Source organism: Oreochromis niloticus, unplaced genomic scaffold, assembly GCF_001858045.2.
Source record: "Oreochromis niloticus isolate F11D_XX unplaced genomic scaffold, O_niloticus_UMD_NMBU tig00007864_pilon, whole genome shotgun sequence".
NCBI lineage: Eukaryota > Metazoa > Chordata > Actinopteri > Cichliformes > Cichlidae > Oreochromis > Oreochromis niloticus.
Genome location: NW_020328812.1, coordinates 197,476 through 269,564, shown reverse-complemented (window position 1 = coordinate 269,564; position 72,089 = coordinate 197,476). Strand labels below are relative to the sequence as shown.

The following is a 72,089-nucleotide window of genomic DNA, read 5'->3' as shown; positions in this document are numbered from 1 at the left end:
AAACACATGTAGATTGGTTGGGCAAACTCCCATGCACCTTCAAGAATCCTTGAGAGGATGAAAAGCTGATCTAGTGTTCCACGACCAGGACGAAAACCGCATTGTTCCTCCGGTATCTGAGGTTCGACTGACAGACGAACTCTCCTCTCCAGCACCCTGAACTAGACTTTCCCAGGGAGGCTGAGGAGTTATTTGAATCCATTTAAGATATTTTTAATGAATGTCAGGTTTGAGTTTAAATTCTAATCAAAAGATTAGAACAACAAAAGCTTACAGAATTTTTCTTGTAAGATAAAAATGCACAATATTAGAGAAAGAAAACAACAATTAGATTATCCACTAAGAACAGCACTTGGTGACAGTGGGGAAAAAACCTAACTTTTAACAGGAGGACATAACTAACAGAACCAGAGGATGAGAGTCTGAGAAGAGTAGAGAAAAGCTTCACTGGAAAATGACTAACTAATATTCTTTTCTCTCTATCTGTCAGTGCCAAACAGAATTCCTTGTGGTATTCCTCTCCTCTTTGCACCAAGAACGTTTCTGAAATAGATTCCGGCTATGGATCCATGGGAAGTGTTCAGTGCAAGGACTCCTCAGTGTCCTCTCCTCCAGACATGTAAGCTGTAACTAAGTTGTGGATGTGACATTCATGCATCAAGAGTTGCTTTTCATAAAGTTTCTGAACACAAACAGCATGACGTTGTTTAGTGTTCTTCTTATAAATCAGAAATCTGTGAATCAGAATCACAGTCACAAACTTCAGATTGGTAAAGTGTCACAAACAGAGACACTGAGAGGCAAAAATTACATTTATGTTTATTAAGGCTGCTAACAAACACAAATCAAAAGAGGATGCTCTGCCTATTAAAACAAACAAACAAACAAAAAGTTCATCAGCAATTCCAGGTCTAAAATCTAGCTTCCAGGTCTAAAATCTAGCTTCCAGGTCTAAAATTGTTACCGGCGGGGTGCACCGGTGTGATGATGAGGTGGACCCAGAAGCAGACAATTTCAAAAATAGAGCGATCCTTTATTTGGCTGAAAGAATGAATAAACAAAGAAAATGGCAAGTACACCCTCCCCTAAGGGCCAACTCCCGAGGGCCGTAACCAAAACAAGGGAAAACCAGCCATGGGTGGGCGGAGGGGCCAGAAACAGACCCATTCCAGAAAACCTAAAATCCGAACTTGGAACCCCAGAGCAAAGACTGAACAAATGAGACCAAAAAAACATAACTCTGGGCCAAGGCACAAAGTCCAAAACTCTGAGTTTCAGGAGGCCGGCCCGAAGGCTGGCAGCACAAGAGTACGTTATTACTCAGTTCATAAGGTCGACCCGGAGGTCGACAGCTTAGCAGTCCATGACCATAAGGACCTGGCACCTGCCGTGCCGCACAGCAGGCTCCTCGGTCCCTTCAGCTGACAAGGCATGATGCTGGACAGGCTCCTCTGACCCTCTGAGGTCACATATAAGTGCTTCCATAACCTCACTGAAATCTTCCATGGCATGGATTTTTAATATCTCTTTACTATTGGGCTGATTATGAAAACAAAGAATCACCAGATTTTTTTAAACCTTTTTTCTGTTTCAGACAAAAATGAGATGCACATGTGAGGACATTCATTTTAAATTTCAATAGAAAAGTGGCAGTATAATGTATAAAAGTGGATATCAGGCCACTGCTACCATCATCAGTGCATCATCAGTGCAAAATTTAGTCTTTTGGTCTGGACAACCCAGTTCCTAAGAGGTTAAGTTTCTATTAACAAAGTCAGAGATGCTGCTGTTGTTCATTTGATTGTTTTTAACATTGTATGCTAACCAACAGCAGTCACAGTTTAATATGTATTGTTCTATTTTGATGGAATAGAATAAATGTTATAAAATTAATGATTTTCTACTTCCCAATTTGTCTTCATTGAGTTGTCAGTCATATGACAATAACTCAGACTGGAAGTAATCATAATGGCAAATAAATTGTCAGACGTTCAGAGGACAGAAGGAGACTGACAGGTGACTCTCTGTGATGTCAGCTGACAACAGAATGATTCAGTGCACTAACATGAGGATCAGAGTGTTTGCTGAGGAAATACACTGGTACCTTAAGAGTTTCAACATGAAATAATTAAAAAACAAATATATGGCCCACTGTTTGTGTGACAAAGACAGAAATGTCTCTGTGTGCATGTGGAGAAATCTGCTGTTAAATCAGAACATCAACAGGTTTCAGGTGGCATGAAAACTCATGAAAACAACACTGCACTCACTCAGAGGTCAGAGATCATGTAGAGTAACCACACTGACACCAAGAGGAGAAAAACAGCTGGCAGCAAAGGCAGGGAGGTGTCCTTTCCAGCTAAACAGAAGATGAATATAAAGATAATGAAGGTCACAGTTTGAATCAGTCACATTTCATTCAATACAGTGATGTACTGACAGATCCAGGATCAGTCCAAATCATCAGCATTTTGATCCACATGTGGATTGAAGTGTACCTGTGAAAATGTTGGACTGTTCCTTTATCAGTGTGTAACAGTGTGTGTATGAGAGCCATGTAATGTCCATGTGTGCATGCTGACTGCTCTGACCCCTCCTCCTTTCAGGGTGGAGCCTGCTGGAGTCCGATGGTTGAGACCAGGTCTGAGGAAGTGTAAGTGTGTTTTTAATGGGATTCATGAAAACAAAGCAGCACACATTCAACCATCTTCATCATGTCAGGAGTCATCATCAAAGTGTCAATCAATGAACAGATGATGGATCAATAACTGCAGCTGGATTGTGTTTGTTCTCTCCATCAGATTCCTGTCAACTCACAATCGACACAAACACAGTGAACACAAAGCTCCAACTGTCTGACAACAACAGGAAGGTGACACGTGTGGAGGAGGTTCAGTCATATCCTGATCATCCAGACAGATTTGATGTTTGTCCTCAGCTGCTGTGTAGAAATGGTCTGACTGGTCGCTGTTACTGGGAGGTCGAGTGGAAGGGACATGTTTATATATCAGTGAGTTACAGAAGAATCAGCAGGAAAGGAAACAGTTATGACTGTTTGTTTGGATACAACAAGCAGTCTTGGAGTCTGTACTGCACTGATGATGGTCCTTGTTCTGTCTGGCACAATAACAGAGACACGCCTATCTCCTCCTCCTCCTCTGTCTCTAACAGAGTAGCAGTGTATGTGGACTGTCCTGCTGGCACTCTGTCCTTCTACAGAGTCTCCTCTGACACTCTGATCCACCTCCACACCTTCAACACCACATTCACTCAAACTCTTTATCCTGGGTTTAGAGTCAGGTTTCCTCAATCCTCAGTGTCCCTGTGCTGAGTGGAGTGTAAAGAGTGTCTCCTGTTAGAGAAACACTCTGACTGTTGAACAGATAGTTCAGTCTGTACATGTCTGTCTCTTTCACTCACAAACACGTTTTCACATTCATGGATTCAATCAGTTGATGTTTGAAACTGTTCTAAATGATTCCTTGTAAACTTCTTCCTCTTCAGTCCTTTAAAGATGGAAGCTCTCATTATTCCAGGATCCACATGTTGTTTTTCTGTCTTTTTCCACTCAAAGCTTCACAGTGAATCTCAGTATGTTGTGTTTCTCTGAAGCTCAGTTCACAACCAGCTCCTCTGCATTTTCTGCATGTCTGAGCTCATTAAAATGAATCCAAATGTTTGATTTCTCTTTCTTAATGGGATGTTTCCATCATGGCTGAATAAGTGAACATCCAATAGTACATGGTGTATCAAATATTAAAGACATTCAGCGTCTCTCATGTTTCTGTTGTTACGTTCCCCTGAGGGGTCTAGGTGGTGAGGGGAAGTAACAAAAAGTGTCCGGGTCAGAAAAAGGAGTCAAGGAGGCAAAAGGGTTAAATTAAAGAGTTTTATTAAAGTAGCTCAACTAAAAGAGATGGACAAGCCGCTATCACCATTTAAGGAAAACAAACAAAACTCAAGCGTTGGTCAATACAGTAAAAAGTAAGTCAAAAAGAGAGCAGCTCACTAGCTGCAACCACACAAACACACAGCTCACTAGCTGTACACTACTCACATGGCACTCTGGCCCAGAGCTCACCTTTCCCTGGGCTTAAATACTTTAAATTACTCATGTCAGTCAGCTGTGTAAAAGGGAAAGGTGGCACCTCAGGCAGAAGAGGTGGTGGGAGGGTATGGAGGAGATCAAAACTCCAGACATCCAGAGGCCCCCAGAACACAAGAGACCAAGGAAGACCAACAGAGGGGCAGCCGCGCCACTATCCCAGAAAGAGCTGAGGAGAGTCCCAGATGAGGGGTCACTCAGCAGCCGCGGAGCAGAAGCCGGGGGGGGGTTGCAGTTACCTGCCCGTGAGCTCCGCCGGCAGCCAGCTGTGCCAGAGTGACTGAGCCCCAGGCAGAGAGGCCGAGGGCACCCCACCCCTGAAGTGGCCCGAGCGAGCCCCAGGCTCCAGGCCCGAATAAGCAGCCACCAAGGAGTGAGCCGGTGTGTACCTGGACGCCCATCCCCGGACACAAAGTCTGTTTATAGCTATTAAAGATGTACAAGATATTGACTGTACGTGATGAACTCTTGACTTGTGTTGATGCCATGGGGGGGGCGGATACCCCAGTGCGCCATGGGGGGGCGGATACCTCACTGCTTTAAAATGTTCTTCACATGTATTTTTGTCAGAGGACATATCCTGATATGTCTTCTCCGCTGCTAATAAACTCATCGTTTGATTGCACTTTGTTTGTTGTCTGGTCTGAAGTTGATCGATCTCGCTTCATTTTGGTGGAGGATGCGGGCAACTAAACGATCAGCTGGTATTTGTTGTCGGAGGAGGTCGAGCCCAGATCAGGTGATCGGACGGCAGACGTCACGGTGATTCTCTTGACTACTGGGCCCATATAACATAAAAAGGTAAGGCACAAACCTCTTGAACAGAAATTGTGCTATAGTGGAATATAATTCTAAAACAGGTAGTCAAGTGGTCATCCGTTGATCTCTGTTTTGAGTTTTGTTTGAAACAAAAACAGGTGTTGCAACGAAAAGTGAAACTTAAGAAGTAGTGTTGTGTTCACGGCCGGCTCGGAAGAAGCAGTACTGAGCTGCTTCTGAGGTGTTAAGGATTTTTAAGTGTCAAAGTTCAGGGGTGCAGACCCCCTCCCTATTAGAGACGTCTTTTAGGGTCCGCCGGCGTGCGGTACTGGAGACTGACCTCCTACCAAGACCTGGGACCTTGGTTTTAAAATTGGTTATGATCGCAGAAGATGATTTTGAGAGACACTTAATGGTGACATGTCCTAAGAGTAAATGCCGGACAGAAGGTCCGAGGAAGTGTGACATGTTTTAAGAGAATAAATACCGGACACGAAGGTCCGAGGTGTTGATATATGAGCTAAGAGAAACTCAGGCCAGCCGTGAGCCTGAAGTGTTGCAACAAACCGAGCCGACCAGCAAAAGTGAAATTAAAAGTGAAAGCCTGATAATAAGTACTGTGAGTTATGAGAGACGATTAAAAAGCATTACCAGTCAAGATTTGTGGACCCGCCGTGGCCCATGAAAAAACTGTGTTTTTGTTGATATTCCTGTGGCCGTCTGAGAGACGAGCGGCACGGTGCATATCCGGGGTAAACTGAACTGAAGCTGTAACGTAGGAAACTGTCTAAAATGATTTAAAGTGCCAGCTGGTTGCAGGCTGGGTGTTTGAGAGGCTGTAAAAAGTCTCTTTTTCTGTTCTTTTCGTGCTGAAGAAAAGTGCGCAGTTAAAATTTGGGTGCGGTCACTTCCCCTTTTAATTTTAACAAAGAACGGATACATTGATTAAAGGGGGGCAGTAATTTCAGTGGCATGTTTGGGAATGTGGCCGAAGGTTGGATCTGATACCAGGCGAACAAGGCCGGTCTAAAGATTAAAAAGGTATGCACAAACCTGTTCAATAAGCAAATTTGTGCAAATTGGCTGAATTCTAAATTATCTGTTCGCTGAGGTAGATGATCTTAACTATTAAAACTGGCGCAGTAGTGGTAAAACTGAATTCTTGAGAATAACGAAGCTTTGAAGTAATGAGAAACTTTGAAGTAATGAGAAGCTTTGAAGCAAGGATAATGAAACTCTGAGAAACAGATAGTACTGAGTTAAAAGGTTATATGGTATTTCATGGTAAAAGAGAAAAAAGAGACCAATGCATGTTTAAGAATAGAAGAATATAAGAGTTATTGGTTTGCTTATGGTTTAATAAGTGTGAATAGCTAATGATCAAGAGGATCATTTTGGGAGACGCTTATTTGTAAGTAAAAGGATTAAGTTCGGACGAGGAAGTCCGACAGAAAACACCTGGTGTTGTCAGGATGTTTAAGTGACACAGAAGTTCAGAAAATCGAGTCAGAAATGGTTTTGTGGCTCTTGGTAAACTGATTTTGAAGGAAAATCAGTGTTTATTGTGCTGAAGTAACAGATCCGGTGGTCTGAGGAAAATAAATAAATCGGTGAATGGTTGATATATTTACATGAATTTTGGTGGATCCGCTGAGGTCCAGAAGAATAATCAATGCGGACTGTGTTAGTTTGGATGTTGGTAAATGATCTAGATAAGACTTGCCCGGGGTCTGTGTCTGTGTGTGTGACAACATGCGCAGTTTAAATTGGGCGCTGTTCCTTCCTCTTTTAAGTTTCAAAACACAAAGGCTGTTAGATTAAGAATTACTGTGTGAGGAACGGTTGGACTTTGACTAGGGAAATAAAACGCTTACTTTTGGGTTTATGAAGATCTCCTAACATTCCAGTGGAGATGCTGGGGTAAGAAGAGTGAGCTCAGACGAGGGAGTCTGAGAAAAGGACACCGTGAGATGAACAAGATTACTGGACCCGGCGAGGTCCATATGATGAAGTTCTTGGGCAGATAAATGACAGAAACAGTTTCTGAATTTTGAGGAGAATTTTGAAGCACTGAGGTTGAATTTCCTCTGTGCTTGGTGCGCTGTGTGGACTTATATTAGAGTTATAAGTCCAAAGGTTATGACCTGGAGGTCATTCATGGTGTTTAAAGAAGAACAGGAATTAGAAAAATATTTAATGTCATATTTTGTGTAAATTGAGGGGGACTTACCACATATGTGTTCATTTTTTCATTTAAAGGGACACAGACATTAACACACACACTCTCTGTGAATGGTACTCATGGCCATTGATCAGTGTTCTTTGATCAGTGGGTTTTGGTCAGTGATTGTTGATCAATGGTCATGGGAATTTGCATAATTATGATTAAGGAACTGACCTCACAGCCCATTGTTCCTTCAGTGGGCTGGTTTCAGTCATTATGCAAATGTACTGTTTATAAGGTTTGGGGAAACCTGCAGTCAGCTGAGACTGAAGAAGTCACTTGGATGAGTGATGAAACGTTTCTCCCACAAAACGCTACGTCCAGATGAACAGATTCAACTTTTGGAGATTTACCTTCCTGGATGATTGAGAATGCATCAAGAGATTTCAGTGTCAGTCAGTGTTACTGAAACATTCATCTCCAACAGCATCACTGACACAGACAGTTGGAGCAGTTACAGTCAAATCATTGATCAGTGTTTTTATAACATGAGCTGCTGTTGCTGCACTAGTGCTGCTGCTCTCTTTCTCTTATTGTAGGTCTTTAGCTAACAACATCAAGTGTCTTCATGTGACTGTTGTCTAATGTTCAAATGTAGATAACACCACCTGCACCACCCTGTTCCACAGCACAGCCCTCTCATGTAGGCTTGGCTGCAGCACATATTAGCAGCTGCAGTGACATCAGCTTTCTGTGCAGTCCACACTAGACAGCAGATCCGCTCCATAGTGTCATCACATCTACAGACTGTTACATATTATCACCTGGTAATAAGAAGCTGCACACAGCTCCAAGATTAACAGACTGAAGGAAATACAAATGAAAGTTACAGTAAACTGAAATCTTGGAAACACAACATGAAACAGCTGGAAATATGTTCATGTTGCATAAAACATGTGTTGCATTACAGATATTTATATGATCCATATTTAAGGTGGATGGGCTTATCCAGCCACTCTCACACCATCATATCACCATCCTGGGTTAGTGTCTTGGTCTCAGGTCACAACATCAGCACAGTCTTGGCTTGGCTGAGGTAGCTGAGTGGTTCTTGTTGTCCCTGACAGCTGCAGGGACAGTGCCATCAGCCATGCAGCAGCACAATGACTGCTCACAGTCAGTGTGGCTCAGTCTACTGTAAACATTGTCCTAAAGTGGTGGCAAAGTGGCTGCAAGCTGGCTGTACATGCACTGTGTCCAGTACTCCCAGTACGTGCACCTGCAGATGATATCCACAAAGCTCTGAGTGTCACAGAGTGGGCCTGTGCTCAGGTCACTCTGCCCCATTGAATTCTACTTACAGAGTTGTACAAGTGTGAGTAAAGTTATATATACAAGTTGGTGGCTGATAAGTTCTTGTAGTGACCCCTGACCCCGTGGTTCTTATTGGTTAATAGTAGCTTAGAGCATCTGCACCAATCATAAAGCACCAAGTTTGGCGCTCGTGGGTCTCTGCAAGTAAGTCCCTGTAATGTTGGCCAAGCCTGATATACTAGAAACATCTGTCATTACCAGCAGATGAAGCTGCCCTTAAAGCAGGATCTCACTTTAAACCTGACAAAAGAATTTGCTATTAGCACACTATGGTTATATGTCTCTCTCTCCTGTCTCTCACCTGTCTGCCTGGGCTGAGCTCAGCTGGGCTCCGCCCTTGGCCCACGCACCTGCCGTGAATCTACCTGATGACCTGGACTCCTGGGCTATCTAAGCTGAGGCTCAGAAGGCTTCTTCGCTGGGTGGTGGACTTACTCTCGTCAGTACAGCCCCGATAAACCCCGTTTGTCGTGTGATGACTCTGTTTATGCTCACCGCAGTTCTCTTGTGCTCAGGTTCTCGCACTCGTCCGTGACCCCGATCTGTTTCCCTGGTGGCGTGGAGTGGAGTGAGAGTGAGTGTGCTGGAAACAAATACGATAGGAGCGAGTGAGCGAAGCGTGTGTTGGACTTTGTCCCTTTTCCCCTGGACCATTGCACATCCTGCCCTGTACACGTGGGGTTTGTAAATAAATGTGCGACTGCTGTTCTAGTTCAGCTGCTCTGCGCCTGCTGACAGCTGCAGTTATTATATGACATTTTATTATTGTATTATCCATCCATTCACCTCTACTGTTCTTGCATTACATCACATAGTCAGCATAAATATGTGTTTTAATGAATGGTGAAAGTGGGATGAATTTAATGAGCCCTTGTTGAGAGAGGTGGGACAGAGAGAGACAGAAGTCCCCCCCTCACCTCTTATTGGCTCTGAGAGAAATAAAAAGGTTTTAACATTTAGGCTGTTGTGTTTACAATGATATGAAGTGCTGTTAGTAAATCATCTTCATTCTGAATCAGAAGTTTAATGAATATGTTGAATGGGAATAATTGACATGATTTAAATGTGTAGATGTTGTGTGTGTAGCCTCAGCTTTGAGAGATTAGTGTGTGTGTGGCTGCAGGAATGTTGGAAGATAAGAAATGTGCCAGAACTCCATCCTGATAAAAGACAGGATATTAAGAGTTAACAATAGAGTCATAATTCATATGTGATTGTGCTGATAGTTAATCCTGCTTAACTGACTGAAACTGTTTAGAATACAATCAGGTAGAAGTTTAACCAAAGCAACGAATAAGAAAATCTGATAATAACTCTGTAGGCCCCACACTGAGAGTCTGTGTGGAAAGGATGGAGGAGCCACTAATCCAACATTAACATGGAAATCAAATAAATTATACTGAATATATTTGTTTCTGGGAAGAAAGTTTTCCTGTGTATTTGAATCAAGATCAACAGGACCCTAAGAGCCTTCATCAGGAACTCAATGGGAATGTGGCGTACAACACTAGAGGCCAACTCCAAGCCCATAGCACAAGTCACCATCAAGTGCGGGATCTACCAAGGAGATGCTCTGTCCCCACTGCTGTTCTGCATAGGCCTGAACCCCCTCAGTGAGATCATTAACAAGACTGGCTACGGATACCGACTACGAAACGGAGCGGTTGTCAGCCACCTCCTGTACATGGATGACATCAAGCTGTATGCCAAGAGTGAACGAGACATCGATTCACTGATACACACTACCAGGATATACAGCAATGACATTTGGATTCGGACTGGAGAAATGTAGTCGGATGATAACAAGAGAGGGAAGGTAGTCAGAACTGAGGGGATTAAACTACCAGAAGGCAACATTGCAGACATAGAGGACAGTTACAAGTACCTGGGGATCCCGCAGGCGAATGGGAACCATGAAGAGGCAGCTAGGAAAGCTGCAACCACCAAGTACCTGCAGAGGGTCAGGCAAGTCCTGAGGAGTCAGCTGAACGGTAAGAACAAGATCCAGGCCATCAACACCTACGCCCTGCCCGTGATCAGGTACCCTGCTGGGGTAATAGGCTGGCCAAAGGAGGAGATAGAAGCCACTGACATCAAGACAAGAAAGCTCCTGACCATGCATGGAGGGTTTCACCCCAAGTCTAGCACCCTGAGGCTGTACGCTAAGCGGAAGGAAGGGGGCCGGGGACTGGTGAGTGTCAGCACCACAGTCCAGGATGAGACAAGAAACATCCACAAATACATCAAAGATGGCCCCAACTGACAGCGTGCTCAGTGAATACCTCAGGCAGCAGAAACCCAAGAAAGAGGAGGAAGGCGAGGAACCATCATGGAAGGACAGGCCCCTGCACGGTATGTACCACCGGCAGATAGCGGAGGTGGCTGATATCCAGAAATCCTACCAGTGGCTGGACAAAGCTGGACTGAAAGACAGCACAGAGGCACTAATCATGGCAGCACAAGAACAAGCTCTGAGTACAAGATCCATAGAGGCTGGGGTCTATCACACCAGGCAAGACCCCAGGTGCAGGCTGTGTAAAGATGCCCCAGAGACAATCCAGCACATAACAGCAGGGTGCAAGATGCTAGCAGGCAAGGCATACACGGAACGCCATAACCAAGTGGCCGGTATAGTGTACAGGAACATCTGTGCCGAGTATAACCTGGAAGTCCCGAGGTCAAAATGGGAGATGCCCCCAAGGGTGATGGAGAATGACCGAGCTAAGATCCTGTGGGACTTCCAGATACAGACGGACAAAATGGTGGTGGCTAACCAACCGGACATAGTGGTGGTAGACAAACAGAAGAAGACGGCTGTAGTGATCGATGTAGCGGTTCCGAATGACAGCAATATCAGGAAGAAGGAACACGAGAAGCTGGAGAAATACCAAGGGCTCAGAGAAGAGCTCGAGAGGATGTGGAGGGTGTAGGTAACAGTGGTCCCCGTGGTAAATATAATTCTGAATATTCGATTCATGTTCACAGTGGGAGGGTGGGGGGTATCGTGGAATTTTGTAAATAAAGTCTGCAACACAGAAAGAGCTGTGATCAAGCTATTTATTACTGCGCGCAGGAGAGCCAACACACATCAAACATCACAGCTCACAGTCATGCCAGCTCTGCCACAGAAGTCGTGCTCACACTCCTATATGCATTCCAAGAAAGAGAGAAGTTACAAACTGATCATACCACACTTCATGCGTCTCGCTATGAAACCTAACGGATCAATGGTTAAGCTGTTTTGTGCCCTTGGCCTTATCAGCACCTGTAAAGGGAGTTGTTTTCTCAAACTGCTGACGCTGGAGTAAGTTCATCTAGTTTTAGAAACTTTCACTGAACAGTCTATAAGAGTGTCACAACTAAGCATATGCATAAGCACTTAAATACTTTAAATGAGAATAACAGAAAATTTCTATTACAGGAGCAAGAGCCTGTCCCAGTAGTCACAGGTAGAGCACACCTGGACAGGTACCAGTCTGTCAGAGGACTAACAGAGAGACAGACATCAGAGTAACAAATCTATTTAAAATTAATGTAAGCTTGCTGCAGCTGTATGTATGAACATGTGTTTCTGTGCTCACAGTCCACCTCTCAGGAACCTGCAGTTCATTTTTAGTCTACTTTAAACAGACCTCACAAAAGGCTGACGTGGCTGGATCAGTAGTCTGATTTAAGTACGATACCTTTGGCCAGGGATTAATCTGGTACATCGCTTCACTGCAGTCTTACGTATTTTCCCCACACCTGAATAAAAAATATTGATATTTACAAATAACAGATTCAGCTGATGCAGCCTGATTCACTCTGATTCCAGATACTCAGGACACACAGAGGTACCGTTTAAAGTCTAGTGTTAACCTGAGTCACTGATCATTTACAGCAGAGGTCCCCAACCCCCGGGCCCCGGACCGGTACCGGGCCGTGAGTCGTTTGGTACCGGGCCGCGAGAGTTGAGGTTCGTACCGCACAGAAAAAAATAAATAACTTACATTAATTTTATTTTATTTATTATCCGACTCTGAACAGTGTTTTATTTTGAAAGACTGAATTCTCTCATTTACTTCCATCTATGACTGACTCTTGATGCATGTCAAGATACATTAGTAGCTAATATTAAACCTACAAGCTAGCAAAATGAGTAAAAAACAGATGTCTTTGGAGGGTTTCTTTGCGAAGGGAAAAAGGCCTAGTGAGGAGACAGAAGAAGAGCGTATGACAACCACTAAGAAAAAGAAAGCTGCATTTAACAGACAATACCAAAAGACCTACTTGAAATATGGATTTATTGCGACAGGCGATTCCCACGCACCAAGCCCGCTTTGCATAATATGCAGCCAACCTCTCTCCAATGAGGCAATGAAGCCTTCAAAACTGCTTCGTCACTTGGAGACCAAGCACCCAACATTAAAAAACAAGCCTTTGGAGTATTTTGAAAGAAAAAAGTGGGAACAACAGGGACAGAAGCAATTACTGAGGGCCTCCACAACAACAAATACAGGTGCACTGAGAGCATCATACTTGGTGGCTAACCGTATTGCTAAGGCTAAAAAGTCATTCACTATTGGTGAAGAATTGATCCTTCCTGCCACTAAAGACATTTGCTGTGAACTTTTCGGGGAGGTGGCGGCTGAAAAGATAGCACAGGTGCCTCTGTAAGCTAGCACCGTTACTTGTCGTATTGAGGAAATTGCAGAGGACATTGAGACACAGCTGTTGGAGACAATTTATACATCACCGTGGTACGCTTTGCAGGTTGACGAGTCTACAGATGTGGACAATAAGGCAATACTACTTGTTTATATGCGATACCTTTATCAGGAGGATGTGCATGAGGATATGTCGTTGACAACCAAAACCACAGCTGCAGAACTATTCAGATCACTGGATGATTATGTATCAGGAAAACTTAAATGGTCTTTTTGTGTCGGGATATGCACAGACGGAGCTGCTGACATGACCGGACGGCTGTCTGGTTTGACTACTCAGAGGTTGCACCTGAATGTGAATCTACACACTGTGTCATTCACAGAGAAATGCTGGCAAGCTGAAAAATGCCACCAGAACTTAACAGCGTATTGAATGATGTTGTTGGAGTTATTAACCACATCAAAGCACACGCCCTCAACTTACGCCTGTTCGAGCAACTTTGTGAGGAGATGAACGCGGAGCACAGGCGCCTTCTCTTGCACACAGAAATAAGGTGGTTGTCCCAAGGGAGATCACTCGCCAGAGTTTTTTGAATTACGAGAGCCGCTGCAGAGATTTTTCTCAGAAAAGAAGTCACCGCTGGCAGCACATTTCAGTGACAAGGAGTGGGTCGCAAAACTTGCTTACTTATGCGACGTATTCGGCCTACTAAATGACCTCAATCTGTCCCTTCAGGGGAAAATGACAACTATCTTCAAGTTGGCAGATAAGGTAGCTGCATTTAAAGCCAAACTGGACTTATGGAGACGATGCGTAAACAGTCAAGTCAAGTTTATTTATAAAGCACATTTAAAAACAACCAAGGCTGACCAAAGTGCTGTACAACAAGATACAAATATAAAATACAATAAAACACAGGTACATAAAATACCTCACTAAAAAAAACAATAAATTAAAACAATAGGTTAAACCTTGCTAAAAGCCAATGAAAAGAGGTGAGTTTTAAGAGCAGTTTTAAAAGTTCCTAGGCTTGTGGAGAATCTGATGTGAGGGGGTAAACTGTTCCACAGTCTGGGTGCAGCCACAGCAAAAGCCCTCTCTCCCCTAGTCTTTAATCTGTACCTGGGAACATCTAAAAGCATCAAGTCTGCTGACCTCAAAGATCTCCTGGGGCAGTAAATGCTAAGAAGCTCCGCCAGGTAAGGAGGTGCAGTACCGTTAAGAACCTTAAAAACCAGCAGTAAAATTTTAAAATCAATCCTAAAAGCAACTGGGAGCTAGTGAAGAGAGCAGAGGACCGGAGTGATGTGGTCTCTCTTTTTGGAACCGGTCAGCATGCGAGCAGCAGCGTTCTGCACCAGTTGGAGGCGATGAAGACAGGAACGATCTAAACCAGCATAAAGGGAGTTACAGTAGTCCAGCCGAGAAGTAATAAAAGCATGGACCACCCTTTCTAGATCGTTCCTGCACAGGTAGGACTTGACTTTAGCTAAAATCCGTAGATGATAAAAAGATCCCTTGAGTACGGAGCTGATTTGTTTATCAAATTTAAAAGCGCTGTCAAAAGTAACACCCAGGCTCTTAATGGAGGAAGTACATTCAGAAGTTAGGGGTCCCATAAAATCAAAGGAAAGGTTGGGGTCTTTAGGAAGCCCAAACACAATGACTTCAGTTTTACTTTCATTTAGATGTAGAAAGTTAAGAGCCATCCAAGTCTTAATGTCAGACAGACATGAGAATAACAGCTGCAGAGAGTCCTTACAGTCTAACCTCAGAGGGAGGTAGATCTGAATGTCATCAGCAAAGGAGTGGAAGGACACATTATGTTTGCGCAGGACATCGCCCAGAGGGAGCAAGTAGAGAATAAACAGCAGGGGGCCTAGAATGGACCCCTGGGGTACACCACAAGTTAAAGGAGCTCTGGGAGATGACAGTTCACCGAGGTGAACAGAAAAACTCCTGTTATCCAGGTAGGACTGGAAAAACTTTAAACCGACACAGTGTTCTAGGCGGGATAGCAGTATGTTGTGATCGACAGTGTCGAAGGCTGCTTTCAGGTCTAAGGTTACTAGGACAGCAGCGCGACCAGAATCCACAGTTAAAAGCAAATCATTAAAAACTCTCAGTAAGGCGGTTTCAGTGCTGTGATGAGCTCTAAAACCGGACTGAAACTTCTCATAGTGACTGTTGTTGTCTAAAAATGACTGGAGCTGCCTGAGGACAACTCCTTCCAGTACTTTGGACAGAAAGGGCAGATTGGAGATGGGCCTATAATTAGAGAGTATAGATGGATCCAGGTTAGGCTTTTTGAGGAGAGGTTGAACAACAGCATGCTTAAAAGGTGTTGGGAAACAACTAGAGCTGAGACAGGCATTGATCAGGACCAGAAGGGCAGGTCCAACTGAGTCCAGGACCTGCTTCAGAAGACGAGAGGGGATAGCATCAGTGGAACAGTTGGCAGACTTGACCTTGCAGACTGTTTCATGCAGCTGAGAAAAATCAAAAATCCTTGAAAGAGTAGTTGTCAAACAGCTAACAGATCATCTGCAGAGGAATGGCTTATTTGAAGAGTTTCAGTCAGGTTTCAGAGCTCATCACAGCACAGAAACAGCTTTAGTGAAGGTTACAAATGATCTTCTTATGGCCTCTGACAGTGGACTCATCTCTGTGCTTGTCCTGCTAGACCTCAGTGCTGCGTTTGATACTGTCGACCATAATATCCTATTAGAGCGATTAGAACATGCTGTAGGTATTACAGGTACTGTGCTGCAATGGTTTGTATCATATCTATCTAATAGACTCCAATTTGTACATGTAAATGGAGAGTCCTCTTCCCCCACTAAGGTCAATTATGGTGTTCCACAGGGTTCAGTGCTAGGACCAATTCTATTTACATTATACATGCTTCCCCTAGGCAGCATCATTAGAAGACATAGCATAAATTTTCACTGCTATGCAGATGACATGCAGCTCTATCTATCCATGAAGCCAGGTAACACACAACAATTAGTTAAACTACAGAAATGTCTTAAAGACATAAAGACCTGGATGGCCGCTAACTTTCTGCTTCTTAATTCAGATAAAACTGAGGTTATTGTACTCGGCCCTGAAAATCTAAGCAGATTCTTACTCTGGATGGCATTACCTTGGCCTCCAGTAACACTGTGAGGAACCTTGGAGTCATTTTTGACCAGGACATGTCCTTCAACGCACATATTAAACAAATATGTAAGACTGCTTTCTTCCATTTGCGCAACATCTCTAAAGTTAGAAATATCCTGTCTCAGAGTGACGCTGAAAAACTAGTTCATGCATTTATTACTTCCAGGCTGGACTACTGTAATTCATTATTATCAGGATGTCCTAAAAACTCGCTGAAAAGCCTTCAGCTGATCCAAAATGCTGCAGCAGGAGTACTGACAGGGACTAGAAAGAGAGAGCATATTTCTCCTGTTTTGGCTTCCCTTCATTGGCTTCCTGTTAAATCCAGAATTGAATTCAAAATCCTGCTCCTCACATACAAGGTCTTAAATAATCAGGCCCCATCTTATCTTAATGACCTTGTAGTACCATATCACCCTATTAGAGCACTTCGCTCTCGCTCTGCAGGCTTACTTGTTGTTCCTAGAGTATTTAAAAGTAGAATGGGAGGCAGAGTCTTCAGTTTTCAGGCCCCTCTTCTGTGGAACCAGCTTCCAGTTTGGATTCGGGAGACAGACACTATCTCTACTTTCAAGATTAGGCTTAAAACTTCCCTTTTTGCTAAAGCATATAGTTAGGGCTGGACCAGGTGACCCTGAATCCTCCCTTAGTTATGCTGCAATAGACATAGGCTGCCGGGGATTCCCATGATGCATTGCGTTTTTCCTTTCCAGTCACCTTTCTCACTCACTGTGTTAATAGACCTCTCTGCATCGAATCATATCTGTTATTAATCTCTGTCTCTCTTCCACAGCATGTCTTTATCCTGTTTTCCTTCTTTCACCCCAACCGGTCGCAGCAGATGGCCCCGCCCCTCCCTGAGCCTGGTTCTGCCGGAGGTTTCTTCCTGTTAAAAGGGAGTTTTTCCTTCCCACTGTTGCCAAAGTGCTTGCTCATAGGGGGTCATATGATTGTTGGGTTTCTCTCTGTATTTATTATTGTGCTATCTACTGTACAATATAAAGTGCCTTGATGCGACTTTTGTTGTGATTTGGCGCTATATAAATAAAATTGAATTGAACTGAAACTGCTGTATTTAAAGAAGCTCCTTTCTAAGTTTTCAAATACAACTGAGGTAAATGTCAAAATAATCAAGGTAGGTAATGTCTCTTAAAATGCTGCAGTCAATAAACTCCCAGCTGTTGCACAGAGCAGCAATAAGTCTCAAAGAAGATCAGCTTTATAAGGCAAATATTTCTTTTAAAATTCAGCAGTGTCAGTCAGTGTTTTTGTTCCAGTCTCTTGCAACAGATATTGCAAAGAACAAAAACAGGCATCACAAACACAGATGCAAAGAAGGTAAATTCAACTATCCATCTCAATTTACTCTCTTCAGTTACTTCACTCTTCTCAGCTCAGTGACTGGAGACCGAGTATCAGCAGTGCCCCAGCAAAGCTAAGCTTATCCCTTGTTTCTCAGTGTGTGAGCTTTTTCAATTGGCTGCAAGAGAATTGATCTGTATGCTTGATCTCTAAAGTCAGTTTGGAAGCAGTCACAAAGAATACAGAATCAACAAGTGAGATGCATGAAGATGAAGAAATGAACGTTTTCCAAATTAACTGAAAACAGATAATGGGACCAGCAAGGTTTTGTAATATTCATCGATAATCAGCCACACACTCTTTACATAAGAAGATCCAGGTTCTGGACGTAGAGTTAGAGTTAGCAATGAAAAAATTAACCCCTCGAATGTCAGATGTATAAGGTGTAAACTGAGGCTACCAAACTGATTACATGTCTCAAAAGGCCTTTAAATCCAGCTGTGTCAACCTCCAAAATAAAAACCCTGCACCTGCATGATTTACGCTCTGTTAGAGTGGACCCCTGAGCGCTACGCTGTCTACATTAATTCCCACTGGTGCATTATTATAATGCTCCCTGAGTGTTACTTAACATGTTGCTATAGGTTTCACGCTGTTACACTCAATTCCCACAGCAGGTAGTAACCCCAAGAGCTGAATCCAACAGCAACCGCTGCTTTGTGATGTAAGCGTTTCTCACAGATCAGGACCTCCGTATCTATCTCTCAAAACAACAGGTTGCCAGAGGCAGAACAAACATAGAACAACAAAGAAATCCATAATTACGGTTTCGTCATGGTTCAGACAGCCTAAATTGGAAATTGCAAACTATGCTCTCGTAGTTGTGTACTCATGATTTCCTCATCGTTTATGAAAAAGATGTTACTACACTTACAGTAGCAGCAAGAAATGAAAGGGGGCTTCCGTCCTCTCTCTCCTCATATCAGATACATGCAACCAGGCTGATACAACCAAACGAGAAAAGATATCACATCATAGTACACTTTTCTTTGCTTTTACCACACTCTTAAAAACCTTGCATCTCAAAAAGAGAATCGCTGTCCTAATGCTAACACCCATTTGCCGGCTCTTGCACTAATTATCTTTATACAGAGTTGAACAAGCAGAGATCAGAATCTAGAGGTTTGACCTTTAACCCAAAAGGAGCAACTCCACTGCAAAATATTTATAGCACAGTGTACGTCATCTTTCTTTCACATACACACTCTGATACAAGCATGTGTAAAATCACAGTTCTTAACAACCCCCACCTAGCACACCCATCAGCATCCATGTCTCAGAGTGATTAATGGTTGTTCATTGTACCTGCGTTCAGCGGCTTGATTGATGGCCCAGTGTGCTTGACAGATGGACAGATGTGGCATGGAAGAGCAGGCAGGGAGCAACACCTCAGTCCTGCCATCCTCAGCACCCGCTTCCTATTTAAAGAGAAGAGAGAGCCATTAGACATCGAGCAAATTTTTAAATGGAGGGCTTATATGCCATATGCAAAGAGCAAAGAGCTCTGATGTTGTTTCTTCTGTTAGGATCAAGTCAAAACAACAACTGGTTGACATTTGGTGGAAATATCACTGAGAAAATGTGCGACCGCCTCTGCCAAGAGCCAGAGAAAGAAAGTGCTATTTCTTACTTAGTGTTTTGTGTGCCTTTGTTCCTGTTTGTACTGCAGCACTGTAACCTAAATAATTTCCCCTGGGGATCAATAAAGTATTGTGATTGTGATTAAATGAAGTGAAACCAGTGTGATCTCCAGTCAGAGCAGAGGACGATGAAGTATGGAATGGGATTTTAATCAGCCTGTCTCTTTGAACTCTTAGTATCACAAAGTAATGTGGTAACATCTGGACTGACGTGTTTACTGTCAGCTAGTTTCAGTGATGGGAATAACGGCGTTACAAGTAACGGCGTTACTTTTTTCAGTAACGAGTAATCTAACTAATTACTATTCCTATCGTTACAACGCCGTTACAGTTACTAACAAGGAAACGCGGTCTGTTACTATTTTTCAACAAACAGACGGTTGAAGCTGTGTTCAGTTTACCGCAGCTTAAATCAGCTGCAGGAAGTAGCTGTAAGTAATCTGGACACTACAGCTTTAAGCAGCTGCGCGCTCCCGCGGACGGTAATCACGATCACTGTCTAGCACAACACCTGGAGCTCAGGGGGCAAAACAATCGAGTGCTGCTGTTTGACTGAGGAAGAATAAAGTAGTCGTGGTAAGTCAGTCACGTGACCACTTAAAGACAAAGCAACAAGGTGATATATACCAGTTTGTAAATTGTGTCGATAGGCCACGTAAAACCAGAGTCGTGATAAACAAGATACACGCGGCGTTTTTTCCTCAATAGTTTCACCACGTTAGCACTAGCAAGCACTCTCTGCTTATGAGCAAAAAACAAAACAAAACAGGGGAAGTTTTAGGAGTGACGGCGAGAGAGAGAGAGAGGGCAGAAAAAGAGAGAGAGCGAGTTTTGAGATGTGAGATTTGTGACGTTTAGCGTGTTTGGAGTGTGTAGTTAATGTGTTGTCTTGTGTAGTTAGTGTGTAGTGTTGTGGATAGTTTTGTGTTGTGTGTTAGAACAATGAGGCGACTGCTGTCTCCAGGTAGAAACAGCAGTGATACACCTGCTGCTGTCAGACCTGCAGGTATCAGGCTGTGATGTTCTCCTTTGTAGTGGACACAAAATATTTTTTTGGAGTGGCACAAATAATTTGTGTGGCATCTTATTGAAGAACAGCTGATTGTTCTGTAAATAGTTTGAAATCCATCCATCCATCCTCATCCGCTTTATCCGAGGCCGGGTCGCGGGGGCAGCAGCCTAAGCAGAGAAGCCCAGACCTCCCTCTCCCAGCCACCTCCTCCAGCTCATCCGGGGGAACACCAAGGCGTTCCCAGGCCAGCCGAGAGATATAATCTCTCCAGCGCGTCCTGGGTCTGCCCCGGGGCCTCCTCCCGGTGGGACATGCCTGGAACACCTCACCCAGGAGGCGCCCAGGGGGCATCCTTGTCAGATGCCCGAACCACCTCAACTGGCTCCTTTCGATGTGGAGGAGCAGCGGCTCTACTCTGAGCCCCTCCCGGATGGCCGAACTTCTCACCCTATCTCTAAGGGAGAGGCCAGCCACCCTTCGGAGGAAGCTCATTTCTGCCGCTTGTATCCGCGATCTCGTTCTTTCGGTCACTACCCACAGCTCGTGGCCATAGGTGAGGGTCGGGACGTAGATCGACCGGTAAATTGAGAGCTTCGCTTTTACACTCAGCTCCCTCTTCACCACGACGGACCGGTGCAGCGTCCGCATCACTGCAGCCGCAGCACCAATCCGTCTGTCGATCTCCGGCTCCCTTCTCCCATCACTCGCGAACAAGACCCCGAGATACTTAAACTCCTCCACTTGGGGCAGGAACTCATCCCCGACCCGGAGTGGGCACTCCACCCTTTTCCGGCTAAGTTTGAAATGGTTGTTTAAAAAATCAAGGTAAATGGATGCAAATAAATTTGTTGTTTGCAACACTTGTGCATAGGATTTTAAAATTGACAATTAATATTTGCATTTGAAGTTATGAAATATGATTCATTAAAGATGTTTGTGGTTGTTACAGTAAAAATATAACTTTTTCTACTCTGATTTTATGGTTTTTGTCTGATTTTAGATCAATTCTGGTTATACAGTATGACAAAATGAGAACATAACTGTAAATTCAGGCACGCAAGGTTGTGCTAAAAAGAATGATACCAAACAAGGCAAAGCAAATAGTTTTTAAAGGTAAAATGTGGAGGGAAAATCAAGAGTAGTAAAAAAATGGCCAATTATACCCTGGAGCCCAGGGGGTTAAACGTTCTTTGTTTTTTTTTTTTAAGTATCGCAATAGTTACTTTTCCAAGTAATTAATTACTTTTAGAATATTGTAACTCAGTTACTAACTCAGTTACTTTTTTGAAGAAGTAATTGAATTACTTTTTCAAAGTAACTTGCCCAACACTGGCTAGTTTACAGGCTGTAGGTTGCAGCCGTTGCTCTAACACTTTATAAATGTAACAGGCCTCAGTGCTGGTTCTAACAGTTGGAGCTTTTTCAGGCTTTATTTGTGAAGAGCACAGCAGCTTACAGACACGTAGCAAAGGAGCCTGCAGTAAATCCAGCAGCAGAATGATGGAAATAATAATAAAAATAATAATAATAATAATAATAATAATAATAATAATAATAATAATAATAATCATACATTTTATTTATAGGCTCCTTTCAGACCCTCAAGGTCACCTTACAGTAGCACATAAACAATACCATAAAAAACATTCAAAAAAATGTATATATAGCAAACATGGTAGATAAAATTTAGACATAAACAGTCATAAAAGTATAAAAGCAAATATAAAAACTGAGCAAGGTAAAAATGGCCTAAGACAGATCAGGTGTATGCAATTCTGAACAGATGAGTTTTGAGTAGTGATTTAAAAGTGGTGAGACAGTGTGTGGTCCGGAGAGCAAGTGGAAGTGCATCCAAAGTCTCAGAGCAGAACAACTAAAGGCTCTGAGTCCCATGGTAGTCAGGCGAGCAGGTGGAACTGACAGAAGGGAAGCTGAAGAAGAGCGGAGTGTACGAAGGGGTGAGTATGTATGGAGAAGATCGGATGGATATGGAGGAGCGAGGTTATGAAGCGCTTTGAAAGTGAGAAGCAGGATCTTAAAATTGACACGGAGGTGAACTGGAAGCCAGTGGAGCTGTTTAAGAACAGGTGTTATATGTTCAGTGGATCTAGTTCTGGAAATAATACGAGCAGCTGTATTTTGAACCAACTGCAGTTTATGGAGGGATTTATGAGGTAAACCATAGAGAAGAGAATTACAGTAATCCAGACGAGATGTGACAAGAGCATTGACAAGTATGGCGGTACTGTGTGGAGTAAGGGAGGGACGAAGACGGTTAATATTACGGAGATGAAAGTAGGAAGACCGAGTGATATTATTTATATGTGCTGTGAAGGACAGAGTGCTATCGAGAACGACACCAAGACTCTTAACCCGAGGGGAGGGTGTGACAAAAGAGTTATCAATGGATAATGAAAGACTGGTTGGAACTGTAGTCAGTTTTGATCTTAAAATGAATTCTGTTTTATTGCCATTAAGTTTAAGAAAGTTGTGAGTAAACCAGACCTTGATTTCACTTAAACAGTCAGAAATGGATGTGGGTGGGAGAGTAGCTGTAGGTTTGGAGGATAGGTAGAGCTGGGTGTCATCTGCGTAGCAGTGAAACTGGATGTTATGCTTCCTAAAAATATTACCTAGGGGTAGGAGATAGATGATAAAAAGTAAAGGACCCAGGACAGAGCCTTGGGGTACACCGGAATTAACTGGAGTAGATACTGATCTGTGAGGGAGTAATAGAACAAACTGTGAGCGGCCAGAGAGATAAGAAGTAAACCAGGCGAGTACTGTACCATTGATGCCAATAGATGTTAATCTGTGAAGGAGGATGCGGTGGGAGATAGTATCAAAAGCTGCTGTAACATCAAGGAGAATGAGGATGGATATAAGTCCAGAATCAGCTGCAAGCAGAAGATCATTGGTGATTTTTACTAGGGCTGTTTCTGTACTGTGACATGAAAGGAAGCCGGACTGAAACTGTTCGTGCAAGTTATTTCCAATGAGATGATGATGAACCTGTGCAGCCACTATCTTTTCAAGAATTTTTGCTAGGAAAGTGAGATTTGAAATTGGCTTGAAATTATTTAGATTGGAGGGATCTGAAACATTCTTTTTCAGTACTGGAGTTATTATTGCAGTTTTAAGAGAAGAAGGAACAGAACCAGATATAAGAGAGGAGTGTACGATATTAGCAATCAGTGGGGCAAGAGACGGGAATGAGAGTTTAACAAGATTTGTCAGCAGTGGATCAAGTTTACATGATGATGACTTTAAGTTAGTAATTATGGAAGATAGCTGAGTTATTGTGGGAAGATCAAAATTGGATAGAGAGGATGACAGCTGAGAAGGGCAAAAAATGCAGATAGAACAATTGACCATTTCACAGGACGAAGGCAATTGTTGATGAAGATTCTCAATCTTGGTGTAAAAAAAGTCCATAAATTTGTTCCAAACTGCGGCACAGTGTGTATGTATGGCAAAGGTATCTGGGGGTTTAACAATATTATGCAATGTAGAAAACAAAGTGCGAGTGTTTCCTTCAGCAGATTCAATAACAGAGGTGTAGTAAGCAGATTTAGCATGATGAATAGCTTCTTTATAGTGTTGTATGGCTGAGATACATGTGCTTATGAATATGTCTGTGAAGGTTCTCAGTCATCCAGGTCATCGTAGTCAAAGGAGTTGCAAAGAAAAGCGTCTGGACTTCTTTGAGTTGCTTGTAGACGTTTCACCTCTCATCCGAGAAGCTTCTTCAGTTCTAAGGTCAAATGGCCGAGAGTCCCAGATTTAAACCAAGTGGGAGTATCCCCCCCAAAGAGGGACAAAGGACCCCCTGGTGATCCTCTAATCACATGAGCCAAGGTGTGAAAGCGGGTGTGGGACCTAATCAGCCAGGGTTTCGGGTGAGCTCCTTGCGAAACCTGGCCCCACCCTATCATGTGATTTGCTGAGGTCAGATGGCCCAGGATGTGAGTGGGCGTTAAGGCGTCTGGGAAGGGATCTCAAAACTGGATTATAGATGGCAGACAGTTGGTGTCGTAAACCACCGCCTCTGTTCAAAGATGGTCGCTCACAGTGGACATAGATGGCCTCTTTCACTCCTCTTTCAAACCATCTGTCCTCTCTGTCCAATATGTGAACATTGGCATCCTCAAAAGAGTGTCCTTTATCCTTAAGATGCAGATGGACTGCTGAGTCTTGTCCTGTGGAGGTGGCTCTTCTATGTTGTGCCATGCGCTTGTGAAGTGGCTGTTTGGTCTCTCCAATGTAGAGGTCTGGGCATTCCTCGCTGCACTGTACAGCATACACCACATTGTTAAGTCTGTGTTTTGGAGTTTTGTCTTTGGGGTGAACCAGTTTGTGTCTGAGTGTGTTGCTGGGTCTGAAGTACACTGGGATGTCGTGCTTGGAGAAAACTCTCCTGAGTTTCTCTGATACACCGGCTACATAGGGGATGACAATGTTGTTGCGTCTGTCTTTCTTATCCTCCCTCGCTGGTGTCTGATCTTCTTATCTGTGCCTCTTTGCTGACTTTATGAACGCCCAATTAGGATAACCGCATGTTTTGAGTGCTTCCTTTACATGTGTGTGTTCCTTCTTTTTTCCCTTCAGGCTTAGAGGGAACATGTTCTGCCCGGTGGTGTAGGGTCCTAATTACTCCAAGTTTGTGTTCCAGAGGGTGATGGGAGTCAAAGAGGAGGTACTGGTCCGTGTGTGTGGGCTTCCGGTAAACTTCAATGTTGAGGTTGCCATTCTCTTCAATGTGCACAGCGCAGTCCAGGAAAGGCAAGCAGTTATCCTTTGTGTCTTCCCTGGTGAACTTGATGTTTTTATCCACGGCATTAATGTGCGCAGTGAAGGATTCCACTTCTTGTGTCTTGATTTTGACCCAGGTGTCGTCTACATATCTGTACCAGTGGCTGGGTACTCTCCCTTTGAAAGAGCCAAGAGCCTTCCTTTCCACTTCCTCCATGTAAAGGTTGGCTACAATAGGTGACACGGGGGAGCCCATGGCACAGCCATGTTTTTGTCTGTAGAAGCCTTCGTTGTATTTGAAATATGTAGTGGTGAGGCAGAGGTCTAACAGTGTGCAAATCTGATCAGGTGTGAAGTTGGTCCTGTCTTCCAAGGAGCTGTCTTCTTGTAGTCGTTTTCTGACAGTCTCCACTGCTTCCGTGGTGGGTATGCAAGTGAAGAGAGAGACTACATCAGAGGACACAATGGTTTCATCTGGATCCAGGGTAAGTTTCTGGACCTTGTCGGTGAAGTCGGTGGAGTTCTTGATGTGGTGTGGGGTGTTCCCCACGAGAGGTGCAAGGATGGTAGCAAGGTGTTTCGCAATGTTATAAGTGGCTGAGTTTATGCTACTGACTATGGGTCTGAGTGGGACCCCTTCCTTGTGGATTTTAGGAAGTCCATAAATGCAGGGTATGGCATCCCCTGGATAAAGGTGGTGATATGTAATGCGGTCAATGATTTTGTCCTTTTCGAGGTCTTGAAGGCAAGCTATAACTTTCTTTTTGTAGCTGCTTGTGGGGTCTCGCTTTAAAGCTTCGTAGGTGTTGTTGTCACTGAGGAGAGTAGTGATCTTTGTGTGGTAATCTGTTGTGTTTAGGACCACGGTGCACCTTCCCTTATCCGCTGGTAATATAGTGATGTTGTGGTCTTTGCTCAGGGAAGCGACGGCCTTCCTTTCTTGTAATGTAAGGTTAGACGGAGGGACTTTGGCACTGGAGAGGGTGGCTGAGACTTGAGTCACATTTCAAATCACTGGAAAAATACTTAGCAAGTAATAATGAAAACACCACAGACTTAGTCCTGTTTAGTCCTGTGTTTGATATTAATGTGCTGTTCAGGGAGGATCTTATGTCCCCTTTTACAAAGCCACCCCTTTGTTTCATGATGTTTGTGTATAAATGAATGTAAAATGGTAAAAATGGCCTGTATTTATATAGTGCTTCACTAGTCCCTAAGGACCCCAAAGCGCTTTACATATCCAGTCATTCACCCACAGCCATCCTGGGGCGCACTGACAGAGGTAAGGCTGCCGGACACTGGCGCCACCGGGCCCTCTGACCACCACCAGTAGGCAACGGGTGAAGTGTCTTGCCCAAGGACACAACGACCAAAACTGTCCAAGCCGGGGCTCGAACCGGCAACCTTCCGATTACAAGGCGAACTCTTAACTCTTGAGTCACGATCGCCGATTACAAGTGTGGAGGAGCCCTGGGAGAAAAGACTGAAGCTTGTGCCAAAGAACAAAAAGGAAAGAAAGATCAGCGGGTGGTGAGGGCCGCTGCAGTTTCCTCTTGTCCTCCACAGCAGCTGAACCACAGTGTGCAGCAGAAGGCTCTCCATGGTAGAAGTTCATGAGCATTTTTTGATTAGCATTCTTGAACATACGTAGATCTCAAATTAAAAACCAATGATTGATGCAAAACTCAGTTGTTGCTTTGGGTTTGCTAGTTTCAGTTTATTTAATATAAACCTTTAGTTATGTAACTTCTTCTTCAAGTAATGATTGAAGACAAAGAGAAGGTAACAAGGCAAAGACGTGGTATTGGCCACTAGTGAAGTGTGTGACTGTCAGGCTGCCAAACAAACCTCTTCTCCAGCACGTCACACTTGTGGAGCTTCCTGGAAACTGTGACTGTAACAAGAGCAGAGATCAGATGTGGAAAGGGCTCGTTCAAATGTATCTGCACCTTTATCTTTATCTTTGTCTGCACCAAGTTTGATCTTTTTGATCATTCAGATGATCTGAAAGCAACTTCAGATTCAAATATAAATTTGGGGGAAGAAACACTGACCAGCTCCACATTCATAGGAGACTGAAGACATAAAAATAAAAGAAATGAAACAGCCAGTTGACCAGTGGGCTTATTTGAGGAACTGTTTCATATTAGATTTTTCATAAACTTGAGACATTTTAAGTACATTTGTAAATACACCGATAGTGGAAACTTTGTGTTGATGAAGATGAAACAAGGGTGGACATTTCAGCAAACAATGATCCCAAACACAGCCAGCTGGTTTCAGAGAGAGAAAATAAAGCTGATAGAACGACCATTGACCTGACGTGAATCCTCACAGTTTATAGAAGGAGCTCTGTTGATGTGGAGAAACATCTGAGCACATGTAATGTGCAAGCTAAGAGCATTTGAGCATCTCATGGTGGTTACCTCGGAGACTATCTGTCACTTTGTGTAGAGCCACGCCCACAGCGCACAGAATACATGCGTACGACTAATTTGTCCACACAGGAGGCATCTTGATGATGTCATCATACACAAAGGCTTTTGTACAAAGTATTAAACAAACTGCAGCAAGTGTGTTCAAGACTTTTTCCCGTCTTATTTCTCTTTATTACACATCATCTATGGAAACGTGTGGTTTGATTACTTTGCATGTGTGGATTTGATGGGTTGTTGCCACATCTGGTGAGATTTTCATGTCAACAGAACCTTCTGAAATATATTTCTTTAGAAAATTGGTGACATTGGTGAAATTTGTTCAGTACCCGCTCTATTTACACCCCATAACCACACTGGGTAGCAACCTCACCACTACATGGCCACAGAGATTTCCAAAGTATGCACCTGTGTGGAACAGGAACATGACACAGAAATGTATTATTTAAATGGTCTGTTGGAAAATACATTCAAAGCATGGATGGAGAGATGTCCCCCTAGTCACAAACTGGGAAGCTCAACTGCAAAATCTCTTAGTGGAAGGACTGAAAACATCTGTGCACAAGCACTTTGTGCCAATGGACTTGGAAAGCTTGGCTGAGGTTGGAATTTGACACACATGGAGTTGGAATGACAAAAGATGAGACTGAGAAAAAATATAAGAAAACCGAAGCAAAAATCCTCCTAGCAGTGCGACAACACACACGTGACTAACATGAATCACTCTGGGAGAGACTTCCTGAAAAGGCAGATGGGGGGCACATCTCCCAGCCACTCTTCCCTGCACAAACACATGCTCTTCAAAAACATGGAGAGCAGGTTGAAATTACAAATTGAAATGAACTGCTTCATTGTGATAGCAGAACCAACAGCTTCACTTTAACATCATGCGACAATTCTGTGTGATATCAGACTGTATTTTGGGGGGTAAAAAAAATAATGTGTCTATCTGATTAATAACCCCATTTCAACATGTGAAGTGACGTTTTTTCCCTTTGCTTTTGACTATTTGACATTTGTAAACATAATAAATAAAAATAGGCTAAAAATCTCTCTCTCTGTGAGTGTATAGACTATTTATTTTGTATGTTTTTGATCTTTGGGCGGCATTGTTTATTAGCAGGTAAAATAAAAACATGACACATATAAGATTATTCTGTTTGGTTATTATTTAGGAGGAGACAGTTCTTCCTCTCATTATGTTGCACACTTGTTCACTAACAAATCCCGCCAGTGATTCACTTCCTTATAAACCACCCAAGCAGTGATGTAGCCTACTGAATGAAGCTTTGGGCGTCACTGATCATGTGACTCTGGCCAGATGAACCAAGCCGCTGAAGCAGTTTGTTTTGTGACACATGCATTATATGTACACATCCAGTTTCACTTGGCTAGTGCCAAAAACTCAACTGCATCGTTTACAAAACCCAGTTCCAGTTGGTTTTTAACCCTGTCTGTTTTTGGACTTTTTTGCTAGATTTTTTTCACCCTGTTCCAGTGCGTGGGCCCCCACCGTGTTTTTTTCACTTTTTGTTTATTTATTTACTTCTTTTGTTGTAAAAAGTCCGTTTCTGCATTACTTTCAACCAAAGGTGAGTATTTTCAGTTTTTAATCTGAGTTTGATTAAATTTTTTTGAACATATAATCATAGTGAGTGGATTTAAGGAGCAGTTGATTACAAAGGTATATGGCTGTGAGACAGGGTGTTACCCTCCCCCTCTCAGCCACTCCCATCTCCCTGCACAAACACCACCTCTTCTTACTTTTCTCTGTTCTCAGTTCTCCATTACCCTGCACCCGCCTTACTCATGTTGCAGTCTGAGGAACGCAGTTCCAGTTTGTTTTTTACCATATCTGTTTTTGGATACATTTGATTGCTTTTTTCCCACCTGTTTGTGTCATATCTCCCTCACCAGTCTTTTCCTGGATTACTTTCAACAAAAGGTGAGCAGTTTGAACTTTTAATGTGAATCTAATATCATTGTCTCTGATTATATATGTGTAGCATATGGGTTAAATACTTTTGAATTTCACCAAAACACCTTTTTTAATTAAATATTTCATTTTGCGTTTTAATCTCCTGCCTGTGTGTTTTGAGTCTGGGCGTGTTCGTGTGGTTGTGCGCTGCGGTGTGACGTAGGTGCGTGCCGGTCACAGCTCCTTTCAGCATGGCCGGAGATATGGGCTGTATCCCAATTCAGGGTCTGCAGCCTTGGAGGACCCGATCTTCGGGAGAAGGCCGGAAGTGTGAGGCTTGTGAAATGGGTCTAGCCTCTGTCGTGCTGCTCAGGTTGCCTAGAAACCATGATACTAACCGCTGGAAACGTTTCATACAGCACTGTTTACAGAAATGTCAACAGTAATTTAAAAATTTGTTAGTAAATAACAATTAGCTAATGTTGTTCTAATGTTGCTAATGTTGAGATTAAAGTCATCTCAGTTTGGTAATGTAAATATAATATGGCCAATATTATAGTTATTATATTGATCAATATTAGTTATTAGCAGTGTTGGGACTAACGCGTTATTAAGTAACGCGTTACAGTAACTACGTTATTATTGTGGTAACTAGCAAGGTAACTAGTTATTATGCCAAAACCAGGAACGCGTTACTCGTTACTGGGATTTAGATAGGCTCGTTATTTGTTACTTCGTGTGGTGGCATCACGGAGCTTCTCCAGATTCAGTAACATTAGCAAGTGGTGGAGGCCAGTAGGTGGATGCAAGAAAAGGGAGGCAAGAGGAGAGACCCGAAGCGGCCGCCGGTCCGAGTGTCAGGTGAACTGAACTTCAGGTAGGAAGTTATGACCTGCAGTCTATCTGGGTCAGATATAAACCAAGTTTAGGTGGAGTTTATTTTCGTTATTCTGACTTTTTCGTACTGCGTGCAGCATGACGGAGTTTCTATACAGCTGGGTGGGTGCTATGTTATTGATGTTGAACTTTATTTTGTTCCCAAGGTTAATTATTAGAGTTGCCAACCGTCCCATAAAAACGGAATCATCTCGTTTTCAGAGAAAATATTACGCGTTTCATATTGAGGTGAAAAGAAACACAGTTTGTCCCGGACTTCAGCTAAAATGAAAAAGACACAAAGCTGGAGTTATTCTGTGTCTTTGCTGCACAGCTGCCTCTTCTTCTCTCACTCTCTCCTGTTTCTACTTTAATCATGAAACTGATCAATAATCAGCTGATCGGCTTTTCTCTCTTGTTTGTTTATCGCCCACTTTGCAGCAGAAAGAGGAAAACAGCGGATGTCGCGTTAAACAACAGCAGCACGTTTGATCAGCTGTTGTTAGAATTTATTTAATATTATTTTTTAGTATCAGCTGATGTTTGCTGGAGCCACAGCTGTAAAGCTGCTGGTCATGATGTCGGTTTGGATATGTGGTGAGAGGGAAACATGAAGATGAAACCAGGAGATGTCCTTACTGAATCATCAGAGCTGAACAGGTGATGGAGAAACAGGTTTATCTTTTAGGTGACATGGATGAGTTGAAGTTATGAACTGTTTCTGAGAGACAAATAACACCAGGATCCTTTTCTACGTAGCTGACAGCTGGTAACTGTGCAGGGGCGGATCTAGCAAAGTTTTGCCAGGGGTCCATGTAGGGCATTAACAGGGAAAGGGGGGCACAAGGAAATACTCTCTTATTCTCATTTAAAATGTCTAGCTTTTAAAAAATAATTACAACAAACCATTGATAGATTGATACATATATACCATCAAGACAGTGCACATCACTGTCACAACAGTGTTTGTTTTCATTCAAAGGCTTCATGATTTTTCCTATAATGGTGGGCCGGTCTCTAGTCAAAATGCCCGGGACGATTTTTTTGTCCCAGTCCAGCTCTGTATGCAGCTCATCTGCAGTCTGGTGTTACCTACATCTTCCTATTCAGAAGGCAGAATTTCCGAGTTCTGAGTACAATCAAAAGCACCACGACTGCAGTTTTTGTGTTGGATGTAAAAAGCGCACATGACGCTGTGACGTAGGCTAGAATCATGGCGGCGGTCAACGACGGTGCAGGCGTGGGATTTCTCTCGTGGGATTTCTCTCGTGGAAGTATGCACATTATTGCACATTATACACATTATTTTTTCCTTTCTGTTGGTAGGTGGCACAGTGCACTTGTAGCAAGTAAGCAAACTAGAAGACTGGCAGTCTTCCTGGGTATCCAGTTACGGAAGCAACACATTAACAAGAGAAGTCTGAGTAAAACCAAAGTTACTTTCCCTAGTAACTAGTTACTTTGAAAGTAATGAGTAACTTGAAGTAACTGAGTTACTTTTTATAGAAGTAACTAGTAATGTAACTCGGTTACTGATTTAAAGTAACTTACCCAACACTGTCACCATAAATCTTCACTTAAAGACAAGTATCTTTAACAGTCTATATATATTATATATTATAAGAGACAAATATTGTCCGTGTAATATGTTGGCATTACTAAATTTGGCTCAATGCTTACATATATGTGTAAAAAGAGCTGTGATAACTGTTTCTGATAGAATGAAGATCAGACTGATATATTAAATATCCCTTTATTGGGTGAGAAAATCAGACCATGTCATAACTGCTTTAAGTCATACAGAATAGATATCAGAGCCTTAAACAGGCTGACTTCTGCTAAATGGGTCAAACTGGACAGAAAATCTACAAACACATAACATCCTTATAGAATATGATGTAACACTATAGATCAACTTACCTCAGAATATATAAAGCATATAAACAATTACAGCAATATGATGCAACAAACACAGCAGTGCTACTAATCCAAAATACTCAAAGCTTCATAGAACTGAAACAAACATTTATTTTTAGCTCCATTCTGCTGCTGATACATACTTTAGGTTTCTGAATATTAAACTTGTTGCTGCCTTTCATAGTGTGTAACTTGAAGGCCCTGAGTACTTTCTCCCACACTGAAAACACTGGGATGATAACATTATTTGAACATTACCTAATAAGACTGATTCAGGACAGACAATTAGTTATGTTAAACTTTCCTAGCAGTCCTTCACAAACAGGGAACAGTCTGTCTATTCTCTCCATCTGTCAGCTGCTGCTGGCTCTTCCTCCTCCTCTTCCTCACACACTGCTGAGTTTGTCCTGGTGGATCATCAGGGGTGCAAAGCCTCACAGATGATGTGCAGCAGTGGGTCCCTCAGTCTGTCCTCACTCTGGACACTTGCAGTTGTCACACATGGAAATCAAATGTGTGATAAGCTGCAGGATTCAAACACAAGTGTAACTTATAAATACATGTTCATCCTTTTATTCCACAATCAGAGAGAAAGAAACAGAGAGAGAGTGCAGGACAGACAGACAGGTGACAGTCTCAGGTGTACACACTGCTACAAAACAGCACAAGAGAAGGAGGATTTAGTGTTTGTGTTATTACGAGTGCTAAACAAGAAGAGTTCCAGATGGTCCAGTGGACACATGTGTGACTCCTGTGATTAAAGCATCTTTCTTTCAGCTTAACGAGTGAACCGTCAGCTCGTTCAAACACACGTTAAAGTCCGTTTGGCTCGACACCACCGAACAGAGGCAGCAATATAACATAGCTAACATTAACAGTGCAGTGAATCCTGCTTGTGCCGTCATATTCAGGACTGCAAACCGAGCAGCATCACTGACTTTCAGCTTGTTGTGTTTGTGGATGTATGACTGACTTTAATTATCCATAAAATCATCACATTCTCTATAAGATTAAGGTCAACTATTGAACGGCGTATATTTTAAAGTAAAGGCTTTTAAACCAAGTTAGTACAAACATCACTGATGTCACATAACTTTGCCAACATGTGGCCAACAGTAATGTTTTAATGTGCTTCATTATTATACATTCGCACATAAATAAGTGACATAATATTCAGTACTTACTTTTGAAAGTTTATTCTTCCACCGCCCCGCTTCAGCCATCTGCCATTTTTTGGGGGGCAAACCCATCCTTCAAATCGGGGGAAATGAAGGACACATTTGTCGGCCGCATTTGGAGCAGCCTTCAAATTGGGACAGCCTTCGTCGTTGTTTCTGTGACATAATCGGCCTACAAATGCAGCCTCCGAAGGATGCAGCCCCTAAATTTGGAAACAGCTATGATACCAGAGACTGCTTCTTCTTCTTCTTTGGCGTTTAACGGCAGCTGGCATCCTTGTAAATGCGGCCTTGAAGGCTGCAGACCCTGAATTAGGATTGTTGGTGGAGAGTCCCAGATTTAAACCCATTGTCACGTTGCTCTCACGTGACAATTGGTCTGGTTGTTAATGGACTTGTTCGTTGTGAGTTTTGTAGAGGGCTGAGTCTGCTAATCAAAGTTTTTAATGAGTTTTAGCCCGAGGACAGTCAGTGTTGGGAAGGTTACTTTTAAAATGTATTCCACTACAGAATACTGAATACATGCCCCAAAATGTATTCTGTAACGTATTCCGTTACGTTACTCAATGAGAGTAACGTATTCTGAATACTTTGGATTACTTAATATATTATCATGCTGTTTACAACTACGTGAATGTACTATTGCTGTGATTTATTACTGTTACTGAAGGTCCGCGGCTCCGAACAGTAGTAAAGGGACCTCTGGCTAATACGGTGGGTTCGTGTCGGGCTCGTAGCCGAAAAATAGCTTTACTTTGTTGTCTGGGTCAACTTTGCTTGCGGGAGACAGAGAGAGGTGCTGAAAGGCTTCTCCAACGGAACTTATTGTTTCCGGAGGAAAACAATCGAGTACAATCGAGTCTCCCGTTTTTGCTCCGTGACAGCTCGGACTTTTCCTTTCTCTCCCTCCCTCGCTCACAGACACATAACGTGTATGGCAGTCCATTCTCGCTGCAGCACGGACTACACTGCCCATCAGGCTACATTCTTTAGGGCCATGCCTGTAGCATTCTGTCTATTAGGTTAGCACAACAACAACAACAAAAAGGCGCTCTCTCACCCAGGAAACACGCAGAGAGAGTGTCACACTGTAACCATGGCAACCGTAACGCTGCCGCCTGGAATAACAGAACAGCTGTCAAACAAACCCGAACAGTCCTGACCCGCGACAATATGAAACAGGGAAGTACCGCCGTGTAATCCATTTATTTCAACAAAGTAACTGTATTCTAAATACCACCTTTTTAAACGGTAACTGTAACGGAATACAGTTACTCACATTTTGTATTCTAAATATGTAACGGCGGTACATGTATTCCATTACTCCCCAACACTGGCTATAGTACTAGCATGCTAAGTTTGCCTGGTCGCTAGCGGCTGGTAAAAGAAATCACTGCAGTAGTTTTTTTAACAGGCGACACGCACAGATCACAGACCTGTATTTGTATGTGTTGCAGGTACGGAGATGTTTTTTTATGTTCTGGAAATGTAGTTTTTCATTGATTCCCTTTGTGGTACAGGGTTGTATTGCCTGTTGGATGACGTTTATTAATATGATTGTATTTGAGTTTAAGGTTTAAATTATATGCACCAAAATGTCGGGTCCTGGTTGTTGTGTTTTATTTGATTGTCTGATTGTTTTTGTATTATTTTGTGTGTTGTTCTTATAAGTTGTTTTGGATGATTTTCCAGTGGTATATTATTTTATGTCATTTTTTTAATGCTTTTTGTTGTTTTTTGAGAGTTATTGTGGAGTTAATACTGCTGTAGGTCAGCTCCTTTCATCATGGCCAGAAGAGAGGTGTCCTAGCAGGCACGTGACACACACAGATCACAGACCTTATTTTTATGTGTTGCAGATGTTGCAGTAAAGAGCCCAAAGATCTGGTGCTGTCTCCTGCTTCTTATTCACACGCCATTGCACGTGTTGACAGGTGTAACACACACAAACGGGTTACATATGCATTTGAGGAGAAGCTGATAACAAAGATCTAGTCTGGTTAAATATTACAGTTTATCTTTCAGTTTCATTTCTTGGTCATGGATGATTTTGTAAGAAACAAACTGATTGAATGGCAGCTAAATGAGTTGGAGGAACGATTTGAAGGTAAATTATTATTACTAATTCTTGATAAACAAAGATCTTAATATTAATGGAATCAGTAAACTCTGAAACAGAAACTCTGTTGATATGATTTTGCTGTACAACTGTTGAGATTTTTACATGTCTGGAAGAGAAGTGCTTTTCTGTAGCATCTTCTACATTGTCAAGTCATCACAGACATTTTATCACACAAAGGCGCAGTGGCATTTAAAATAAATAGACATACTTATTTCACTTGTTTTTTTCATAAGGTGGATTTCTGTAGCAGTTTTAAATTTTGCACCTCTCCATAACTGAGATTTAACATTTAATTACAGCTAACAAAATTACAGAGGAAAGCCTTTTCTGTCTTACTGAAAATGACATCACTGAGCTAATCCCTTTGGTTGGTCCAAGGGCAAGATTCAGATGCAGACTTGAGCAGTTAAAGGTAAGTCTGGTAAATATTTTTACATTTGGTCTTAAAAATCTCACATATATAAATATGGAGGAGCAGGAGAGTCACATGCATGAAGAAAACTAAACTATTTTGTGGTTTAATAATAAATTGTGCAACAAAACAAACATTAGTAAATTTATTTCCAAAGTTATGTTTTATCTTTTTTTTAGGCCCAAAATGTGTCATTGGATACTATCTGTAATAAATGGGAATTTCTGCAATATAAATTAAATTAAAAATGTTTAAAGAAAAAAACAAAGAAAGCTTTATTGTTACAATAAATTAGTAAATTCTGTGAGAAAATTATACAAAAATATCACGACAATCCTAATCCAAATTAGATAATATGTGTGCAAAGAAAGCAAAAAGTGATTTTGTTAGATTGACATCAACACTGCACTAGTAATCTGACATTTGTAATTTGACATTTGTTCATTTCTGTGTTGATATAATCATAAAGGCTACAGACCAGCTTGAAGGGCTTCTACACACCAGCTCTACAAGCATGACATTAGCCAATGATCATTCATTTCATTACTAAAACTGAATTGCCAAACTGAATTGACAAATATGGGCTCAAAATGTGGTCATAAATATTTTTTACTTGTAAATCAGGATTTGTATGTGTAAAAAGAATTTGTGTGACCCTATTTTTCTTCCTTTCATCTGATTGGTCATGTCATGTCAATCACAAATGTAACAATCCAATCAGAGAACAGGTGGGTTTGGCTGTCGGAGGGGCAATTTATTTATTGACAGTTTTATTTTTAATTTTTTTTGTGAAATACATTTTTGTATGAAGTATTTGTTAATTAATATAACAATAATATGACAATATAAGTAATTTACTCTTTTTATTTTCTATGAACTTTGCTGAAGTCAATCAAACATTACTTTTTGACATTAGCAATGTATAAATAAATAAAAGAATTAGGAAATTAATTTGCAAATACATTTACTAAATATGTTATATTGCACATTTAATTAAAGCACAAAATGCTTCATTTCAATGGGCGTGACTCTTCTGGCCCTCATATATTATTGCATACGGATGATTTTCTGTTTCTGAGATTATGTCTTTATGACAACAATAGAATTTACTAGAATCATATCAGCCATTTACAGTTCTGGATTTTCATTTTGCTAGAATGAACAAAACAAAAGACAAGAAACACCTGAATTTTCTGCTCAGGTAAGTTAAAAGGTTTAATTCTGATTGACTATTATTTTTATCAGCAGTCATACTTTCACTGTTTGCTCAAAATTGGTTCCGGTCAGAATTATGTTGATTTTTAAGATGCCTTTATTCTTCATGTACTTGCCCATTTTCTGTATTTAACTTTCAAGGGTTAATAATTCTAATCTCAGATGATATATATGTATATATATGATATATATAATAAATTTACATTTCACTGCGTGGATTGTGGATTGTGATTGTGTTCAGACATAAGTTCTTAAAAATGTGCTTAAATGATGCCTGTGTGAAGTCTCTCATTTCTTTGCAATTTTTTAAAACCCCCCTAATCCATTTTAATTTCCAGGCTTCACTACCTAGGAGTTCAAAAGGTGAGACACATATTTATTATTTATGATAATTATCTTTAAAGACAGAAATAATTTTCTTTTGACCAAATACCTCCACTGAGAGAGACAACAAACCTAACTTTTCATGTCTTGAAAAAACATACAGGAAAAAGACAATCAGATCTTCACGGGGAGTCCAGCGAAAGGCAACCACCAACTAAAAGACAGCGTGACTCAGGTATTTACATTTGTTTCCAAAGAATGGCAGTTTCACTGTAAGGTAAAACTTTTCTTCTATAGCGTGTGTCTGATGCTAAATCACACACACACTTTTGCATTGGTTTGTTGGTGTCTGAGGTACAATAAAATACTATTTAGATCATGTACTGATGTACTCCTGTTTTTCAATATCAGTGTATCACATTGAACATTAAACTGGTTCCTGCTAAGCACTTCTTTACTCTCACAGCGAAAGAAACAAGAATATTATCTGAAGTGAAAGACATAATGAAAGAAGTCAAGGACCATATAAACGACAAAGAACAGCTTGGTGCTTTTATAAAGTGAGTATTAAGGGTTCCTCATTCTGTTAAACAACAGGAAAGACATTTTACTTTAGAATCATTTATACAGAGATCCTGATCTCTTTTTTTAAGACCATTTTGTTGAAAGAAAATCACACACACAAGATAAAAACAATAAAAAGCATTCACTCCAAACAACTGTTCACCGTACCGTGCATTGTACCAGAGACTTTCCCTGAGCAAACCTAGCCATTGCAATTTTTGTATCTGTATAATCTGTGGAAGCATTTTTAATTTTAAAGTACTGGGAAAAAATACTTTACATTTCTTTATCGAGTTGTTCACAAAGTGATGGGTTTCTAATTTTGCATGCATTTCATTGTTGAATAAATTAAGCCACGTTTAAACTCTTGTTCAACAGGAATAAAATCAGTGATTTGGAAACTGACAAAAGAGAGCTGGTTGGTGTTTTTGGACGAACTGGGGCTGGAAAGAGCTCATTAATCAATGCCATCATTAATGAGATGAATCTTTTGCCTACTGGAACTATCAGTGCATGCACCACAGTCATGATAAAGGTGGAGGCTAACACTTCCAGCTCAAAGTATGAGGCACAAATTGAGTTCATTAAAAAAGAGGTACAATAAAATATTAATGTTTATTTTCACAGTATATGTATTTACATATATAATTATAATAATTAGAATTCCTAGTTAGTCTGAGAAGATTGATTTTTTCTTTTGATCTTGTTTTAGGAGTGGGACGATGAATTATGGTCACTGAAAACTCTAAAGGAAGCTGATGATGACTATTGGGACCTGGATGAAAAGCTGTCAGCCCTGTATGGAGAAGAAAGGAAAGACAAATCCCCTGAAACCCTCATGGAACCAAAGTATTTCAAAAATATTCCAGAATTTTTGGAGTCCACGAAGAAATCTTTGGAATGTGAAACAGTAAGACCAGAAACTCCTATGCTTTCTTATTTAAAGTATTCATGTCTTGGGTTTGCAAAGACTGACATTTACATAATTTACTGTCAGCTTACTCTTCAGAAATTGGACGGATTTAACTGCAAGTTCAGCAGAATTTAAATAATTGAGAAAACTTTTATTCATCAAAACTCCAAATCCATAAAATAACAACCAGAAGTACCAGAGCTGGTTCTAGTTCTTTTTTTTTTAAGGATTTGAAACAAACCAAAAAATCATGTTATGCATGGATGATATGATAAAAACTTTCAAAAAGCTTTTCATGCCAAAGATGTCAGGAGTAGCTCCTGAGGCTAACAGTGTACATATGGCTGTACACATTAGCCTATGCTGCAATTTGGGTTTCCCGGCATAATTTACTGATGTAATTGTAACTTTTAGTAATATTGTATAGGTTATATTGGTCACTAGAAGCTATTGTTGCTCTTCAGTCATATTTCATGTTGCTTCTTTAATTCAATTTGTAATACCCTTTCAGTGATCATACATGTTTTGCATTAAAGTTATTTTATTTATTGCAGGCTCAAGAGCTATTTCAAAGACTTCGTATGTACACAAAGCAGGAAGATGGACCAAAGCAGGAAGATGGAAAAAGAGCACAGCAGTGGTTTTGGCCACTAGTGAAATGTGTGACTGTCAGGGTGCCAAACAATGACCTCCTCCAGCATGTTACACTTGTGGACCTTCCTGGAAATGGTGATCGTAACAAGAGCAGGAACGAAATGTGGAAACAGGTAATGTATTCACATCCACTGCGTCTTGCTTTCTCCTGTGTTGTCTGAATATCTTTTGTCTTCATTATTGATAACTGACATTGATCATTTTCCTTTCAGATTGTTGGAGATTGCTCCACTGTGTGGATTGTGGCTGAAATTACTCGAGCAGCATCAGAAACTGAAGCCTGGGAGATCCTGAAAAGTGGCCTGATTGGAAATGGTGGTCAGTGTCAGCAAATCCACTTTATCTGCACCAAGTCTGATCCTGCAGATGATCGGTAAGTGAATTACCAAACCATATACAGTAGTTCTGGACATAGTGGAAAAAGTACTCAATAACTGATATCAAATAAATGTTAAAGACACATAATGTTATCAACCCTAAGATGACAAGGATGAATGTTTTCTCTTTAACCTGTGTCTGTGAGCAGCTGGTTAAAGATAGATCTCATTTACTCCCTGTTTAATTTCACCAACCACACCAAAATCTCCACACATGTAGAGCAAGTTGTTGGGATGCTCACAGTTTTCAAACTGCATCTATATCACCTTCACTTGCCATTTTGTGAGCGCTGTACAAAGCACTTTTCTCACATGGAAGACAAAAAGAAAAGGGTCCGGTTTCTCATGTCGCACATCCCTCATGTTAATATAATTTGTGGACTGGTTTGTCTGGGCCCCACCTGTGAGGTAATCCTCATCACAGGCTTGCCTACACTTTATTAGCTTGTTATGTGTCTCACTGAGCGGTTTAGTGGGTAAACTGCTGCTGTTTCCGCGGGAGCCCATGGCGTATCAGTGTAACGCAGCAGTAGTAGCCAATCAAATTGCAGCTTTTAGCCAATGAAAAAAAACCTGATTGTTTACACGGAACCGTCAGAGCACAGATTTGACACCTGGTGGGAATGAAGCTTGTGTTACATTGTCTAAATTTAACCTGTCTGTAAGTTACACCTGTCAGTGCGTTGTGTTCTGGCGTGTAAGCAAGAGGCAGGAGACAGTACTGGGTCTTTGGGCTCTTTATTGCACATCTGCAACACAGAAATACAGGTCTGATCTGTGTGTGTCACGTGCCTGCCAGGACACTTCTCCTGACAAAGGAAAACAGTGCATGCTGTTAAATATATTGCAGCGATTCCTTTCACCTGCCGCTAGTGACCAGGCTAACTCAGCATGCTAATATTACAGCTGGGTTCTTGGCTAAAGCTCATTAAAAACTTAAATTAGTGAATCTCACCTTCCACAAAACTTGCACTGAAAAAGTCTCTTAACAACAGATAAAAACGCGGCGGTTCAACTATTTTTGCATTGCAGCTTGTAATCTTCACAAACTTTAATTAGCTGAGAGCAGCATGGAAGTGACTTACCTCCGGTGTGCAAATTCCCTGCTGACTCGGCCTCAGGATGGCTAGAGGCAGGAATCAAGCGCACCCAAATGAGTGCATCATTGATCATGTGCGCATCACGCAGAGGGAGAGTGGGAGTGAGAGACGAAAGGCGCAGCGACAGAGCATGGGAGTTGTAATGCAGTTTGTGTGATTCTGTGTGCGTTAATGAATCTGTAAGTTTACCTTTGTTAACTGGTATGATAACTGGTACGATAATAGTCATAGTTGTTTGTGCATGTTTAAAGCTAAAGTTATGCCTCGGTACACTGATATCACGTTAGTAGGTTTATTTAATTATTTAATTATTTAGTTAATTTGCACTACGTTCATACCAGTGGCCAGAATCTCCTCCAACGATTACATCCCGCGGTTAAAGGATTTTTCTGTTGTTTATTGCTTAGTTTAACTGTTGTTAGCTTGCCACATTCTTGCCTTAGTACTAGCAACTGGGAATATATGTGCTATTTAGCCAACTTGTGGTCTTACGGTGACCCCTTGTGGACATGGTAAAATATTGCTGTGTCTGAGTAGATGATATGTTCTGATTGTTGCTTAGTTATTTCTGACCCTGCTAATTATAGTATTACCTGTTTCTGTTTCCAGAAAACCATGCTTATAGTCACCTATACTGCATCTGCTACAGTTATAAGTTCATATCTGGCTGCCGCACAGTTGAATTTATCCTGGCAAGCCCTGCTGTAACCAGTTCTTCTGTGAAGCTTAATTAAAGACAGTGAACTCAACTCCTGGACTGCTGCAGTCTTTCTGACCGAAGACTTAGGCCAGACTTGTATACCCAGCACCTCCAGTATATATATATTCTACAAGTGGTCCTTCGAGCCGGATCGTATACTAGCTGCGCTATGGCTACACCCAGAGAGTTTAACGACGACCAGCCTGCACTGAGTCCCCGTCCCAGCAGGGTGCGACGCATTCCCGGACATCTGGAGGACTTTGAACTCACCTACCCAGCTCACTGTCTTTATAGTACCACAGTAAGACCAGCATCACCACTAAGCCCTGGGAGTTCCCCTAACTACCCTGCAGCTGGTCATTATGGTACGGCAAGTCCAGAGGAAAGATGGCAGCGGCTGGAATCACGTTGGCAAACGATAAGCCAGCAGATGAAAGAACTTGAAGTGGAAATGGACAGGGTCAGATTGCCTTCGTATCCACAGAGTGCACATCTGCCTTATCCTTCATACCACTATGCAGCATTTCAGCCACATTACAGTAGCCTCCCCCATTTAGAACTGGGTTACCCGGTTCGGCCTCCCAGTCCAAGAGCTGCACCTAACATTCAGCACCAGGTTCTGCACGCTCCAACACAAGCCCCTGCTCCTCAAGTGCAGGTTGACACTGCTGCATCAAACCCACAGCCTGCTTCAGAAGCGATGTCTGTACCAGCCCCCGCATCCACGGCTCCTCCAGCCTGCTCGCCGCCGTTGCTAACGCAGCCTGTACCCCCTGCTCTAACACAGCCAGAACCACATGTGCCTCAGCCAGTGCCCTCTACCACACTGTTACAGCCTGAGCATGTTCCGCCAGAGCAGCAGTATGATGCACTTCCCAGGGCCTGGCAGTCTGTTCCACTGCCATGTCCACCTGTGCATTATCCTAGACCACCCCGTGGTCAGCACTATTATCCAACACCTCACCCAGTAGACAGTTCACATCAGCCAAGTATGATGGAGATGGCGATTGCTTCATCATTTGGCATTCCTAAACCCAAACTGACTGTATTCAGCTCAGGGAAAGAGAGTGATTTTCTTATGCTCAAAAAGGGTCTGGACAGCTTACTTGGTCCGCACAAGCATTTAAGTGAAGACTATAAGTATCAGATCCTGCTTGACCATCTCACATTCCCATCTGCACTTCAAGTGGCAAAGAGGTATGTCAACAGTCAGACCCCATACACAAGTGCCATGCAAGCGCTCACACAGAGGTACGGACAGCCAAGGCAGCTAGTGCAGGGGGAATTGAAGGCCATTCTGAATGCCCCACCAGTCAGGGCTGGAGATTATCAAGCATTTGATGACTTTGCTACAGCAGTTGGAACTCTAGTGGGGATGCTCTGTACAATGGAGGGCCCCTCATCGTCAGAGCTTAAGTGTGGGTCTCATGTGGACACCCTACTCACCAAACTCCCCACTAACTATCGAGATGCATTTGCTGAACATTGCTTTAACCGAGGAATTATCCAAAGTGGCAGTGACCGTACATACACTCTCCCTGACCTAGCTGAGTGGCTGGAAAGGAAGGCCCAGACTCTGCAAGTGTCTCGCCAAATCACAAGCCCCTTCCCAGCTATACCAGCACATACTGAGTACAAGGACCGGAAAACAGTGAGACAACAGAGGGTCAAACCCGCTACTATTCTGCTTGGGAGTCAGCAGGGATCGAAGCCCGCTAATCCTTCTCCGAGCCCTGCCACTGTACCACACCTGAAGAAGAGAGAGCGTTTCAAGCCCTTCTGCCCTTATTGTAATAACCAGGAGCACTACCTCAATGCCTGTGCTGACTTTGCCACGCTCACCTGTACTGCCAGAGCTACCTGGATAAAAGAGAAAAAACGATGTTGGAAATGTGGCAGAGGACATTCCCCAGAAAACTGCACTCTGAAGAAGCCCTGTGCAACATGTGGAGAACAACATCTGCTCATACTCCACGATGTTGCTGCTGCAGAGAGCGTCCTGACCATAAATACGTCCTCCAACATGGTTTTCTTGGACCAAGTCAGCCATTCAGGGCGAGTAATGCTAAAGGTTGTCCCAGTGAGGTTGCAAAATGGGGAGAAAACACTGGACACATATGCTGTCCTGGATGATGGCTCTGAAAGAACAATCATACTACCTGCTGCCGTCCATCACCTTGGCCTTGTGGGAACAGAAGAGATTCTGTCCCTCAGGACAATTCGACAAGAAATCGTACAGCTGAAGGGAGCCACTGTATCCTTTCAGGTGTCAGGTATGACAAACCGAGTGAAGTATGACATTCACCAGGCTTTTACAGCAGCCGAAGTAACTCTGGCAGAGCAATCACGTGCTGCTGACCTCCTGACACAACGATACAAACACTTGAGAGGCTTATCCCTGCAGTCCTTCGACAAAGTCCAGCCCCTGCTACTTATCGGTTCTGATAACCCCCACCTGATAATACCTACCCAGCCTGTGCGTACCGGTCCAGTTGGTGGCCCAGTGGCTGTGTGCACAATGCTGGGGTGGGCGATCCAGGGACCGGCAAGCTTTTTGCAGCAACCAACAGATGAGAGAAGCTGTCTGCATTTGTCCACTCTCTCCTCCTCAGATGAGCTGCATCAACATGTCCAGAGACTCTGGCAGCTGGACACCCTACCCTTCCACACCAACAAGGAGGTGATGCGATCAGGCGAAGAGAAAGCAGCCATAGAACAACTGGAGCAAGGGACTATCCGGGTCACCGTTGATGGAGTGGCTCGCTATGCTACTCCACTGTTGCGAAGACAGAATGCACCTGTTCTTCGGGCACCTCCCACAGCAGTGATGGCACTCCTCAGAGCGACAGAGCGACGTTTGTGTAACAGTCCAGATCAAGCTGCTGTCTACAATGAGGAAATTCACAAGTTGGAGATAGCTGGTTATGTAGTAAAGATCGGCACGAATGAGGTGAGCAGCTCTGCGGAATCATGGTTTATCCCGCACCACATTGTGTACCACAACAACAAGCCCAGAATCGTCTTCAACTGCTCCTTTAACTACAAGCAAGCTTCTCTTAACAAGAACCTGCTTCCTGGCCCGGTTCTTGGGTCAACACTGCTTGGCGTGCTGTTGAGATTCAGAGAGTATGCTGTAGCTATCAGTGGAGATATTCGCGGCATGTTCCATCAGGTGCGCCTTCTGCCTGAGGACCAGCCACTTCTACGCTTCTTATGGCGAGATGGGGAGAGGGAGCGCAGCCCAGACGTGTACGAGTGGCGTGTCCTTCCTTTCGGGACCACATGTAGCCCATGCTGTGCTACATATGCCCTGCAGCGCCATGTAAAGGATCACAGCGAAGACAATGAAGAGGTACTGTACTCTGTGCTCCATGCATTCTATGTGGATAACTGCTTACAGTCTCTACAGTCTCAGACTCAGGCAAAAAACCTGATAGACAAGATGAGAGCCCTCCTTGCCAGTGGAGGATTTGAGATAAGGCAGTGGGCTAGCAACGCACCTGAGGTTATTTCTCACCTACCAACAGAAGCCAAATCAACTGAGTGTGAGTTATGGCTGACCACTAACAAGACTGAACCACAAGAGTCTTCCCTTGGTCTCCTGTGGCGCTGCAGCTCTGACACATTGGGATACAAGCACCGTGCCATTCCACGTACTGCACCAACCCTGAGATATGTTTACAGAGTACTGGCAAGCCAATATGACCCATTAGGTTATATCATTCCCTTTACAACGCGAGCCAAGGTTCTGGTTCAGGCACTCTGGAAGAAGGAGAGGGGTTGGGATGAGCCGATTGCTGATGAGCTCCTGTCCGTATGGTTAGCATGGGAAAGTGAGCTGCCATACTTGCCAAACCTCAGCTTGCCAAGGTGTTACACTCCTGGTATCTCGGCTGGGAGCCCCGTGAACCTACACATCTTCTGTGATGCCTCAGAGAGAGCCTATGGTGCGGTTGCATACCTGAGAGTAGAGACTGACAGCAATGAAGTTGAAGTGGCATTTGTGATGGCCCGATCCCGTGTGGCACCCAAAAGGCAGCTCTCAATACCTCGCCTGGAACTTTGTGCTGCCCTAGCAGGAGCACAGTTAGCCAAAGTTCTGCAGACCGAGTTAACCCTGCCATTACAGACAACTACTCTGTGGACCGATTCGACCACTGTCCTTCACTGGATCCAGTCTGAATCCCAGCAGTATAAAGTGTTTGTGGGAACCCGAATAGCAGAAATTCAAGAGCTTGTTGGAGCTGAGAGCTGGAGATATGTTCCCTCTGAAGAGAACCCTGCCGATGACATCACACGTGGGAAATCCTTAAAGGATTTAACTAAGCCAGACCGCTGGACAGATGGCCCAGCATTCCTCCATCAGCCTCCCGCTAGCTGGCCTACGCACCCCACGGTGAGCTCGATGCAGAAGGAAGAGATCCGCGACACCATCTTCTGTGGCAACATTTCCACAAGCAGCCCGCTGACGCCTGATCTGACCCAGTTCAAATCCTGGACCGAGCTGATACATGCCACATATCACGCCCTCCACGGGGCGGCCGCTCCACCGATGACTGCCTCCAGTCGTAGGGAGGCAGAAATTGCCCTCCTGAAAAGGTCACAAAGTGAGAGTTTCCCGGCAGAGTTGGCTGCATTGCAGTCAGGTAAAACTGTCAGCCCTAACAGCCGCTTGCTGTCGCTTTCACCTGAATTAGACCATACTGCAGGGTTGATCAGGGTTGGAGGTCGGCTCCGGAGGGCTGAAAATCTGAAAGAGGACACCATCCATCCTATAGTTCTTGCACCAGATCACCCCGTCACAAAGCTGTTAGTGCAGGACTATGATAACCGTCTGTTACATGCAGGTCCTGACCGTATATTCGCAGAGATAAGGAGGACCTACTGGATACTTCGCGGCCGACAGATCATCAAGAGACATCAACGCAGCTGTGTGGAATGTTGTAAATGGCGCAGCAAACCAGTCACTCCCCAGATGGCAGACCTACCAGCTGCACGATTACGCATCACTAAACCACCATACTGGTCCACTGGAGTCGACTGCTTTGGCCCTTACACCATAAAAATAGGACGGAGGCATGAGAAAAGGTGGGGTATTATCTTTAAATGTCTGACCACCAGGTGCGTACATCTGGACCTCTTGTGCAGCATGAACACAGATTCATTCTTGCTTGCCCTTCGGCGCTTTGTGGCAAGGAGAGGAAAACCCTTTGAGATTCTCTGTGATCATGGCACCAACTTCAGAGGAGGAGAGAGGGAACTCAGAGAAGATTTTGCTGCCATGGAACCAGTTTTGAAGCAACAGCTCGCTGAACAGAGTATTGATTTCAAATTCAATCCACCACTTGCTCCACATTTTGGAGGCACATGGGAGAGGGAAATCAAGTCGGTCAAAGCTTCCCTGCATGTCGTCCTGAAAGACCAAGCTGTCCCAGAAGAAGTACTGATGACTATGCTTGTAGAAGTGGAGGGCATTCTTAACTCGAAACCTCTTGGTTATGCAACATCAGACATTGCGGACCCTGATCCCATTACTCCGAACCTTCTGCTTATGGGGCGGAGAGACGCATCCCTACCACAAGCAGTGTACAGCAAGAGTGACCTACTGGGACACCGCCGCTGGAGACATAGCCAAGTGCTTGCCGACCATTTCTGGGTTCAGTTCACTCGCAATTACCTACCGAACCTTCAGCTCCGTCAAAAGTGGCGCATCGGTACCCCAGATCTTACAGTAGATCGAGTGGTCATGGTGACTGACCCACAGCTACCAAGGGCTCTGTGGCCAGTTGGGCGGGTAACTAAAGTGATCCCCAGCGATGATGGCAAGATACGCACAGCTGAGGTCGACATAAAAGGAGCTACATACATTCGCCCCGTGACTAAACTCATCACTCTTCCAAAAATGCCAGAGGACTGAAGGGGTGTATATTATCCAGCAGGGACCTTTGTGTTCTGCAAATTCACTTAGTGAATTTGGGGGCGGCTGTGCAAATTCCCTGCTGACTCGGCCTCAGGATGGCTAGAGGCAGGAATCAAGCGCACCCAAATGAGTGCATCATTGATCATGTGCGCATCACGCAGAGGGAGAGTGAGAGACGAAAGGCGCAGCGACAGAGCATGGGAGTTGTAACGCAGTTTCTGTGATTCTGTGTGCGTTAATGAATCTGTAAGTTTACCTTTGTTAACTGGTATGATAACTGGTACGATAATAGTCATAGTTGTTTGTGCATGTTTAAAGCTAAAGTTATGCCTCGGTACACTGATATCACGTTAGTAGGTTTATTTAATTATTTAATTATTTAGTTAATTTGCACTACGTTCATACCAGTGGCCAGAATCTCCTCCAACGATTACATCCCGCGGTTAAAGGATTTTTCTGTTGTTTATTGCTTAGTTTAACTGTTGTTAGCTTGCCACATTCTTGCCTTAGTACTAGCAACTGGGAATATATGTGCTATTTAGCCAACTTGTGGTCTTACGGTGACCCCTTGTGGACATGGTAAAATATTGCTGTGTCTGAGTAGATGATATGTTCTGATTGTTGCTTAGTTATTTCTGACCCTGCTAATTATAGTATTACCTGTTTCTGTTTCCAGAAAACCATGCTTATAGTCACCTATACTGCATCTGCTACAGTTATAAGTTCATATCTGGCTGCCGCACAGTTGAATTTATCCTGGCAAGCCCTGCTGTAACCAGTTCTTCTGTGAAGCTTAATTAAAGACAGTGAACTCAACTCCTGGACTGCTGCAGTCTTTCTGACCGAAGACTTAGGCCAGACTTGTATACCCAGCACCTCCAGTATATATATATTCTACATCCGGCCATGTTGAAACCGGGGCACACATGCACATGCCTACGTCACACACAGCGCGCACACACACACGAACACACACAGACACACAGGCAGGAGATTAAAATGCAAAATGATTTTTTTTAAGTGTTTTGGGGGAAATTCACAAGTATTTAACACATATGTTACACAAAAATAACCACCAGTTCCTGTTTATTTGTAAATTATATAGTGTTACTACCCTTAGGGCTGTGCTTTTGCATTAAGTACCTATACTTTAAGTAATGCATAATAAACTCTGTCATCATGTTTTTGAGATAATACAGACCAGAAATAATAATCCTGTGTTGTTTATTAGATTATATGTTTGTTTGTTTTTATGTTAAAACAAGTTTCAGTTAGTTTACAGGGACGAATTTTTGGGGGGGGGGGTTATTTTTCAAAAGATAGCTTGTTTTTTAGTTTTTGTGAGTGTGAGATGTCAACAATAGCAATAATTTATGTATTACTTTTTCAGTGATTACAGGGCAAAATCAATTAAACTCAGTCAAAATTATTTCAACTTAATTTAGATCACTTCAGACTATTTTTCCAAATATACGTAAAACTTTTATCTGCTGACGTTAAGTTTATTTATCTTTGGGTAATAGTCACAGTCTGGCTTGTATCAGTAAAAGCACCACTGTGTTGTGGACCAATGAGAGCTAGTCATCTCTAGGACTTCCCCATGACATACAGCAAGAGCTGCAGGCCCTGGGTTGTCACAGACTTTTTTATTGTTCCAGCAGTTTTTCCGTTGTGAATGGCACAGGTTCATATGGGGCAGAGCTATGTGAGGTTTGAGACACACAAAAGTCTGCAGGAAAGAAAATGATGTTGGCCCCCAACCAGTAAAGTGACATGAGTAGAATAAGAACTATTACTAGGGATGCAACGATACCAATTTTTTCAAACCGATCCGATATCGATACTTGGATCTGAGTACTTGCCGATACCGAGTACAAAAACCGATACTTCTACCACACAAGTTAAACTTAACCAGTAGTAAAGAAACGACCGCAGACAATTCTTTAACCCAAACGAAACGTTTACTGAACGTAAGGGCAGAGACAAATACTGTACAACACATCCCTTTTTTAAACTCAAATGATATTCCAATTCCTTAACCAAATGAAATACACTGTATAAATGAAATAATTCCCTTTCAAATTATATTAAACAACCCAACTTATGTTATCACCTTTTGGTAAGTGACTCACTAATATACACTCCAAAACACGTTATATAAATCCACTAAACATACAATATTCACACATGGGCCCCACACACACTCACATTCACACTTGTTGCAGGCCTGTTTGCTGCTCACGCCGGACGATGGAGAAAAATCCTCTTCTCCCCAGTAAGAGCACAAAAGTCTGACTTACAGTTCTGTTGCTCGGTAGGTCGCCGTGTACCAGTGCCACACTAAATCCACTCCCTGCGGACCCGATGCTGTCTCTGCTACAGCACGTTAGCGAGTCACTGTCCAGCTCTCCGACAGTCCATAGCGGCTGCCTCCGGCGCAGCCAAGCAGTCCGGGCTAGCCTTTAGCCTTGGCGGTCGTAGCTGGAAACACAGCACGGTGGTGCGACCATTGAATCAAAAAGTCACTTCACCCACACTCTGTTGCGAAGCTCTCACACGGTTAGCTTTCTAGTCACACACTCTTTTGTGCTAGTTAACCTCAGTAAAACTAGCCGAGTCTCTCACTTTGGTTCAGCTAACCTCGTGCATCTCTCCATGCCGTTCTCTTCTGTGAACTATGAACACCTTATGTTACCGTGGCGTTCAAATCCATGGGAATTATGAGTATCTACTCCCAAATTCCCATCCGGGCTACATTAGTATCGGTTCATGGTATCGGTTAACTTTTACGAGTACGCACACATTGTACAGTATCGGCCCCGATACCCGATACCAGTATCGGTATCGGTGCATCCCTAACTATTACCATGAATAAAATCGTAAAGCATAGAAAAGGTGAGGAAGAACAGAAAGCAAGATTGATCAGAAGGTAAAAAGAAAGCAGGAGTACAGGACCTAAAGTGGTCGGTCCTTTTAATATGCTGATCTTGTTGAGACGTCTTTTTGAAGTGGTAAAGGTTTTTAATGGTATGTTGCACTCCACATTCAAATCCACTCAGCTATTTTCTTGATATGTTGCTATATGTTTAAGTCATATGTTGAATCTAGTTTCCTTTTCTGTCCAATTAAGAGTTACAAAAAACAAGAAAGCCAAGGAAAAAGTGATGAACGAATTCCACACACTGAACAAGACTCTGAGTGTGAGTTTTACAGACTTTGGAATAGTTTTCTATAATGGCGAGCCAAAGCTTCATTAAAATTAAAACTCATTATTTCAGGAGCAGTTCAGCGATAAAGATTTCGAAGTGTTCACAGTGAGTGCTCAAGAGGTCCTAAAAAGAAAACGTGTAAAAGAAGACGACAATGGTAGGTAATAAGCATGTCAGAATATTTTGTGATTAAAAGAAAACAATCTTGTTCAGTGAATGTCTTGTTTTATTTTTACTTTACTTAAATCAGGAAGGAGTTGCTAGATTAAATCACATTTATTTACAGAAATACCCAAACTTCAAGACATCTTGCAAAATCTCAACGAGTGCCACTCTGAGACAGATATCTATGTGAATGGAGCTTATGGGATTCTGTCTTTGATTGAAGGTGCCAGGGGCAGAAATGAGGTAACATCAAGTTATCTATGTGGACAAATATATTTATGATCATAAGCTGACCTCCCAGCCCATTGTTCCTTCAGTGGGCTGGTTTCAGTCATGCAAATGTAGTGTTAATAAGATTTGGGGAAACCTGCAGTCAGCTGAGACTGAAGAAGTTACTTGAATGAGTGACTAAACATTTCTCCCATAAAGCGTCCAGATGAACAGAATTTACCTGGCTGATTGAGCATGCATCAAGAGATAATAATGACAAATTTAAAACTCGAAATGTTTGCACAACTCTGACAACTAAGAAAAGTTTTGTTATCAAGATGTCTTGAGAAGCACTGACAGACAAAATTTAAAAATAATGAATAAAAAACAGATTTATAGTATTTATTGTATTTATAGTATTACTGCTTTAAAATAAAATATATATACCTTTTAATTTCAGGGTGTTGGAAAAGCAGATGGTGTATGTAAAGTCCTTGAGAAAAACATGACAGAACAACTGGATCAAGTGAAAAAAGCACTTGAAAAAGCGATCAAGGATTTTGAACAATGTCTTACAGAAGGGGTTAAAAATTCCCAAACCTCTGAAGAAAAGCTGAAAACCTTTTTGGACTGTGATGTATGTCTCAGAATTATAATTAACGTGAAAGCAACAGATTCTTCACTTAATGAGCATGTGTTTAGAAATGGTTTCTTGATTTGTTTCAGGAAAACACTATTGTTTTCAAACAATTACAGGCTGTGGTTAGGAAAAACGGCATCCACAAACCAAAAAACGGGGAAGAAATAAATCTCAACACAATGTTGGCTTCCTGTTTGACTGACAGCATTGATAAAAATTTCAGAAAGACCTTCCCGTAAGAATAACATTTAATTCTGTACCATATAATCACATGATACCTAAAACATACCTAAAACAAACTTGTCAATGCTGCCGTCATGAAATTTTTTTTTTCAGAAATGATGTTAAAGGCAGATATTTCGATGGAGTCATCAGCAGATTTTCACTTGACACAAAACCGCTGCTTCCAGAGAACCTAGATGTCAAACTGCAGCTGATATTTCTCCAGACAGAGGTAAAACCAATCAGCTTTATCAGTGCATTAGCAGCAGAATTTACCTAAAACAGTCATTTTTAACAGATCCATATTTCGTGTGTCTAAGGAGGAAAGAATTAAGGCAAAACTCAACAAAATAATTCTAAAGAAGAAGAAAATAATCTACAACAGTCTAACAGAGACAATTGTGAAAAGCATGCAAAAGGGCTATGATGGTAAGAAGATGGTCAACTGTCACAATGATAAATCACAACTGTATTAAAAAAAGAAAATGTTTTGACAACGTTTTGTGTCTTCTTGTAGATGCAAAGAAAATTTCAGGAAAAGATGCACTGGAAAACATGAGGAACACTCTTGAGACACATGTATCCTCAAATAGGAACATGTATGAGGATGCAAAAAAGACCATGTTGGAGAAGATGGATAAACTGAAGGTTGGTCATGTTGTGTTGCATCCTTCTTCATTCATCATGGTTTATATATCTGAGTGCTTTTGCTCAGTCAGGGCATTCTCTAATCATTACACTGAGGTGGCTGTTTACATTTGTATTTGTCAGTATTACAAAGATTTAGTCTTCTACGATGAGATGAAATTAACTGTTTAAAGGAAACTGGCCACAATAACTCTAAACATACATGTACACACTAATTCAGATGTTTACGTTGTTTTTAATCTAAATTAGACGACCATCTGCAAAGAACTGAAGGAAACCATGGAACACTCCATTAAACTCTCATTCAAGGCTGATGTTTGCCCTCTTCCAGGTAAAGGGAATATAGGCTATGAAAATAAATACTTTATGTTGAACAATGTAGGGCTGGGCGATATGGCCTAAAATTCATATCGCGATATAATTTGAAGCACGTGCGGTAACGATATATATAGCGATATATTCTTTTCTTCTGTATAACGTATTTTCCACACTATAAAGCACACTTAAAATCCTTTAATTTTCTCAAAAATCGAGAGCGTGCCTTATGCATGAATTCTGGTTGTGCTTACTGACCTCGAACCGATTTGGGCGTGCAGAAATCTGTTAAAAAATGTTTTAGTACAACGTTGGTAAACCGCACTGCTTGATGGATTGTCAGAGCATTACGGCTGCCGTAGTGAGGAGCTTCGCAGAGTAATCTGGGTCCAAAACTCCGTCTGCTTCAGGTCCCAAAGTCAAACGAACACAGAGTTAAAAACTGTCTAAATTCTTTAATCTTTAATAAAATCATCAGCGTTGCTGCTTTACCAGGTGTAACAATTAAGTTTAACATCCAGGCATCCATGAAAACAGAAGTTATTAAATTTAACGGATTTAGAAGTTAACAGGAAGTTAGCTCGCTAGTTTCCACCTAAACATGACATACCATGTTCTGACTGAGAGATTTATGAAACTAATTCAAACGTACAGCTCTGCTACCACTTCCAACATAAATGAAGATAGAAAACTAAGCAGCAGTGGCGTTTGCAGGGTTACTGAAGTTGGACTACCTGGTGTATAATGTTGTGCAACGTGATTGCTAGCGACACAGCTATGTTATTATAACATTAGCACAGTGAAGCTGGAGGATGAACGCCAACTTTTTTTCCACTCGATAAAAGTCATTAATGAATCAATGTTACCGAAGTGGAGGAAGTGCAGTTTTTGGCTTTCCCCATATTTCAAAAGTGCTTCATCTCTTTGCTGTGACTGTCGGCATATATTGCAGATTATAATGGTTTTAGCCGCTGCGATGCTTTTGACCAAAACAGGCGCAGCTTGATGACATCATCAACATGCGCTATCGTGATAGAGCGGTATAGTAAAAATCTCTACCGTTGGCCAAATTTATATCGTTTCTATCGTATATCGTTTATATCGCCCACCCCTAGAACAATGCTAAAGAATGTTTTTACTTATTTTATTGTTTTTTTGTAGATGTTTCAAAGCATCTTAAAACTGTGCAGCGATATCATGATGAAGTTTAAAAGAGAGAGAGAGAAATGCCAGCGCAGTAATCGGGTAAATATTTAAATGTTATTGCATGTCACGGGATTATTATTGTTAACCATTTTGTGCTAAATTACTTTAACAGTTAAATTAAGTTAAATTTTCTATTGTAACAACAGCAAACATGTTTAACAAATCATTTTCATAACTTGAATTGCAAATATAAATTGTAAATTTTATTCTAAAATTTAAGATTCTAAAAATGCAGCTGAGGCCTCAGGCGTTTTTTATATAACCATTTCAAACTATTTACAGAACAATCAGGTGTTCTGCATCAAATATGAAGGCACACAAATGATTTGTGCCACTGCACAGCACAGGCATAAACCCCGCAGGTCTGACATTGTGAGGCTTATGACTACTCCTGTTTTCCCACAGCGTTTACACTTCAGTCTGCTTTTGGTGGCTTTTTTGCAGCAACTGTGACACTTAATAGTAGATCTGGCACACAAAACAAAACAACAACTACACTAACAATATACTGCAAACATGCTAAACATCACAAATCTCTCACATCTCAAAACTCTCTCTCTGTCTCTCTTTAGCTTGCTCCTTTTCACTGCTGTCACTCCTAAAACTTCTAAACTTCTAAAACTCTTCCTAAACAACCAAATGCCATGTTGCCACATCATGTTTTGATTGGTTGACTTGGTACTTTTTTTTTTTTGCTCACAAGCAGAGAGTACTTTCTAGCAGTGTCCTTAGAAAACAGTTTTTACAGCTTTTTCCCGCAGTAATTAACACAGTATTATTCAGAAAACAAAGATCATCTGTATTTTTATGCTAACTCTGGTTTTATGTGGCCTATTAACACAGTTTAAAAACTGGTATATAGTTTGAAGTCTGCCCTTTACACACAAGTTGAACGGTCGCTAAGTCGCTGCATCTCGTTGCTGTGTCATCTTAAATTGATCATGTGATTTGGACACGCCAGGATGTCCGTCGACCCCAGAGGGCTAAACACCAGTACCCTAAAAATCCCAATAATCCACTTATGAAAAAATGATTATATTCCTATATTGTATGAGAAATTATTCTGTTTGTCTGACAATGCTGACAATCACAGTTCATTTATTCATTTCTGCTTTTTTTTCCAGAAGTTGTTTGTATTTTAATTTTAGTTAACCAAAATATTCACATCTAGTTTTAGTTAACTGTAATATTGTTAGCAACCTGCCCAGGGTGTACTCTGCCACTTGCCTGACAGCTGGGAAAGGCTCCAGTGACCCAGACTTGGGTAAGTGTAAGTAAAATGGATGGATATTTAAATATGAATTCCTCCCAGGGGTGTCACCAGGCTCTAAACAAAAAAGGCCAGCAGTGTATTCAAATCCCTCTTTTTTTCCTTCTTGGTTTCGTTAATTATTTGTAGACCTGAGTGAAACAGAAAATTAGAAAGAGAAATACAGAGTTAGAAGATCTACAATGTTGTTGTTTTTAATTTTAGGGGTCTAAACACTATGATATCCAGAACTTTCTCTTTAAATTTTAATGATTCTATTGATGTTATTCTTTCTTTTACATATTTTGATGTGTTATAGTAAATTTTAATATTTTAATTGCACCTGTTTAACCTTCAATCATTTAGGTATATATTTGTCAGTTTTATCCTTGAAACTTATACAGTGGAGCCCCCACTTACGGAATTAATTAATTCCGTAAGTGGGGTTTTTTTGTCTTTTGTAAATCGAAAATTTTCCTAATTCGAAGCACCCATTGCGCCTTTTGAATGAACGATAGGCTAATTGCTAACTGCAACAACAATACGTCGTTCAAGTGGAACAGTGAAGCGCAAGTACGAAAGCCAAGGGGTTGTCACATGATTCGGAAGGCATTGTGGACATTGTAGGCTCAGCCAATCAGAGCCAGCGGATTTCATTACACGGGCATTTTGCCGTAACACGGGCAGAAATATTGCCGTTTAGTGCCTTCATGACTTGAATTTTTCGTTAAATGGGGTATTCATAAGTCGGGGTTCCACTGTATAGCACATCACTTATGTATACCGTTTTACTTACATTTCTAACATAAATGTTATGTATTGCAATAAAATGATTTCTTTGATTGTCATATGATTAATAAAGCAGCAGCAGACAACAAACCTTGTTCTTGTCTATTTCTGAGCCTAAAACTAACTAGCCTGGCAAAAGGTATTTTGCAGCAGCACAGTAGTTTGTAACATACAACAAAACTATCTATGAACTGTGAAGATTGAACCACAAACTGACAGGGGATTTCTAGGAATCACCCCGGTCTTTCTTCAGCTAAGACCCCTGAGTTAGAAAACACAAACACTGCAGTTGTCTTTTTACTCGCGAGGGCAGTCATTAACACACGACCTGCGTCTCATCACTGTCTGCGTGCTTTATTTATACAAGTCTCTGTGTGTGTGTGTACAAAGATAACAGAGTTATTCTAAGAACTCAGGGCTGAGGTTCCCCTTTTCTAAATCTGCATGTTCTAGAACAGAGGAAGCTGCTAGTTGGTAAATAAGTTTATCATCACAAAAGTTACTAAGTGAAAAGTCACGTAGACATTTGCTTAGTGATCCTAAAAGAGCACATTTCATGTAGCTGATAACACAAATACACGATTTTCCTTTAACAACGTTTAAAGAGTTTAGATCGATCAGTTGTTTACATCACTCAACACAAGCAGAACTGCATCACAAAATCAGAAGACACATCATCCACACTCAGAAGCACATCTCTGTATAGTGATTGGTCTTATGATTTAAACAGGCAAATGTTCAGCATTCAAACTACACGTGAAGAATAGTCAAACCAGATGTTTCCCCGTTATGTCGATATCAGCTAGTCAAGGGACGTTGCTCAATCACAGTGAACACCTTCACTCACCCACTTAAAAGCAATACAAAAAAACTGATATTCAGTCTCCACTAAAAATGTCCAAACAATCCCGGCCGTAACTTATGTTACGGCCCGGCTCAAAAGCCGCAACATAAAAAAGGAGATGAATACCAGAGTGTTAGTGAGAAGAGGTTTTATCTTAAAATGGCATAGCAGGTTGGTTAAAATGGCTGGTGACACCAAGGCAAAGACTAGTGAGCTACCTGGAAGCTTGCCTCAAGTATGCTTTTATCCACACCTGACTAGGTGTGGCCAATTAGCACCAGCTGAACACACTGAGCAGATTAAGGGCTGCAGAGGGACGTAACAGATGGTTGAGACCAGGGGCCCATTCTTCGTACCTCGCTTACTACATCCAAGATCAAATCATCGCGCCAACTTTGAGCTCGCTAATCCGGTTCTCCGAACACACCTGTTGTTGACGATTAGTATAGCTGGATGAAGTAATCTGAGATCACTGGGTGGCTGAAAAGGGGCTACGCATCGATAGTAGAAACATTGATCGGCAACCCTGTGATTGGTCGGCAAAGATGTCGAAGGAGCGCGCTCAGTATTTTACGGCAGCAGACCAAGAACTCTTGATTGAGGGATTTCAGTTGTTTCAGAGTTTAATTAAAACGCAGGGGAACACTGCAAAGGCTGCAAAAGCAAGGAGAGAGGGCTGGCAGAAAGTTGCTGACAAATTAAACTCGTAAGTAATTTATTATATTATATTACATTATATCCTCTTTCACATTAGAGCCACAACAGGACCCACTAGAACATGGGAACAAGTAAAAGTGAAATATAAGAATATTCCACAGAATGGTAATATTTATCACTTATATTGCTTTTAGTCTCTTGAAAAGAGACCCTAGAATAATCTGTTTGTTTGTTTATAACAGCAACCAAGAAAAGGGCAGAGCAAATAAAGACAGGTGGTGGTCCTGCACCCCCTCGTCACACCCCTTTTTGTACTGTGACATTTATTGACATTGTGGGTTTTTTTGTGTGTAGTTTGACATAACACTCCATCACTTTTACCTGTTCCCATGCAAGGGGTGACTGAAGCATGCACAGTAAGTCGGGAGTAAGTATATACAGTACAGTAAGTGTATAGATAGATAGATAGAGAGAGAGAGAGAGAGAGAGAGAGAGAGATGAGCACACCGTCGCACTGAGCTAAAGGATCCCGTCTATCCCGCAATATACGCTAAATTCTGTAAACCCTCCTTATCAATCTTGCACCTTCCTTGCTCGCGTACAAACGGACAGGACATGGCTGCGACAGACTTCCCAAATCCACCTTCGCTTTTATGGCCGTGGTCTCTCATCTTGATTGCACGTAGTAATTTACTATTACTACTCTAAAATATGAATTACATCTGAAATAATCAAATACATGTAATAGAATGATTAATAGTACATTTCCCTTTTTTTCGGAAATGACCTGTATGTATCTGTATGCAATCAATAAAAGCATCAAATGCTGCATTATCTTTAGTTACATTGATGATATTTATTTATGGTAAAACGGTGGCGAAATATCGCTGTTGCTTACATATAACTGCAGCGGACATACCTGAGTGGCCGCAATCTAATCCTGTTTACATAAAGTAAACCTGCTCCCGAGCATCAAATCCAGACAGATTTGATGATTGTGAACAGCTGCTGTGTAGTAATGGTCTGACTGGTCGCTGTTACTGGGAGGTCAAGTGGAGAGGAGAGGTTTGGACATCAGTGAGTTACAGAAGCATCAGAAGGAAAGGAAACAGTGCTGACTGTTTGTTTGGATGGAATGATCAGTCCTGGAGTCTGTACTGCTATAATGGTGCTCCTCAGTCTGTCAGGCACAATAAGATACAAACATCCATCTCCTCCTCCTCCTCCTCCTCCTCTGTCTCTAACAGAGTAGCAGTGTATGTGGACTGTCCTGCTGGCACTCTGTCCTTCTACAGAGTCTCCTCTGACACTCTGATCCACCTCCACACCTTCAACACCACATTCACTCAAACTCTTTATCCTGGGTTTAGACTCTGGTAAAACACAGCAGAATGAGTCTATTGCTGACAGTGATGTACAAACAGAGTGAGCATTTCTGAGGCCAAAATAAACTGAGTAGTTCACTGAATGAACACTGTGAGCTCAGTTCCTTCATCATTAGTATGGATTATATATTTTGGACACATTTGGTGTGTCCAAATATAAAGGGGGAATTTAAGAGGTAATTTGTAATGGGTTCTTTGAAATGGGTTCTAGGATCATTTTATGACTTTTGGGGTTGTTGATAATTTAGATATGGTAAAACTGAGGCAGAAATTGTTATTTTTAAATAGAGTTATTCTTTAAAGTAAAATGAAACTCCCCTGCTTTATTTAAAATAGGCGAGGCCAAAGGCCTGTAGCCTTTAACTGTATAGCTCTTAACTTGCAGGGATGGCGTGGCGTGTAATGAATGAATGCAAAACATGCTTACAGACACAAACATGACATAGATTTAGTTTATAGGGCAAAGGTGGAACACATGTTGCTTTGTTTCTGCTTAGCAACTAGTGAGGCAGACGGTGTTAAAGATAAGTATGTAATAAGTGAACAGGAAATGTGTGAGGGTGAGCTGGGTGAAACAAAATGTTGTAGATAATGGAAACTTGTCTAACTGGCATTAACAGTAACTTTTGCATGTTAGGTATATGCTTGAAGCCAAAAGAGGCGTAAATCCTGATAGAAAATTTTGAAGTGTGCTTTCTAGCGGAGATTTAGGCTGACAGGGGGATGGTGTATATTTTACTTGGGGTGTGTTTAAGAAAACTGAAAGCGTTGCTCACACACATAAAGAGTATTGAGATTAAGTCAAGTTAATATAATGGATAGAGCCTAGAACATGATATTGTGAACCAACTTTGAATAATGACAGGAACCTGAGATGAACACAGTAAGTTAGTAAGGTGTAGCAGAGAAACGTTGTTTGTTTTCTATCCCTTACAGGAGAAGATTTCCACTAGAGAGGGACCCAGAAAAGGAGCAGAGACCACTTAAGCATGAAGTGTTTTCGAGTGGGAGCTGGTGTTTTATTGCTGGACCACCTAGAGGACATGAGGTTGTCGTCTGATTTGCTGAGTCAGGGGGCGGCTAGAGAGGGTCAGAGCGAAGGTAGTGGACCTGGGAATAGTGTAGTGACGTCTCTGGAAGACGTCAAGAGAGGGAATTGTGGAATTACAGGGATTATTTTACATAACCATCATCTTTATCATTGCATTAATTATCATTTCATCCAAGCATTTATTGAAGTTGCTGGCATTATGTTATAATTTGTATTACAGGGGTTATCATAATCAAATATTAACATGTTTATTACAGGTGCAGTTATAACTACTTTAAATCGTTGAGTTAAATCTATAATCTTAAAAGCTTATATGCTAAGTATATTGTTACAGTAAAATAGTAGCTGAGCAAAGGCCTGAATGTATTCAGCTTCTTGTTGCATTTGAGTCTGCCTAGCAACAGGTGACAGAGGAGGACAAGTCCATGGGGACCTCACCACCATATTTGGATGGATGCCAGAAAGGGGAACTTCTGTGTCTGCATTTAGCTCTTAGAATAGATCAGTGTCTGTAGAAGAGGCAAATAATGTTCTTAAGATGCAAATGATGTGCTTGTAAACGCATGAGGGGGCGTCATAATACCCTGATGTTATAAAAGCAATCTGAAGTGTATTTTTGGTTGGGGATTTACAACTGATGGGTTCCAGTGTACGTCTCCCCACGCTGCGTGTATTCATTAAAAATCAATTGTTCGATCGACCTCTTCTGGACCATGATTATTTTACTCTCGTCCTCAATTTCGAACCCGTAACATTATGTATATGTATTATATTAGTATCATATATATCAGGTGCTGCTGGTTTCAGTCATTGTGCAAATGTGCTGTTTGTAAGGTTGTAAAGCTGCAGTCAGCTGAGACTGAAGAAGTCACCTGATCAGTGAGCAAACGTGAAAACGTCCAGATGAACAGAATCAAGCTTTTGGGATCAGCCAGCAATGCAGCATCATTGTTGTTCAGGTTCAGAGGTTTGCAGGAATGAACTGATGACCAGAAACAGCTGCAAAGTCCAATAAAATACCAGCTGGAGTTCAGCTGCATTTGAAGAAGTCAAAGAAAAGTAAGGATGGCAAAGGGCGATGTTTTCTTCCAGAGAACTGAAAACATGGTCGACGCCTCATTAGAAGAATCATCTGGACATTTGTGAGGAACTCTAACCAAGAAAGCAACACAAGAAAGCAACGTCACACAGATCCAACAGACAGTTTCCATGACTGGAAGTGTTCAGTGTAAAAATGCTACATTGCATTATTGCATCCTCTCACCACAGGAGGCGCTGTTGGCACCACTGATTGCTGATCATCTCTGATGATCTGATTGATCCTGTGAATAACGGGACTCACTGAACTCTGTGACACAGTGAAGATTACAGAGTTTAACATCTGACTGACGTCACACAGACAGAAGGATGAACCAGTGAGGCACAGAACACAGTTACTGGAGATACTGGATCAGCTCCATGTGAACCTCTGATGGAGAAGCTGCTGACCCAGAGAAACATCAGGACATGACAGGCAGCTGCACTGATCTAACAACATGTAGCAGAGCTGATCTATGTTAGAGGATCTATCACAGCAGCTGAAAGTCCAACACTGGATACCAGCTGAGCCTGTGCTGAGTGTTACAGGAAAAGAAACACTGACACTGGTAGACACAGTGATGCTGACTGGGGCACAGAGCTGAATGATGCAGCATCAGGACACTGTTTCAGTCTGACTGACAGAGAAACCTGTAGCTGCATCTACATGTGAGGCAGAGGCCACACAAGCAGGTTTCTATGTTTCACAGTGACTGAGATCTTCAGTGGGGGTGGACATGCTCCTGTACAGACCTCTGAGGAGAACCAAGGTGCAGTCAAAGAGTCCAGTCTGTCCTCACAGATGTCAACATGTGGTTTCATCAGGTCTGCTGTCAGCTAGCAGGCTCACATCAGAATCACTGTTCCTGAAAAACACAGTCTGTGTGACATCATCAGTCAGCTGATCGTCCCAGATCTGAATGGTTTCTGTCTCTACTGAGGAAGTCAGAGAATCTCACTGAGGTGTGGATCAGGTCTGAGTGACCTGTGGAGGGACAGCTTTAAACAGTCCACAGGTCTCACGTCCTGCTCAGTCTGGTAGCAGATACCTCGTATTGTTCCAGATGTGCTGACATCACCAGCAGCAGCAGCAGCACAGCTGTGTGATACCATGAATCTCAGTTATTGATCCAACACACAGTAAATACAAAGATCAGGATTTATGAGAGTAATCATTATGAGTCTGAACACATGATCACTGAATGTTAGTCTCCACAATAATAAGCTAACACAAGCAAACACAGCTTTCAGCTCTTATTTTGAAACTTCTTTAGAGAGCTGTGATGTGAGCGTGCCTGGCTCTGAGGCACTTGGGTCAGCCTCTGTTGTTTAGAAGTGTTACAGACTGTGAATGACACAGACCTGTCAGTTTCATGTTTGTCTGTAACACAGCTCAGGGGCTCCATGCTGAACGCATCCATCCAGTGTTATTGATCCAGGACTAATACCAGCATTGGGATCAATACTACACAATCACATGTGTCCACGTGATGGATTTGACCAGCTTTATTCATTAATGATCAATCAACTTATTTACTGCATCTGAGTCCAGCTTCATTTAAATGATCCAACCATGAAAATGACATCAGTCCTACAGAAGCACTTAATGCTAACAGGAAGTCATTTATTAAGGTGGAATAACACAGAGACACAACCACTCACAGTTAACCTGACCCCACTAACTGCATGTGTTTGGACTGTGGGAGGAAGCCGGAGTACCGGAGAGGACGCACACAAACACGGGAGAACATGAAGCACTGAAACAAAGATGGTGGATTTGACCTCAGGACCAGGGGCGTCATTTCCAGGGGGGTTACGGGGGTCATGACCCCCAAATAATCAGATCCAGCCAAGATAATTTCATCATTCCAGTTTATAAAGTGTAGAATTATAGGGATTATTTTACATAACCATCATCTTTGTCATTGCATTAATTATCATTTCATCCAAGCATTTATTGAAGTTGCTGGCATTATGTTATAATTTATATTATAGGGGTTATCATAATCAAATATTAACATGTTTATTACAGGTGCAGTTATAACTACTTTAAAATGATTGAGTTAAATATATATGTATCATAACTCATATGCTGAGTATATTGTTACAGTAAAATAGTAGCTGAGTAAAGGCCTGAATGTATTCAGCTTCTTGTGGTATTTGAGTTTGCCTAGTTACAGGTGACGGAAGGATGTCCAGCCCAGGGTGACCTCAAAGGCCTTAGGTCATCACCATATTCGGAAGAGTATGCCACAAGGAGGAACCTCTATGTTGCATTTAATTCTTAAAATACATGAATGTTCTGTACATGCAAATTATGTGCTTGTAAACGCAAGAAGGGGCGTTACAATACCCTGATGTTATAAAAGCAATCTAGAGTGTATTTTGGGTAGAGATGTACAACTGTTTTGCAGTTTACACCTCTCCACGCTGCGTGCATTAAAATCAATTGTTTGAACGACCTCTTCTGGACTATCATTGTTTTACTCTCATCCTCAATTTCGAACCCGTAACATTTGGTGCATTGGCCGAGGTTGAGTAGAGAGAGTTGGAGGTTGAGACTGAGAGGGTCCAAGGTGCTCAAACAGGCAGACACGAGTCAGTGGTCGAAGTGAGTGGACATAAGCCGGCTTATTCAAAGGTAAGGCACTACCTGTTGAATTATTTCCAAACAGTGCTGAATTGGTTCTGACAAAATTGAAAGTCTACTCACTGAAAATTACTGATAAAGGTCTGTTTTGATTTTGGTGAAAATCTCATGAGAATTGAAGTTGAAGTAATGATAATGTAAGGTTAAGTGACAGTACTGATTAAAGGAAAAGCAGTTGGACTGCTACGAGGATTTAAATGCAGTTGGACTGCTAAGGAAAGAGAATTTAAAGTAGTTGGACTACTGAATTTAGGATATAGGTCATTGGAAATCTGTATATGGTCATACAGTTATAATTGAATATAAAGCTGGGCTTGGACATCAATACAGTAGGTTGTGTGGTTTCATAGGATGTCTTTAAAATACAAGTAAATTTCTGTAGAACGGAACTGTGGGAAGTTCTAAGAAAGTGCATTGTTCGGAGGTGACGCTCCCAATTTCCTGAGGACGCTCAGGATCTTCCGTTGGACGGGATAGTTCGATTGGCAATCGTGGACAACTGAGGACGGTCCAAAATAGCTACTGATTGGATCAGTTGACCGTTTGGAACGGTTTATGCACTTTTTTTGGGTAGTAAAGCTTGGAGCTTGGGCGTTGGACGCTTTTAAATTTACTTAGGATATTTAGGGATTAGAGCAGATACAGTTTGGAACTGAGACTGTTATTGATTATCAAAAACTTGGAGTTTGTCCCTTGGAGGGTTAATTCAAATCTTGTCTAAATTATGTAGGTTGTGCAATTTAAGGCCTTGTAAATATTATTTAATTTATCAGACGTCTCTGTAATATAATTTGAAAGTTTGTATGTACACTGTGTCTGCCACTGAGAAAGCAGAAGGCAGGTTAATTTGAGACTGTGTGTCTGTGTCTATGCAAATGAGATGCCTGTGACTTATTTAGAGTGACATTTCCTGTTTACTAATGAGTGGCTAATGACTGACTGCAGAGACTGGGTTAAGGACGACTTCAATCTGTGTTTTAAGGGAAGAAATGCAGTTTATGTTTATTATATTTGTGTGACTGTTGTTGATTATGATAAGTATTTCATGATAACTGTAGAATATGAGTATGGGGTTTGCTTGACACGTGTCTGTACTAGGTAAAACTGTGTAAGACTGATAGGAAGTTTATAGAGACTGCTACACATGGCTGATGCCTGTATTTAAGACGCTGGTTTTGTTTATTACAAGACTGTAAGTAAAGTTTTATTTCTTGCCATGACTGTATGAATTTTTGCTGGGTTTTGAGATAGGATACATAAACTGTTGATACTTAAGACCGTTATCTGGGTTCTAAGAACTGAAATTGAATTTGAGATAATTTAATTAAAAAAGATGTCTGTAAGCGATGTGTGTTTTGGGGTGTCGAAGTAAGATGTTTTAGGATTTTTAGATGGGTTCTGTTTCAGTTTGAGATAATATATACAGTTACATTTTCTGTGTGTGTGTTGTTGAGTGACAACATGCGCAGTTTAAATTGGGCGCTGTTCCTTCCTCTTTTTAGTTTCAAAACACAAAGGCTGTTAGATTAAAAATTACTGTGAGTAACGGTTTGACTTTTGACTAGGGAAATAATATGCTTACTTTTGGGTCTATGAAGATATTTGACCTTCAGTGATGTTATGAGAGGTTTCAGTTTTCTTTTTCTTTTTTCTTTTGACTTGCTCTTTCTGATCATGGAAGGCATGTCCAAGATACTCGTATGAAAGCGTATTTTGTGTGATTTTAACTGTGTGAATGCTGTCAGTATTTGATTTGAGTGACTGGGTGATTTGTCTGAGTAAGTGAAAAGGGGAAGTCTGAGAGAGAGAAAGGCAGTGCGTGTGAGACGATTTATGGCGTCTGAAAGAGGTTAGAGCATTTAAAAGGTGTGTATGGAATAAAGGAGTGTGAAATATATTTCTTGTGTGATGAAAAGTAGGATGTGCTAAAGTTTGAAAGTGCTTTTAATTCAAGAAAACAAAAAACAAAGGAGTTAGATTAGTTTGAGGAACAGGAAATATGGCTCTGTGTACCGAGGCTGCTGCAACAGGAAGTATGTGTGTGTGTGTGGGACAGGAAATGCATGCCCATAAAAAGGGAAGCTCACGGTGACAAGTGTGCACCCAGAGTAGAGAGAGATTTAACTCTGGGCAGATGAAGCAAAAGGGAGGTTTTAAGATAAAAATGAATATGATACTAATTGTATGCTTTAGTGTGTCAATACAGGTGGACTCTCTCAACATTGCAACCTTGAGTTCAGCAGCAGAAAAGTAGATTAAAAGAATTGGGAGAATAAGCCAGTTTTTGGCTCGAAATTGTGCAGCTTGATCTCTCACTTTGTCTTTGACCCTGAGAAGAAGCTTAAAGGACAGTCAATCGCCTGATGAAGACCGACAGAACATCGTGGACTTGAATACAGCAGGCAAACGCCAGTGCCACTGATCCAGTAACACTGATGACGACTGACGACCAGCAGCAGCATGTAAGAGTAATGTAACATGTACTGTGAAAATACAGGCTGGGCAGTTGAACAGTGGGATAAAGAATTGTGGAAGAGCACTGGACATTGAGTGATATTTTGCCATGCTGGGACTTAATCTGAAAGAAAGACTGTAAAGAAACAGAGAAGAAGACAACAGCTGAGTTGAGACTGTGTTTGCTGGAGCTTTGAAGCCCGAACAGGACACTGTGCAGAGAGGACCAGTGAGAGATGAAGCTGGACGAGTTTGACTGCGAGAATATAGGATATAATTGGATTGAAAATTGAAGCCTGAACTCATGAATTGTTTAGGGATGTCCACCATAGCATAACAAAGAGGTAAACATTAGAAAAGGTAAGAATAATGAACGAAAATAATTGTCATTACCTTAATGAATAGAAAACACACATACAAATTGTTACATGTGAGATTATTTTTGAAATGAATCAGAAGTGAGATAGTTTGAATCTAAAGCTCAGTGGTGAAATGCATAAATTAAATATGAATATATAGGATGCAATGAAGAAACAGCTTACACGTAGTGTACATTAACATGAATACATCGCAAGGCAACGAAGAACTCAATGAATTAATTTAATGAAGAAGCAGTTTACACCCAATTAACATAAAATGCAGGGAAGAACACGCTTACATGCCTGGCATAATTGGTGTTTCTGATCAGAGATAGAGAAATGGGTTATTTAACCACTGGTGATAATAATGAAAATGTCTTAGTTTTGTTATTCTCAGGAGTAAAGCAGACTTGGACCGGCTCTCCAGATCCAGCAGTCGGAAGAAAGTTAGAGGTTAACATCTATGGATAAGTTAAGGCAAGTTTTTGGTTGAATTGTTCACAGCATGATGTGTCCAGGAACCTGAAAAGCAAGTCCCAGCTCCTGGCTGAAGACCAGGAGGGCGGTAATTTAAGGTGGGAAATCAAAATGTGGGTTAGTAACTCGGGGAAAAAGAAAACTGACTGCTTAACTGGAGAGTTGGGAAGAAGTCTGGGAGACTGTGAAGCCATAGATGCAAAATACCACACACAAACAGAAAATGCATTAACCTTACAAAGACAAGCTCATGAAGCTTGTCTAATCAAAGCTTGATGCATAGAGACATTGAAAACCTGGCTAAGAACACAAGCATATGCAATGAAGATCAGCTTGCTGGTTGTATGAGTGAGAGAATGGTGTGAATGTTTAATAAAATAAATGGAAATTAACAGAAGAAAAGTGATTAAAGCAGTTTTATAAGAGTGAGTTAGGAGTGCTTTTGCACTGATTGATAAAAGTAAGTGATTAGTATAGAAAGAAAATGAAAATAATTCAATAAGGTGTTAAGGTTTCAACATGCATTTCTGTTGAAGGTGCAGATTTGGACAAGAAATTTATAATTTAGTGTTGACACATTGTTATAACGTGTTTATATTTTAGGCTGAATCTAAGTATGGTGAAGTGTCTAAGGGGACATGGTTGTGTGTAAAACGGTGCAGTTTGGACAAGGTTTTCAGTGCGTTGAATGGGTGAAATTTAAGATGGTTTAAGATTTTTTGGGGCTGTTGTTTTATTTTTAAAGAGGGAGTTTTATTAAACATGCACATGTCTAAGGGGGTTCATCATTTTTGTAACAGTGCACTTAGAAAAAACTTGTCAGGTGATTTTGTTTTGTGTTTGGATGAGCCAATAATCAGCTCTCTTTTTCTCATTTTTGTTCTAAGCAGGCCTGCAAAAGAGTGGATAACAGTGCTGAAAATTCTCGGTGACCTTCTCCAGATTACAATGGGCAGAGGAGAAGGCTAACTCTCTGTCTAAAAGGATTGCCGCGAGCCAATCCAGTCTAAAAGCAGAAAGAACTATTTTCCTAAAAACAAAGTAAAACAAATAAATGAGTTGATGTTGCTGAGAGTGAAGACTGAATATTTGCGAGATAGTCTCCACTGTCAGCAAGACCTGATGTTAATGTATGTGAGTGAATGTGTGTAAATGGATGGTGACTGGACGGACCAGGCAGACCATAGGTTGGACCGACTGGACACTGACAAAAGACTGGACTAAGGTTGGACACATGACTGATAATTGTTCTGTTTTAACTTTTCTTTTATAACACAGGTTGGATCATAAGTGGATAAACTGAGTATGAAATGTGAAGTTCTGGTTAACACACAGGTTTTTGTTTCCAGGACGTTCCAAGGATGCAGGTTGTGGATGGAGCCAAGAAAAGATTTGACATGATGATTAATTTGATTTTATTCCTTAAAAACAGGTTTGAAGGTCCGGGGCATGTAGACTTAATATGATATGACTAACCTTTTCTTTTAATGCCCTAACCTGAGTGAAGGATTTTGAGTTTGTAACACATGAGATGTGTCACAAAAAGGGGGGAGTTACAGGATTTAAGGTTTAATTTGAAAGGGGTTTTAGGATTACTTGATGATGTTTAGGTTTTTTGATAATTTAGGTATGGTAAAACTGAGGCAGAAAGTGTTATTTTCAGGTTATTTTTGATTTCTAGAATAAGAGGTTATAATTTAGGCGTGCACATACAGATATGTCAAAGGAAAATTGTATATATGTTATTAGCTACATGAAATGTGTCTACGTGACTTTTACCTAATAACTTATGTGATGATAAAGTTGTTTACCGACTAGCAGCTTGCTCTCTTCTTGAACATACAGACTTAGAAAAGAGGAACTTCAGCTCTGAGTTCTGAGAATAACTCTGGTATTTTTGTAAGTAGACAGGAAACACGTCGAGACCGCCGTATAGGGCAAATGTGTTGGAGCTTGTAATTAAATGTGGAACTTGAAAAGAGGAACCAAATTTGGTACAGGACGTACTTGAGATGATCAGACGAGAGAAGGAGAAGGTCAGGAATAGTTTAAACTAAGATTGAGAAAGTAAATGGGGTAAAAGGGGGTGTAGCTTCAGGGCAGTTCACAGCCTGGCGTAAACGCAAGGTGCTGTCACACAGCTTAAGTTATTTGGTTGATTTATTTTATGACAAAATAATAAGGAAATATTAAAAATATACAACACGTTGAGGAGATCTCTTTTGTTATATTTTAGTGACTATGTCAGCTCCCAAACAGACAACAACAAACCAAGACTAGCAAAAAACAATCTGAATATAAATAATAACAAATAAAGAACAATACAGAATCCAAATCTGAACCAAAGAACAAAATAGTGAAATATGGATTATTGGGTTTTTCTCTGTATATATTTGTAATGTGTATCGGCTCATTATCTTGTTTTATGTACTTTAATTGTGAAGGCTTGTAGAGGTCAGTTTTTACTCACAAACAAGTGCTCAGCCAGACTGAAAAACAGGAAGCTTTAGTGCACAAGGCATATTAATAAATATAGACACAAAAAGAGGAACTCCCCATATAAACAACGTTCAAAGATGTGTGAAGTATAAAGTACCGAAATAACACTATATAAGTCACAGTTGATGATTCTAATCTTAGAGAGCTCTTGCAACTGGCGTCTGAGCTGTGCAGAGGTCGATGTTTGTCATAACAGTGATGTCTCTATTTACAGGTTGAGTTCATTTTATACACAATGCATATCTGTGCTTGTTTAGAGTTGATGTTCCGTCCAAACAGGTTTTAAGCTTCACTGGTGAGAGTGTCCAGGTGATACATGTTGAGGGAAGATGAGAACATAGCAGGTTAATTGCATGCATGCTTACAATACACATAAATCTAGTAGCAGGCCTGAGCGAAGGCCCAAGTGTCTTCTACTTCTTATTTGAGACCTGTGCCAATTTAGTTTACTTAGTGATTGATGACGAGGGTCCATTCCACTAAATTTCCACTAGAGAGGGACCCAGGAAAGGAGCAGAGACCACTTAAGCATGAAGTGTTTTCAAGTGGGAGCTGGCGTTTTTTATTACTGGACCACCTAGAGGACATGAGGTTGTCTGATTTGCTGAGTCAGGGGGCGGCTAGAGAGGGTCAGAGCGAAGGTAGTGGACCTGGGAATAGTGAAGTGACGTCTCTGGAAGAGACGTCAAGAGAGGGAATTGTAGAATTATAGGGATTATTTTACATAACCATCATCTTTGTCATTGCATTAATTATCATTTCATCCAAGCATTTATTGAAGCTGCTGGCATTATGTTATAATTTATATTATAGGGGTTATCATAATCAAATATTAACATGTTTATTACAGGTGCAGTTATAACTACTTTAAAATGATTGAGTTAAATATATGTATCATAACTCATATGCTGAGTATATTGTTACAGTAAAATAGTAGCTGAGTAAAGGCCTGAATGTATTCAGCTTCTTGTGGTATTTGAGTTTGCCTAGTTACAGGTGACGGAAGGATGTCCAGCCCAGGGTGACCTCAAAGGCCTTAGGTCATCACCATATTCGGAAGAGTATGCCACAAGGAGGAACCTCTATGTTGCATTTAATTCTTAAAATACATGAATGTTCTGTACATGCAAATTATGTGCTTGTAAACGCAAGAAGGGGCGTTACAATACCCTGATGTTATAAAAGCAATCTAGAGTGTATTTTGGGTAGAGATGTACAACTGTTTTGCAGTTTGCACCTCTCCACGCTGCGTGCATTAAAATCAATTGTTTGAACGACCTCTTCTGGACTATCATTGTTTTACTCTCATCCTCAATTTCGAACCCGTAACAAAAGTTATAAATTATCTTGATTTTCTTTAAACATTTCAATTATTATCAGCAAAATAGTTTCATGTTTAATCATCTAGTAATGTAACCCCCCCTCCTCTGCATACTTGGTATTACCCAACCAGCTTTCTCTACCAAACCTTCACTGTTTGCTGTATGTTTGTTAGCGGAGTCGCTGGTGCCAGAGACTGCCAGTGACTTCAGTCTGAGGGTTTGAAGTTTCCATGTCTGTGTGATGTGTGGTGTGAAGGCTGCTGGTTAAACTGGGACTCACTGTTTAAAGCACTGAGTGCTCATAGAGAGATGCTCCATGAGTCCCAGTACAGACTACAAACATGGTGGAAACTTAGCTTTGATATCCACACACTCTGCACGTCTGTGAGTAACTGTGATGAAGATGTGCAGAGATCTGTGTACAAACAGGAGAAAGACTGTAAAGACTCTGTGCTTCTAACAGCCTCTGTTAACATATGTGAGGCTGTTTGTTGTTGTTGCCATGGAGCTTTTCACTGTTTGGGTCAGCAGGTCATGTGATCAGGTTTGTTCTGCTCGACGATGGTTCAGTGTCAGGGTTTGTTTGCATTCATCAATAAATATCTAAATAAATCAAAGACTCCATGTTTGTTCTTTCATCATGTGACCTCTGCTCATCCATCTCTGTGTGTATCAGGATACATTTAGTTCATAATACACAGAAAAATCAGAGTTATTACCTGTAATAAATGTGAAAGTAAAGATTCCTGCAGTGATAACCAGGCAGGACTGAAACACATCCAAGCTGTCACCACGGTAACAGCACCGTCCATCCACAGGTGAGGGGAGGAGCAAAACGAGGGACTTTCACCATTTTATACTAAAAACACTCAACTAATGTTTCTAATATGAAACAAATAAGCCCACATTAATGTGAGCATTTATTAAATAATAATAATAATGATTTCCTCCTGATCTCATTTCCATAGCAGAGAAAACTGTGGTGTATATTGAGGTGGAGGGTTTGGTCTATGGCTCAGGTGTAGAGTGAGGGTGGGGTGCACCACAGCAGCATGCTGG

At 41.6% G+C, this 72,089-nt stretch overlaps 1 protein-coding gene and 2 long non-coding RNA genes across 3 annotated transcripts; 2 read left to right on the top strand and 1 right to left on the bottom strand.

Moving 5' to 3' along the window:
- Nucleotides 1–8,110: 8,110 nt before the first annotated feature.
- Nucleotides 8,111–8,971, bottom strand: LOC112845557 (uncharacterized). Its single transcript, XR_003218399.1, has 2 exons — nucleotides 8,898–8,971; nucleotides 8,111–8,330 (listed from the first exon to the last, which is right to left on the bottom strand). It is a non-coding gene; the product is annotated as an uncharacterized LOC112845557 (long non-coding RNA).
- A 26,300-nt stretch (nucleotides 8,972–35,271) lies between these two features.
- Nucleotides 35,272–54,272, top strand: LOC106096514 (nuclear GTPase SLIP-GC-like). The gene is made up of 20 exons (XM_025904971.1): nucleotides 35,272–35,408; nucleotides 35,723–35,835; nucleotides 36,992–37,036; nucleotides 37,389–37,413; nucleotides 37,538–37,609; nucleotides 37,841–37,934; nucleotides 38,317–38,533; nucleotides 38,651–38,848; nucleotides 39,406–39,618; nucleotides 39,718–39,878; nucleotides 50,733–50,802; nucleotides 50,881–50,968; nucleotides 51,098–51,219; nucleotides 51,647–51,823; nucleotides 51,913–52,061; nucleotides 52,163–52,280; nucleotides 52,369–52,477; nucleotides 52,566–52,696; nucleotides 52,946–53,027; nucleotides 54,173–54,272. The coding sequence occupies exons 1-20, from the start codon at nucleotides 35,342–35,344 to the stop codon at nucleotides 54,220–54,222; spliced, it is 2,301 nt and encodes a 766-aa protein (XP_025760756.1). The 5' UTR covers nucleotides 35,272–35,341; the 3' UTR covers nucleotides 54,223–54,272.
- LOC112845556 (uncharacterized) lies at nucleotides 40,990–41,783 on the top strand. The gene is made up of 2 exons (XR_003218398.1): nucleotides 40,990–41,161; nucleotides 41,592–41,783. It is a non-coding gene; the product is annotated as an uncharacterized LOC112845556 (long non-coding RNA).
- Nucleotides 54,273–72,089: the final 17,817 nt, after the last annotated feature.

Coding starts and splice junctions, on each gene's coding strand:
- LOC106096514 (XM_025904971.1), top strand. CDS start 35,342: ATGGATGATTTTGTAAGAAACAAACTGATTGAATGGCAGCTAAATGAG. Junction 39,619..39,717: donor GGAACGAAATGTGGAAACAG/GTAATGTATTCA, acceptor TTTTCCTTTCAG/ATTGTTGGAGATTGCTCCAC. Junction 51,824..51,912: donor AAACCTTTTTGGACTGTGAT/GTATGTCTCAGA, acceptor GATTTGTTTCAG/GAAAACACTATTGTTTTCAA.